Genomic DNA, 71632 nt, shown 5'->3' on the forward strand with positions numbered 1-71632 from the left:
CCAAACAAAGACCCAGCAACCACTCCCAGAAACCAAAGCTGCTGCCCAGTTAAAAATTTAACTCCAGCCAGACTGCCCAGTTAATAATTCTGGATTTTCTGGAGCACCAGCTGTATTTATAGTGGCACGACATCTCCAATATCTACAAATGCTGACATCCCAGTGGTAAATAGATGGGATGTAGCAATCAACCAATCTCAACTAACAGAAAACATTAACACAGAAGGTTAACTTGCAGCAACAGCTTACTAAAACGTCAGACAAGAATTAATGTCCCCATGGTGAGATACAACAATTTTCACAAATTTACCTTTATGGAAAACTTTTTCTTTAAAAAAATCATTCTGTTAGCCATTTAGTGGTAACAAGCTATATAAAATAAATTATTCGGGCTGGAGAGATAGCACAGTGGGTAGGGCATTTGCCGGCACACGGCCAACTCGGGTTTGATTCCCAGCATTCCATATGGTCCCCTGAGCACCACCAGGAGTAACTCCTGAGTGCAGAGCCAGGATTAACCCCTGTGCATCTCCAGGTGTGACCCAAAAAGCAAAAATAAATAAATAAATGAAATAAAATAAATTATTGTCATCCTGCTTTGGGGGTAGGCTTGAAAGGTGGTTGGGGAAATGAAGACAATGGTGGAGGGAAGGTGACAGAGGCAGTAGGGGTGTGTTGGAATTTTCAATGCCTGTAACAACTCATCATGAACAGTTTTTGTAAATCATGGTTTCTAAATCAAGTGGGGGAGAAATAAATTAATTTTCACAGGGAAAGTTGCAAAAAGTTTTGACATAGAATATTTTCAATTAAAAACCAAAACAAAAGCTGTTTTCATTAACTCACCGATGTTCTAGACAAGGTACACATGTGGCATGCATATGCCTATTTTCTCTTCTGTGTCCTCAGCAGACGTTGCTAATCAGTCTCTGCACCACTTATCCCTGAGTCCCGTTCTGGAGTCAGTGATATGCTGGAGCCATCTGGCACTAGCTCATAAGATCCAATCATTAAATTTCACTGTTAAATAATGGATTGCTCTTTATTAAAAATTGAATTGAATGGGATAGAAAGTTATACTGAAAGGAATCATAGTAAAAGAAACTATAATTGACACTCAATATTTATCACTTCCTGTTTTACAATGTTTTATTACTGCCTATGCTACTGAAGTTATTTACATATATGGTATCTGCAATTTTCATACACTTTTGCATGCGATGGGGAGTTGAGCCAGACCCAGCAATGCTCAGGGGCTATTTCTGGCTTTGTCCTCAGGAGTGACTCCTGGCAGTGCTCAGAGGATCATATACTATGTTGTGGATATGACTGGTCAACCATGTGCCAGGCAAATGCCTTAACACCTGGTCTATCACTTCAGCTCTGTAATTACTACATAATGGTGAGTGACAGCATAGCTCTTCCTCACTCTTTATTGACTGAGAAGATCTAGGAAGACAGTGACAGTATTTCCATCACAGAAATGGACGAGTGTTAAGGTCAATCCTCCCTGCTCTCCTGGAAAAGACAGTTATTAAACACCTACCTGCACACCATCAGCAAATGTCAACTTCAGATGTTAGGTAACCCCAGAGGGGAGCAGGATGTGCCCACCAAATTCCAGCTGCCTCTAATAGGGGGAAGCAGTATTGGTTACCATGCCTTTCCTTTGTCATGAAAAGATGCAGCTCTGGGCACTCACAGAGAGAATCAAAACAAAGAGATGGAGAAAGCCTTTAGACACAGCCATGCCTGGAGGTAGCCCTCTGTACTTGCTCCGAAAATGAGACTTGGCTAAGGGAACAATTTTCTCTAACACACAAAGACTCTTGGTTCAGAAAGGGAGAGGTAATGTTTGCCCTGGAGTTTTCTATGAAGGTCCCTGAAAAAATCAGTCAAGGACCTTGGGCCAAGGTCAGTCAAAATCAGAAGCAAACATGGTGTAATGCTGAAAGCCCAAATATTTGAGAGTTTGAGCATAATGTTTGCCAATTTCAAAGAAAGCTTTCAAAGTACCAGTGGCTAAAGACATAGATTTGATATTGTTTGAATCAAGATTGGTTTGGTTTGGTGAGTGGAACCAACCGAGCAAGCAAATGGAACCAGTACTGGGGCTAATTCTGGTACCAGGAACAAGTGCTTGTTCTGGTACATTAATAGTACCAGGACCTTGTCAGAAAGACACACACACACACACACACACACACACACACACACACACAGAGCAAGGCCATAGCAAAGAGCCTTAAGAAGGGTTGGGAGGAGGGAGTTGCCATAAGGGACACGTAGACAGCAAGAGGGAATTCACTAATGCCCCCACTTTCTTCCTGGGAGTTGTCCAGTAATGGCAGCTTGCAGGACTGGATCGGGCTTTTCTCCAAGGCAGGCAGAAACGGTGTGTGTGTGTGTGTGTGTGTGTGTGTGTGTGTGTGTGTGTGGTGGGGTGGGGTGGAGATAATCAGTGTCCTTCATACTCCTCATACATGGGGTGTTGAAACTGGAGGAGCTGGACCATGAGACCTGAGAAAGAGATGGGCAGGGACATGATGCTCCAGAGCTGGTTGCATTTGGTGGGAGGGGGCAAAGAGGGCACAGAGGGGACATAACAAGGAGGCATTTGGCTTCATCTAGGCAACGTGACCTAGCTGCAAAGGAGAACAGTGGCTGAAAGATGGGCAGAGATCAGGCCAGGACTCAAGAACTTGTCCATTTACATGAATCATTGTGGAGAACTCTTCTCTTCATTTCAGACTCGCAGAGGTGAAAAGTTCCCACAGTGGGGGATTGTCCAGGAACTGCAGCCTGAGCCAGGTGACCTAAGTTCAGAAGCCTGGGCCAGGCTCCAAGTGGTTCCCACAGTGCCTAGTTTCTTGCCTTTCTACTGCTTTTTTTGGACTTTAAAAGCAATTTCTACTCTAAAATACTGGGTTTTAAATCATCTACAATCATCTGCGCCAGGCCTCAGGGTCACCCCAGCCCCTCTCCTGCAGTGCAGAGTGCCCATCGGACATTTGATTGAGATCATTGAAAGGTTCTGGTTGCAGGCCCAGGAATCAGCCAAGTTGTAAGTCCAAGATCTAACAAATATCTCCATTTAAATATTGGCTTTCTCCTCATTGTGGCTCCACTGGTTAGCAGAAGCCAATCTGCTGGGGCTGGAGCGATAGCACATCGGTAGGGCATTTGCCTTGCTCACAGCTGACCTTGCTGAGCCAGTTAAATTCCTCTGCCCCTCTCGGAGAACCCAGCAAGCTACCGAGAGTATCTGGCCTGCACAGCAAAGTCTGGCAAGCTACCTGTGGCGTATTTGATATGTCAAACACAGTAACAAGAAGTCTCACAATGGAGACGTTACTGGGCCCGCTCGAGCAAATCAATGAACAATGGGAAGACAGTGCTACAGTGCTACAGAAGGAAGGGGAGAGAGTCAGTCTCAGACTGAGGCATGGGGAGGCAGTATTGGCTGTTTAACTAGAAGGGCCTGGTGTAAAATGAAAGTGCAGTGCTTCCTGTTCAAACATAAAGGAGTTTGGGCAACAGCTCAAGTGGCAGAGTGCATGTCTGGTATGGGCAGGGCCCCAAGTTTGCTCATGGGTACCACAAGCCCCTCTGAGCACTTTTGAGTGAAGCCTGAGTACTACTGGCTAGAGCCCCCACACTGCCAGGTGCACACTGATGCTGGGCTGTGACGGGAGTTGCCGTGGACTCCAAGATCAGGGGGTGGCCCCTGTAAAAATTATGAAGGGTGTAAGGATTGGTAGTTTCCAGATCCTGAGCACAGAACCTTAAACTATGAGCAGGCTCTACTGACGTGAGACTCCCTGTGAGTACTAAGTAGCCTGTGAGGATTCTGAGTATCTGAGTATTCGTCACTGCCCCCCTGATTTTCAAGGGCAAAGCAACAAAAAACGGTGAGGTGTGAAGGCCCATGTCCTAACTCTGGAGGCAAGTCATGGTCTTCGTGGATCCAACAAAGCAGATTGTTAGGGTTTGGGTGAAGTTGCTTCCAAAGCCCTGTGTCTCCAGAGCCTTAATTCCTGTGCCCCCTCCACTTCCTGTCTTAGTAGAATCTAGAATGAACATGAAATGTCTCAAGGAGAGAAGAACTGAGGTAGACAGAGAGGACCCTGCTCTTAGCAGCTGTGGCTGACCAGATGAACGTCTTCTGGGCCTCCACCCTGTTCTGCTTCAGAGCCAGCCCTGTGTGTCAGGTCACTTTGTCCTCTCACTGATCCTGTCTTGGGAAGAAGCCGTCATCCTAGTTTTCTGGGACTTTACCTATTTTTAAGCAATGGAATTTCTGTAACCTGGGGTAAACATAGGTAAACCAGAAGTGTTGTTTGGCTGACATAAACCAAAACTGGCAAGTGAATGCTGGGTATCCTTTCTGAAGGGACGCATTCCTAGAGGCAGGTGTCCTCTGATCAGCTGAGGCCAGAGGATAACACGTTCCATATCCCCAATCCCTTGTTCACTCAACACCACACAGAGCAGGGTCTTCACACAACTGCCACTGTGGATGAAGGGAAGAGCTGCTGTGGGTATTCCCTCATCTGTGCTCATTCCCTCCTATGGGCCACAATCCCAGTATTGGTGATCCATTAGGGTTCCCTGGAGAATCAGACTTGAGTGTGGGTCAAAGCATCCAGGTAATTCTGAGGCATGGCTAAGGTCAAGGGCCATAGCGTGCGGGCCTAGAACATTGTTCTCTTGATTGTGTCTTTGTCCAGAACCATTTTCTGAGGAACTTCTCAGGGTCTCCTTCAGCCTGTGGGCCTCAGCACAGGAATAAAGCTACGTGAGGCATTTGTGGTGTTGATTCCCCCCTCTCCCCGGCCCCCGCCACACACACACACATACCAAATATAGTATCAGTCTTACATTTTCTTCATTGACAAAGCACTAGGTACTGCCCCGACTAACCACACATTTTCTCTCCTGGTACTTGTTATTTAAAGATGAAAACCCTAGATTCCAAGAAGGTTTATTGATCATCTAGTTGGAATGTCATTGTTCTACAGGTGCTACAAATCTGATGACTAATGCTATTGTCTTCTTTATCTTGGCTGCTAAGAAGCTCAGAGTAACTCTATATAGCTTCCAGCAGCTATGTAGACTTCCTGACATGGTTGTTTGTGAGCCAGCTTGACTACTGGCTGTATCTTACTCCCTAAGTTACTTGTTCTTTCATCCAGTGCTCTGGACTATCTATTATTTCTATTGGATGGGAAGTGCATGCAAACTGTCACAAATCGACAAATTCAGAAAGAAGAAAGGCTCAATACATAAACAAATGGAATGCAAAGGCTAATGGCTGTGATTAGGGAGAAGCATAACCCAGACAATAATGAACAGACTAACAAAACAGATGCTGCGGCTTCTCATTATGCATGGGCTTCTCATCTTTGATGCCAAGTTCCCTCCTCAGAGTGCAGTGCTCTGACCCTGGACTCAGACAGATGACTCAAGGCCCAAACACCCAGCTAGGTAGAGCCCTTTTGCCTTGCTGAACCTGTCACTAGTCAGCCTTTTAAAGGAGCAGACAATTGCTTTCAACAGCCTACTGATTCTTCCCAATCAACGACACAATTATCTTGATTGGCTTCCTAGTTTAACTCTGTGCTCAACAGTGATTGCATTGCTGGCTCCGGGGTCTACCACTGCCAGTCGGTCTAATGAATTCGCTTGACTTACTTAGACTTGCTGAAAGGGCCTTTTGAAATCTATATGCAAATGTAATTTAAAACAAATCAATATTTTGATTCAAGAGCCAGGGCACTTTTAATGGGACTTTGGGGTAAAGTTAAACACCTGGAATTATAGCTGATTGTTGGAGTTCCTGCTGACAAAGTTCCAAAACCAACTGGACTGGCTAAACTGCGAGAATGCTCCCAGGATCTGGTCAGGGGTTGATGGAATGGTGGCAGGGGGACTGATATTTCACACAGATTAGTATAGACTAATGATTTGCAGTTACCAGTGGCCAGGTGTGAATGTGAGATGTTGACACCTATGGAATCTGGAGAAATAATTGATTGGTAATAATGAAATCTAGATAAATAACTGAGTGACCCAGGTATGCAGGAACCCGTGACTGAGATCTCCAAACCCACTCAGATCAGGACTAAGCCTCCTCCCCCCAGCTCCCCAGTTTTCCAGTAGCTTGGCAGTCACACCCACAAACTTCCCCCGGTGCCATACAATTAACATCCAAGACCCAGAGAATATAAACTAGAGCTCCCAGAAAAGAATGATGTAAAATTTCCTGAAGTGCACACCCGCATATGTGACTGCGTGACCTCTTATACTCTATCACACTTACTTATCAAAAGTAGCACATATTTGTTTGGTTTTAACACACTTGCTTGCATTCTTTTATATTCATGCTTAAATGGCTCCAGAATGAAATACAACAACCTTCACACACTTCCTCTTATTGTGGTGGGAAGGTGGTCATTGGTGGAATTGGGGTTTGAATATTATCTGCAATGAACAATTGTGAACTACTTTTATGAAAATAAAATATATTCAAAAAAGAAAATTAAAATAATGTTGGTGGGAAGGTGTAATGGTGGTGGTGGGACTGGTGTTGAAATATTGAATGTAATCCATTATTGTGAACAACTTTATGAAAATAAAATTTAAAAATAAAAACAACTAGGGTGTATGGTGCCGCCAGCAGGTCAATCTATACCTGTGAGGTAAGTGCATCAGCAGCCTGATGGCGCCTTCAGAATTCCAAATATCCCAAAATTGCTGCTGTGCCTTTCGCCAGACACCAAAAACTTGGGCAAAGTTTACCAAGAAAGAAAACGGCCAAAAATTAGGTATGTGGGAGACACACCCACAAACCACCTCGGCTCAGCTATATAATTGGAGGCATGGCCTCGCTGGTTTCTGATCGAATTGCTTAATGGCCATGATCCCAGAGACTCAGAAACAAATCTCAAAACCCAACAGCTTTTGGCAGAAATGCGTCCAGTCACTGCATAGGTTACTGGCACTGGGCCAACCCAGGTGGCAATAGGTTTCATGCCTTGGCCTGTTCCCCCTGGCAGCCTGGTGGCTGCCATCCTCCAGAGGCCACTGGACAGTCAGGTTGGGGCCCGCAGTGACGATACACGCGGGGCTTCATGAGATGGGGGTGGAGCCGGCCCTTTCCTCCCCACCCCAATGAGACCCCGAGTTGCCACCCACAAATGGCCTCTCTGGCTCCTGATCAAGCTGCTTAATGGCCATGATCCCAGAGACTCAGAAACAAATCTCAAAACCCAGCGGCTTTTGGCAGAAATGCGTCTGGTCCATGTAGTAGGTTACCGGCGCTGGGCCACCCCAGGTGGGAAGAGGTTTCGTGCCTTGGCCTGATCCCCCTGGCGGCCCAGTGGCTGCCATCCTCCAGAGGCCACTGGACATTCTGGGCCTGCAGTGACAAGACACACGGGGCCTCACGGGATGGAGGTGGAGGCGGCCCTTTCCTCCCCACCCCAACGAGACCCCAAGTCGCTGCCCACGAATGGCCTCTATGGCTCCTGATCAAGCTGCTTAATGGCCATGATCCCAGAGAGTCAGGAACAAATTTCAGAACCCAGCAGGTTTTGGCAGAAATCTCTCCAGATTTTTTAAAAATTTTTATTAGTGAAACACCATGAGGTACAGTTGTAGATTTACAAATTTTTGTGCTTGGGTTTCGATTATACAATGATCAAATACCCATCCCTCCACCAGTGCCCATTTTCCAACACCATGGATCCCAGTATCCCTCCCACACCCATCCCCCCAATCCCACCCTGCCTCTGTGGCAGGGCATTCCCTTTTATTTGCTCTCTCCTTTTGGGTGTTGTGGTCTGCAAAAGAGGCATTGAGTGGCAATCATGTTCAGTCCATAGTCTACTTTCAACATGCATCTCCCCTCCTGGGAGGATCCTCCAAACTCCCTTTATCTTTCCTCTAGAATGCCTGGCTGGCCTCTAAGCTATGGAGTAATCCTCCTGGTGCTGATCTCAGCTATTCTTGGGTATTAATCTCATATTTTGTTACTTTATATCCCCCAGATGAATGCAATCTTTCTATGTCTATCCCTCTCTTTCTGACTCATTTCGCTTAGCATGATACTTTCCATGTTGTACCACTTGTATGTAAATTTCATGACTTCATCTTTTCTAACAGCTACATAGTACTCCATTGTGTAGATGTACCAAAGTTTCTTTAACCAGTCATCTGTTCTTGGGCATTCAGGTTTCTTCCAGTTTCTGGCTATTGTAAAGAGTGCTGCAATGACAAACAAGTGCAGATGTCACTTCGACTATACATTTTTGCCTCTCTGGGATATATTCCCAGGAGTGGTATTGCTGGGTCAAATGGGAGCTCACTTTCTAATTTTTTGAGAATCGTCCATACTGTTTTCCAGAAGGGCTGAACCAGTCGACATTCCCACCAACAGTGAAGGAGTGTCCCTTTCTCACCACATCCACGCCAGCATCGGTTGCTTTTGTTCTTTTGAATGTGGGCCAGTCTCTGGGGTGTGAGATGGTATCTCATTGTGGTTTGGATCTGCAGCTCCCTGATGATTAATGATGTAGAGCATTTTCTCATGTGCTTTTTTGCCATTCGGATTTCTTCTTTGAGAAAGTTTCTGTTCATTTCATTGCCCCATTTTTGGATGGGATTGGATGTTTTCTTCTTGTGGAGTTTAACCAGTATTTTGTATATCTTTGATATCAACCCCTTGTCAGATGTGTATTCGGCGAATATCCTTTCCCATTCTGTAGACTGTCTTTGTATTTTGGTCACTGTTTCTTTGGAGGTGCAGAAGCTTCTTAGTTTAAGATAGTCCCATTTATCTATCTCTGTTTTCACTTGCTCGGCCAGTGGCGTGGCATCTTTGAAGATACCATTAGCTTCAATGTCATGGAGGGTTTTGCCAACTTTGTCTTCAATGTACCTTATGGTTTCTGGTCTGATGTTGAGGTCTTTAATCCATTTTGATCTTACTTTTTTACATAGTGTTAGGCAGAATTCTGAGCCCATTTTTTTGCATGTAGCCGTCCAATGATGCCAGCACAATTTGTTAAAGAGGCTTTCCTTACTCCACTTCACATTTCTTGCACCTTTATCAAAGATTAGATGATCATATGATTGAGGGGAGATGTCAGTGTATTCAACCCTGCTCCATTGGTCTGCAGTTCTGCCTTTGTTCCAGTACCATGCTGTTTTAATTATTACTGCTTTGTAGTACAGTTTGAAGTTCGGGAGGTTGATTCCTCCCATTTTCTTTTTCCCAAGAATTGCTTTAGCTACTCGTGGGGGCTTATTGTTCCATATAAATTTCAGGAGTGTTTGCTCCATTTCTTTGAAGAATGTCATGGGTATCCTTATAGGGATTGCATTGAATTTATACAATGCTTTTGGTAGTATTGCCATTTTGACAATGTTAAGTCTCCCGACCCATGAGCAGGGAATATCTTTCCATTTCCTCATGTCCTCTTTTATTTCCTGAAGTAGCGTTTTGTAGTTTTCTTTGTACAGGTCCTTTACTTCCTTAAGATGATTCCTAGGTACTTGATTTTCTGGGGCACAATTGTGAACGGGATTGTTTTTTTCATGTCGCTTTCTTCTCTTTCACTGTTTGCGTATAGGAAAGTTATGGACTTTTGGGTATTGATTTTATAGCCTGCAACTTTACTATACGAGCCTATTGTTTCTAGGAATTTTTTGGTGGAGGTTATTGGGTTCTCTAAGTATAGTATCATATCATCTGCGAATAGTGAGAGCTTGATTTCTTCCTTTCCTATCTGAATGCCCTTAATATCTTTTTCTTGCCTAATCGCTATTGCAAGTACTTCCAGTACTATATTGAACAGCAGTGGAGATAGTGGGCATCCTTGTCTCGTCCCTGATCGTAGAGGGAAGGCTCTCAGTTTTTCCCCATTGAGGATGATGCTTACGGTAGGCTTGTGGTAGATGGCTTTAATTATGTTGAGGAAAGTCCCCTCTATAGCCATTTTGGCTAGGGTTTTCATCATAAAGGGGTGCTGGATCTTGTCAAATGCTTTCTCTGCATCAATTGATATAATCATATGCGTTTTATCTTTTCTTTTGTTGATATGATGGATTATGTTGATTGATTTCCGAATGTTAAACCATCCTTGCATCCCTGGGATGAATCCTACTTGGTCATGGTGTATGATCTTTTTGATGAGTAGTTGGATTCTATTTGCTAGTAGTTTGTTGAGTATCTTTGCATCTGTGTTCATCAGGGATATTGGTCTGTAATTCTCTTTCTTTGTGGTATCTCTGTCTGCTTTTGGTATCAGTGTGATATTTGCTTCGTAGAAACTGTTCGGAAGTGTTTTTGATATTTCAATTTCATGGAAAAGCTTAAAGAGGATTGGGAGTAAGTCCTCTTTAAAGATTTGGAAGAATTCACTAGTGAATCCATCCGGGCCAGGACTTTTGTGCTTGGGGAGACTTTTTATTACCATTTCAATTTCCTTGATGGTGATAGCTCTGTTCAGGTAGTCCAGGTCTTCTTGGTTCAGCCTTGGGAGTCTGTAGGAATCTAGGAATTTATCCGTTTCCTCGAGGTTTTGATGTTCTGTGGCATAAAGCTTCTCAAAGTACTCCCTGAGGATCCTTTGAATTTCTGTAGTTTCTGTTGTAATGACCCCCTTTTCATTTCTGATTCGGTTTATTAGGGTTTTCTCTCTCCCTTTCTTTGTGAGTTTTGCTAGAGGCTTATCGATCTTTTTAATTTTCTCGAAGAACCAGCTCTTGGTTTCATTGATCTTTCAGATTGTTTTTTGGGTTTCCATCTCGTTAATCTCTGCTCTGAGTTTTATTATTTCCTTTCTCCTGTTCGGGTTGTGCTCCTTTTTTTGGTCCTTCTCCAAGCTCTTAAGCTGTGAGGTTAGGTTACTTGTGTGTGCTCGCTCCTCCTTCCTGAGGAATGCTTGTAGAGCTATAAACTTTCCTCTTAACACAGCTTTTGCTGTGTCCCATAAGTTTTGGTAACTCGTGTTCTCATTTTCATTCGTTTCTAGGAATCTTTTGATTTCCTGCCTAAGCCACTCGTTGTTCAATAGTGCACTGTTTAATTTCCAGGTGTTTGATTTAGTTATCTGTTTTTGTGTGTGATTTACTTCTAATTTCAGCGCATTATGGTCTGAGAAGATTGTTGATACAATCTCTATCTTCTTAATTTTATGGAGGCATGTTTTGTGGCTCAGCATGTGGTCTATCTTGGAGAATGTTCCATGTACGCTTGAGAAGAATGTGTATTCAGCTTTTTGTGGATGAAGTGTCCTGTATATATCTACTAAGTCCCTTTCTTCCATTGTTTCCCTCAGATGAAGTATGTCCTTGCTAAGCTTGAGTCTGGTTGATCTATCAAGAGGTGACAAAGGGGTGTTGAAGTCTCCCACTAGTATTGTGTTGCTATTGATGTCTTTTTCCAAATCTATGAGTAGTTGTTTTAAGTACTTTGCTGGTCTCTCATTAGGTGCATATACATTTATTATTGTAAGTTCTTCCTGTTGTACAGATCCTTTGATCAATAAGAAATGGCCTTCACTGTCTCTTATGACCTTCCTCACTCTGAAATCGATGTGGTCTGATATTAGGATGGCTACCCCAGCTTTTTTATGGGAGCTGTTTGCCTGTAGGATTGTTTTCCAGCCTTTGACTCTGAGTCTGTCTTTGCTTTGACTATTGAGATGTGTTTCTTGCAGGCAGCAGAATGTTGGGTTCAATTTTCTAATCCATCCTGCCACTCTATGTCTTTTAATTGGTGCGTTTAGCCCATTGACATTGAGAGAGATTATTGTTATGGGATTTTGTCCCATTGTTCTGTTGAAATTTGGTGTATTTGAGGGGCCTGTCTTGCCTTAAAGTAGCCCGTTTAGTTGTTCTTGTAACCATGGTTTTGAGTCTATGAAGTTCCTGAGCTGTTGTTTGTCTGTGAAACTGTGTGTTGTTCCTTCTATTATGAATGAGAGTCTCGCTGGGTAAAGTATTTTTGGGGAGGCATTTATTTCATTGAGTTTTTTCACTATGTCCCACCACTGTTTTCGGGCCATGAGGGTTTCATCAGAAAAATCAGCTGTGAATTTTAAGGATGCTCCTTTGTAAGAGATTTCTTTCTTCGATCTTGCTGCTTTCAGAATTTTGTCTCTGTCTAAGGTTTTGGTCATTTTGATCAGGATGTGTCGTGGGGTATTTTTATTCGGATTTCTTCTAGCTGGTACCCTTTGGGTCTCCTAAATGTGGTCACAAGTTTTCTTAAGCTCTGGAAACGTTGTAGCAATGATGTCTTTGACAGTTTCTTCTTCATCAAGGTTTTCTTCCTGTCCCTCTGGGACTCCAATAATTCTTATGTTACCCCTCTTGGCTTCATCACGATCTTCTCTTGCCATCTGTTCCCGAATTGTGAGTCTCTTTTCCATTTTCTGCTCTTTTCTGAAGAGTCTCTGAACTTCTTCTTCGAGCTCACTGATTCTGTTCTCAGCAGCTGTTACTCTGCTGCTGAGGCCTTCCACTGAGTTTTTCAATTCGCCTACGAGATTTTTCAGGTCTGACATTTCCGATTGCATTTTCCTCATTTCTGCCTTCAAATCCTCTTGTCTTCTATTGGCATTGCTTTCCATTGTTTCTTTTAATTCCCTAAGCATCCTAAGTAGCTCCTTTCTGAATTCCTTGTCAGAGAGGTTGTCTAACACTAGAGTACTGTTGGTGTCATCTGGGCTAGACTCTTCAATAAGAAAGTTTGGTGGGCTTTTGCGTTGCTTTACCATTGTGACAAGTGTGGTTTAGTCCTTCATGTTCACTGTTACTATTCTGCTTGATATGCAGTGTGAGTTAAGATAGGCTTATGAGTTATTGGCTACTGTGTTTCTAGTGGCTGAGATAAACTAGAGAAGTTTCCATCTAAGAAGGTAGCTTATGGTTCCTATGGCATATGTAGTGGGAAAATATTTCGTGGCCGCATTAGCGGCCACGGCTCCGGAAAGAGTCCCTGCACTGGGCGAGGAGTTGGGAACGTCTCTTGGTTGGAATGAGGAGACATTCAGCTTTGTTGCCCAGAGCTGGGCCTCCGTTCCCGTCCGCGCAGATCAGGGGAGAAAACCGGCTTTCTAGGAGATGGAGCTAGCTGCGCATGCCCAGAGAGAGTCCCAGGCCCTTGGGGGCGGGCTGTACCTCCCAAAGTTTCTTTAACCAGTCATCTGTTCTCGGCCACTCAGGTTTTTTTCCAGATTCTGGCTATTGTAAAGAGTGCTGCAATGAACAAACAAGTGCAGATGTCACTTCGACTATACATTTTTGCCTCTCTGGGATATATTCCCAGGAGTGGTATTTCTGGGTCAAATGGGAGCTCAATTTCTAATTTTTTGAGAATCGTTCATACTGTTTTCCAAAAGGGCCGAACCAGTCAGCATTCCCACCAACAGTGAAGGAGTGTTCCTTTCTCGCCACATCTGCGCCAGCATCAGTTGCTTTTGTTCTTTTGGGTGTGGGCCAGTCTCTGGGGTGTGAGATGGTATCTCATTGTGGTTTTGATCTGCATCTCCCTGATGATTAATGATGTAGAGCATTTTCTCATGTGCTTTTTTGCCATTCGGAAGAAATCCCTCCAGATTTAAGTGTTAAAATTTCAGAATTTCAAAATCACGCAGCTACTACTGCAGCCACGCGACATCATATGTTATTCTTAACAAGGAATAGAAAATAAATTGTCTAGTGTTGCCTTTTCAACAGATCTGAGTGTTGGGGTAAAATCCCAAATAATAATAATGGTGGGTCTGCTGTCAAAATATTGAATGTAATAAAAGTAGAGAGAGAGAGAGTAATGTGGAAATCATCTGCCCCACAGGTAGGGGAGGGTGTGGAATGGGGGTATACTGGGGTTTTTGGTGGTGGAGAATGGGCAGTGGTGAAGGTACGGACGTTTCATTCTATGACCGGGACTTAAACCCAGAAGCTTTGTAACTGATCTCACGGTGATTCAATGAATAAAATTATAAAAAAAATGAATAAAAATAAAAATAAAAACAACTAGAAAAAGTATTGATTGGCAATAGTGCAATCTGGAATGCTGATAATCTTGGAATCTAGACAAATAATTTTGTTTCTGCTTATACCAATCTTCCCCATGTAATTAGTAATCTAACCTTCCAGCTCCTTCTTACCACCTGCCCTCACCCCCCATGTATTGTATTCTGTTTGCCCCTATATAATCACTGTTCATCCTGAATAAAATTGTCTACTGTGCCATCAGCCTATAATTCACATCTATTGACCATCAGTCTTAGACTGCATTGAAATCAGCTCCATGTACCCAGTTCACCAGATACTGCCAGACAGTATCAGCTGATGACTTGATCCTTCACAGAGTGCATTTCAGAGATGCACTTGGCTGTTTTGAGAGCTGTAAGAGCTCTCTTGTTCAGAAAGCAGGGAGACCTTGTAGCCTGTCCAAGATTTCCTCACTTCCCCCAGCCACCTACCTTTTCGACAAGTAGATGTAATCACTTTTAGAATATATGTCCAACTTCAAGTATAGATCCTTACTTCTGAGAAATCTCCAGGGAGCATTTTATCCAGTTTCTTTCCTTCTGCAAATAGGCAGAATCAGCTAGACGATGGGTTGCAGAATTTGGTCTGGGGTGGGGCTGATCTTGTGAGGGTTCTAATCTTCTTCACACCTCTAAGACATGTAGAATCATGTATATAAACTTCAACTCTACCTTCTATAGACTTTCAAAGATTTTCCTCCAAATTCTACCTCCAACAGACTCTGCCCATTTCTCGGCAATGTATTTCTGTCATCCTTCTTCCAAGCAGAGGGGATTTGCCTGGAGCAGAGAAGAGGAGTGTCTACGTCCCGACTGTCTGAATCTACAGCCTCTAGAACAACAGCCCTAACAAAGAGACTCCCACAGGTCACCACAGTTCTCTGTCTGGAAACCCAGCCCTGCTTTCTGCTCTAAGGCCAGCCTGCCATACTCTTTCTTATTAACAACAACCACTTCTCTCAAGAGACAACTCCAGCCTGGACTCTCTCTCTCTCCAGAACCATGCTTTAAAAGAGATTACACAAGGGTTTCAAACATGGCACTGTAGATAAAGTTAGAGCCTTGCAAATGGGACAGTACAAAACAAACCCAAGGAGTAACGAAAGCTTAACCCCTACCCTGCATCCTGGGGACAGTTGTTTTTGTCTTCCTGTCCCTAAATATCCTATAGCATACCACACTTTCTATGTACTGTGATTTGTTGGGGGGAGTTGGTGTTGGACTCACAGCATCTCGGTCCTATCAGATCTGTAAATGTCAGGCTAAACATATTGTCTAATCTTTGCCTGAAGGCTATGGTCATAAATTCACCTCCTCCAGGTCCACTTGGATTTTACACTGTAAGTGTTCAGAAATGAGCTGATCCCAATACCTTTCCATCTCAAATAGCAGATAAGAGCAGAAAGCTCTCACACTTGGCCAAACAGCCCAGAAGTCACGAGCTGTGGCATGTGACCATTGTTTGGGTCTTTGAGATTATAGTAGCACAGGCTGGAGTTTATTTCACACATCCACCCCATGGTCTCCGGCTCTGATCTAGCCTACAGAAGGGAGAGAGCAGCTCTAAAAAAGAAATGATGATAAACAATGAGGTCACAGCCCAGAACAGTCAGTCCTCTAGGTTCCAGCCAAGAAAAAATCCATCTCGGTGGCTCCAGAAGTCCTCTGGCTGACAATGAGTCAAGGAATCACAGCTGGTGGGATCCACCAGGCAGATTCCTATGGGGAAGATCCCATGTTAAGAGCATTAATTTGGATTTGAGGAACATTAACCAGTACCAAATTGTCTTCTATCCTAGGACCTAATCCCTAGAAATTAACAGAGTTCGGTCCTGTTCAATAATAGTTGCCTTCTGCAAATGGTTGTTATCTCAGAGTCCAATACAGCACCTGGCATATAACAAATAGTCAATAAATTTTGGCTAAATAATAATAGCATTTGTTATGAGTAATCAAATGGATAGCCATATAGAAGTAAATAAGAAAAGAGGAAGGAGAGATAGATCAGAAGATGGATGTTATTAATTTTTTGCTTTAAATTGAGAAGTCGAGAACCAGAGAGATAATATAGTGGACAAGACTCTTATCTTGCATGCAGCTGACCCTTGTTTGATGCTCAGCATTTTAGTTGAGCACCACCCGGAGTGATTCCTGAGTGCAGAGCTAGAAATTAAGTCCTGAGCATTGCCAGGTGTGGCTCAATAATTAAAAACAAATTCACAAGTCAAGAGAGATAGTACAAGAGTTAAGGTATTTGTCGGCCATATAACTAACCCAGCTTCAATCCCTGACATCACATATGGTTCCCCAAGCACCACTGAGTGGCCCCAAAACAAAAAGGACAAGTCAAGACTGGAGAGATAGTACAGGGGATAAGGCTCTTGCCTTGCATGTGGCTGACCCCAATTTGATTCTCAGCTTTGCATATGTCCCTGCCCCACCCAATCATCCAGCACGGCCAGATATGGCCCTAAAGCAAAACCTTGACAAGTCAGAGATAGAGACATAGGTAACTCAATGGTTTAGCCCATGCTTTGAAGGTGGATGGTCAGCAGTGGATGGTTTTCTGCACACAGCTGGGAGTGACCTCTGAGCACAGACCTAGGAGTAGCTCTGAATATTTCTGGGTGTGGCCCCCCCAAATAAAAAACACATATAGATAAATTAAAAATATATATATATAAATTAAATTAAGCTTAGCCTTATACAACACAATCACTTTAGTTGTTGAAGTCCACTCAATTGCTTGGGGTTTTGCTTTTTTTTAAAAAAAAAAGGGAGGTTATACCTGGTAATGGTCTGTGCTCAGAATAATTCCTGGTGGTGTGTGTGGGAACTCTATGGGGTGCTAGGGACAAAACCCAGGCCAGCTGCATGCAAGGCAAATGCCCTACCCACTGTACTAGCTCTCCAGCTCCCTAATTGTAAGAAAGACCTCCCATCACTGATTCCAAATCTACTAGGTTGTACCTTGCCCTTGACACTTCTGTTTTTTTGCCCCAAACTACCAGTTGCTCTGCTCAGCTGGTCCAGCCCAAGAGGTATCAGACCTTCTTCTCCTGTCTGCATTCTCCCTCTTCATTGGCACAGGAAGCTTACAAGAAGCACCTTAGCTTTTTAGCTGGAAAATACCAAGAAAGGAGAGTCTTAAGAAATCAACAAGTCTCTATTTCCTCTAAGAATCCATCTGCTCCATTTTCCCAGGTGCCTTCAGAATGATTTCTTTGTAATACCAGGTCTGTGACCCTTGAGAGTTCAGGCTTCGTCTATCCAGATGATGGTCAAAGAGTGCTAAAACTCATGGGTGCTTGGGGGACCTTGTACTGTGTCCATCAACTAGGCATGTGTCTCAGTATTCCTTATTCTGTATTTTTCTGTTTGGGGGTTATAGTTCCCCCCAGTTCAGATTTTGGAGAATTTTCTTCAGACTCCACATAGCCTTCTCTTAAGACTTACTTAAAGGCAGAGAATACTGTGCAGGAAGAAGACACTCCAGGGAATGTATCAGTAGTCAAGAACATTCTATAGTTCAAGGCTTTTGCACAAGTGTCCAAGAGTCCACACAGACCACAATGACTCTGTATTGCACTACCAAGACTTGTGTTAGGAGCATTGGCTTCAGCAGAATTCACGGAAAAGCTCTAAAAGCCCTAAGCCAGGTTTATGGGACTGGAATAGCCAGGTACAAAGGTCCACTGAGAGGACTGAGTTTCAGACTTAGCAAGCAAACCATACACATCACTGGAGCCACGGAAATCGAGGCTATGGTGGTGCTAAAAGCCCTGCAGAGTTGAGAACTAAGAGTTCCAGAGACCTGAAAGGATCTCCTGAGACATCATACAAGTTCTAATCAGAACAGTTGCCTGAGGAAGCAGCCCAAGGCCAGGAAAAGTCTCTGCTTGAGGACCAGAAGATCATCCCTTCGAGGCTACGAACAGTTAGATTTCCTGCCTGCAGTGAGGAATGCCTTATCCCTCTTTCAGCATCACCAGACAGAAGAAGAGGGAATCTCAGGGGTATGATGCCGCCAACAGGTCAATCTGTACCTGTGAGGTGAGTGCATCAACAGCCTGATGGTGCCTTCAGACTTTCAGATACCCCAGAATTGCTGCTGTGCCTTTGGCCAGACCCCAAAAACTTAGGGCATATTTTACCAAGAAAGTAAACAGCCAAATGTTAGGTATGGGGGAGACACACCCACAAACCACCTCCGGCTCAGCTATATAATTGGAGGCATGGCCTCTCTGGTTCCTGATCCAACTGCTTAACGACCATGATCCCAGAGACTCAGAAACAAATCTCAAAACCCAACGGCTTTTGGCAAAAATGTGTCCAGACCCTGAAGTAGGTTACTGTCACCAGGCCACCCCAGGGGGAAAGGGTGCTGTCCCTCCGCCTGCTCCCCCTAGGGAGCTCTGTGGCCACCATCTTCCAGAGGCCATTGTACAGTCACGTTTGGGCCCACAGTGATGAGACACACGGGGCCTCATGGGATGGGGGTGGAGCCGGCCCTTTCCTCCCCACCTCAAGGAGACCCCAAGTCACTGCCAACGAACAGCCTCTCTGGCTCCTGATCAAGCTGCTTAACAGCCATGATCCCAGAGACTCAGGAAGAAACCCAGCAGGTTTTGGTAGAAATCTCTTTAGATTTAATTGTTAAAATTTCGGAATTTCAAAATTGCGTGGCCACTACTGTAGTCACGCAACATCATATGTTATTCATAACCAACAATAGAAAACAAATTGTCTACTGTTGCCTTTTCAGCAGATCTGAGTGTTGGGGTAAAATCCCAAATAATAATGATGGGTCTGGTGTCAAAATATTTGAATGTAATCAAAGTAGAGAGAGAGAGAAATGTGGAAATCATCTGCCCCACAGGTAGGGGGAGGGTGTGGGATGGAGTTATACTGGGGTTTTTGGTGGTGGAGAATGGGCAGTGGTGAAGGTACAGGTGTTTTATTGCATGACCGAGACTTAAACCCAAAAGCTTTGTAACTGCTCTCATGGTGTTTCAAAGGTAAAGGTAAAGGTAAAGGCCCTCCCGTTGTTCATCGATTTGCTCGAGCGGGCCCAGTAACGTCTCCATTGGAGACTTTGTTGTTACTGTGTCTGGCATATCGAATACGTCACGGGTAGCTTGCCAGGCTCTGCCATGCAGGCGAGATACTCTCGGTAGCTTGCCGGGCTCTCCGAGAGGGGTGGAGGAATTGAACTCGGGTTGGCCATGTTGGCTGCATGCAAGGCAAACGCCCTACTGCTGTGCTATCATTCCAGGTGTTTCAATAAATAAAATAATAAAAGATGAAAAAAAAGTAAGGTGAAGTTCATGCCCAATTCCATCAGCTAATCAGTGGCTGAATAAATAGGAGTCCTCCTACATAAAAAAAAAAAGAGAGAGAGAGAGAAGAAGAGGGAATCTGACCCTCAGCAGAAGATTGTTCCAGCATTCAAGCTGTTTCCAAGTAAGTATACAACTTACTTGGAAATTACGAAATTTTAACAATTAAATTCAGAGGTGAGGGGGAAGTTTCTACAAGATTGATGGAGATACAAAAAAATATCTGGGGGCTAGAGCATAGCTCAATGGGCTAAGTGCAGGCTTTGCATGCAGAAGGCCCTGGTTGGATCCCAGCACGACAGGAATCCCTGGTCACTGGGAGTGATCTTCAATCAGGTGTGGCCCTCCAATCAGAATAAAAAAAGAAATACAAAAATACTCAACATCACACATGACAAAATTAACCACACTCTACGGTCAATATGAGAAAATGAGAAATGGAAAATGAGTAGGCTTACAAAGAACCAGAAAAATTTGACCTAAAATATTGTGAAGAAAAACAGTAGCAGCAGACGAGGAGATGGCAGCATGGGGAGATAAGGTCATGGAGCCAGGAGTGTACCTGTTTGCAGGTGGAAAGGTCTGGCATATTCTGCAGAGAGAAGGAAGGTGAAAAAGGGTCCAAACAGGACTCTCAGAGATTAAAAATGAGAATGTCTGGAATGAGAAACCAAAAGGAGACAGGAGGGGACTCGATTTGATGCTATGATTAGATTAGATGTTGTGAAGGAAATGACTAAACTGAAGACAGAGCTATAGATACTAGAAATGGAAAATGTAATAAAAACACAGAGAATAGGATGAGTCAGAGATGAGATTTGAGCCCGATTTCTATTTGCAGATCATTTGAGGTCTGTCCCTGGAGTCTGGCTGGTCTATGGGGCCTTGTGGCCCTTGGGACGACCCAGACGGGGACTCTGGACTTGAGGTCAAGTTCCTCAATACACTGTCGGGAGGGAGTGCCTGTGTCTGCGTGTCTGTCTGCTCGTGAGCTTTCTCTGCCCACTCATAGGGGCTTCCTTCGAACATCCCAGCCTTCTCCTTGCAGGTCTTAGTGCTTTGGTGGGTAGCTGCCTCTCCCTACTCTACCTTTCTGGCATAATTTTTTTTTCTCCCCAGGAAAAAATAACACCCGTGGAGTTCCCTGCAGCTGCACCTGCCTATAAACAGGTATTTTCTGTTTGAAGACTAGCTTCATGACAACTGGGCAGAGGACCAGAATCCCAAAACAAAAATTAAAAAATAAGCATCCAGCAAATCAGATCAAGTTTTCATCAATTTTTTTTAGAGTTGTTAATGATAAAACTGGGGATGGTTTTCTTTTTTTTTTTTTTTAAGTGATGCCTGGTGATGCTCAGGGGTGACTTCTGGCTCTGCACTCAGGAATTACTCCCGGTGATGCTGGGGAGACTATCCAGGATGCTGGGATGAAACCTGGGTCCACCGCATTCAAGGCAAATGCCCTACCCATTGTACTAACACTCCAACCCCTGGGTTTTTTAATCTTTCAACAGGCATCTCTGAGTTCTTTTTAAACTTGTCCCTGATAGGTGTTGGGGTGCTGCAGAAAGCAAAATTCCAGTCTTGACAAGGCAGCAGGGAGATGCTCTGAGTTAGGACCCAGCTCTGATGTGCCGAGTACAATGTCATCGATGCCCATGTATTTACATCCCAACTTCTAAAGTCGAGATCTGCCTAATTGGCATCTTTTTCAACCTTAACTATTTTCATTAATATTTTCAGTTCCAGATGAGCAGACATCCTTGTCCCACTCTCTTTTCCTTCTCTACAATATTCCTCTCCATGGTTTTATTTTTCTTTTGAGTGATGTTGGTGTTTTGTCATATATACTTTTTATCCAATAGCATTTTGACAATTTGAAAGACTTTGCATAAGCATTACATGATACTTTTACAATGCACTTTTTTGTAACTGATGTTTTAGAGATTTGTGTCTATTTAAGTAGTTTTAGTTCACTCATTCTGACTGCTTGTATTTGTGTTTATGGGACATGTATGGACATTTAAGCCATTTATTGAATTTTTAAGTTTTTTTTATCAAACATACAGTGTGTTATTTTATTTTATTAATATTGGGGCCCATATCTGAGCAGTGCTCAGACCTACTCCTGGCTCTGGATTTAGAAGTGACCCCTGCTGGTGTTCAAGGACCATATGTGGCATTGGAAATTCAAATCAGGATCAGCCACATGCAAGGCACGTGCCTTATCTCCTTTACTATCTCTCCAGCCTGGTTAGGTTATTGCTTATATTTTGCTCTTATAGAGTTAGTGAATTTTCTTGTACTTCTTTGAGAGGAAGTTGGTGAACATATACAAAGGTTTTCCCCAGTAGGGCATGCTGGAGTATGGCAGTCACCGAAAACTGTAAGCCGTCTACCTACCTCACAGCCTGCCAGAAAGGGGCTGATCAGATGTTTTTTATTCCCTCTTTTTTTTTTTTTCGCTTTTTGGGTCACACCCAGCGATGCTCAGGGGTTACTCCTGGCTCATGCACTCAGGAATCACTCCTGGCGGTGCTCGGGGGACCATATAGGATGCTGGGAATCGAACTTGGGTGGGCCATGTTGGCTGCGTGCAAGGCAAACGCCCTACCCGCTGTGCTATCGCTCCAGCCCCTTTATTCCCTCTTTTTACCTCCATTAATTTATTTACCTTTCTTGCTTCAACACCACTGTATTCTAATTATTGTGGGTTGCATAAATCCAAGCATTTGGAGAGCAGGATTTCTCTCCTGATGCTTCCTAATTCCCTTCTCTCTGCTTGGTTCTTTCCTCTTCTCTACCACCTTCTCACTCTTCTCACTTGAATTTTGAATTGCGTGAATTTAGAGATGGATGTGGAGAGGACTGATAGTTATATGTTACTGAGTCTTTTCTCCCAATATCATGCTATAACCCTCCAGGTTTACTTTTATACCTTCGATAAACTTTATAGTTTTTCCCTATAAAATTTGTGAGATTTATTACTAGGCACCTTGGCATTTTTGTGGCTAAGATACTACTTTTCATTTATCAAAAAGGCAAAGACCAAAAAAGGTTAATAATAAGCTATACTTGTAAAATTATGGGGAACATGAATTTCTATATTTTATTGGTGCCTCAGTAAATCAATACAACCGTTTTGGAGTATAATTTTCCATTGCTCTACATTATTTTTTACCCATTCTATTTGCTCATGAATTCTTCTTCCAGAAATTCACATATATACATATATATGTATATTTATGAGATTGTGTGTAAAAATATTTAAATCAGCATCTTTATAAGGAAAAAACTTGGTAACAACTTTATATAGGCTCTGGAAATTAGGTAAGTCAATCACTGAAAAGCTCACCCATTTCATGAACTGCTATGTGATAATTAAATGGAAAGGGACAGTTTTAAAAATTCATACCTGGAAGGGTTGGAGCAATAGCATAGTGGGTAGGGCATTTGCCTTGCACGCAGCCGACCCAGGTTCGATTCCCAGCATCCTGTATGGTCCCTTGAGCACCACCAGGAGTGATTCCTGAGTGCATGAGCCAGGAGTAACCTCTGTGCGTTCCTGGGTGTGACCCAACAAGCAAAAAAAAAATTATTACTTGGAAAAATGCCTAAGCTTTTTGTCCTGTTTGCTTTAGGTTTTGTTTATCTTTCTCTTCTCTGTGTCTTGGGGTGGAAGTTTAAACCATCAATTTAAAATTTTAATTCTTTTCAAAATAATCATTGGCTGTGATAAATCACCTCAGAATTGTTTTAGCCACATCCTATGTATTTGTTATCTTGAAACATGATAGCCATACAGCAATTTTAAAGTATTTTCTAAGTTCTCTTACAATTTCTTCTTTAAGAGGTGTACTATTTAATTTTCACATCTTGGTGAATTTCTAAAGTAAAAGTGAATTTTTCAAATACCTTTTTTCTCAATGATTTCTCTTTTTATTCAATTTTGATTGGAGAACTTACTTTGTAATGTTTCAACCCTTTTAATTACTTGAGGCTTTCCTTATGGTTTAGCATATGGTCGACCATGTAATAGTTCTATGTGTCTTTGAGAAAAGTTGTATTTCACTCTTCATGGGTAAAAGACAGCTATCTCTCTTTAAAAAAACTTTCTTTTCTGCAGTTATTGCTTTTTCTTTTTGCTTTTTGGGCCACACCCAGTGATGCACAAGAGTTACTCCTGGCTCATGCACTCAGGAATTACTCCTGGCGGTGTTTGGAGGACATATAGGATGCCGGGAATCGAACCCGGGTCGGCCACGTGCAAGGCAAACACCCTACCCGCTGTGCTATTGCTCCAGCCCCTCCTGCAGTTATTTCAAGCACTTAACCTACCTCAAACTTAAACTCTGTCATTCTTGTGCCCAGTCCAAAGAGCTTTCTTTCTTTTCCTCTTCTTTCTCTGTTCTAGTCTTCTTATTATAGATCAACTTTGCTTCTCTGAGAGTGACTCTTCCTCCTCCTGCTGCGCCTTTTCCTCCATTCCTATTTTTCCTTTTTTAGTCTCCACTTTTCTCACCATTCAGTTCTTCCAGAACAAAAGAAGACCAAGAAACGACCCAAGTACAGGAACTCATTCCCTATTCCGTGCCCCCCTCAGTTCTGTCTCTATTCATTTTCCTGAATTCATATTGCAGAGATCGCAGGAACCAGATCCACCAGGCTAGAACTCCTCACGATATCAGAATACTGGCATTTAGAAGGAGCTGGTAAAAACAGACAATTTTCCTTCTAGATCCATGCACCAGAGACCCATCAGGGAAATCTGTGTAAATAATGACCGTATTAGCCATAACAGAGTTATCTTTCTCCCCAGAGTCACTGAAACGTCCTTCTAAGATTTGTAACTATGCAGCAGAATCAAATGGAAAGCGGCCTCCGTGTTGGAATCGAGCATACTTTAACTTATTATCAATACACGACTAAAAATCACTTTTGAAATTTCAACACAAACAGACACCAAGAAAGCAAGTTTTCCTGAGCTATATTAACTCTACCAGACGACGGAGGGAGAAAGGAAGTAGCCTGTTTGCAGCTCATTTCCAGGCTTGGAGAAAAGACCTTTCCATTGGGTTCTGCTTTCTTCATATTTCCTCCAATATTAACTTGTCTTTACTTCTATGATCATTCTCAGAACATAGTTTTGGTTATTTATGGACCCATCTTACTGGCCACATCTTATTCATCATTTTAACCTCCAAGCCCAGTCCCATGCCTGGCACAAAGAGAGTCAATAATATTTTAAGATTGCATGCAGATAGCACAATATTAATACTCTCATCTGGGCTTCAGTATTCTTTTCCTAAGGAACCATTATTAGATACTGCAAATCTAATATATTGGTCACATAATTCATCTTCTATCCTCAAACCTCCTCCAAGCCTTGGGTAATTCATCTTCCAGATACTAGCAATAGTGTTTGCTGGCCTCGTCACCACCTTTGACTCCATAGCCAGCCAATGCAATTATCTGCAAGGTCCGTTTCAACTGTATACTTGCCAACTTTCATGCACATGTACACACACACACACACACACACACACACACACACACACACACATACAGGGGGGCAGAGAGAAAGAGAGTGAGAGAGAGAGAGAGAGAGAGAGAGAGAGAGAATGGTATATTCACTCTGCTTTCTTTACCAGGGCAGACGTGGACTGCTGTTCTCAGAAGTTGAGGAATAAAGATAAGGTGAAACCTTCAAAGCCCCCTGAGTTCCAAGGGCAGGCTAAGATGTTTGAGGTTCTAACTGATGTGTCTGATTCTTCCTGAGTCTTCTGTGCCCTGGCACAGAAGGAACAGCGTGCATTCCCATTGCTCAGAGAAAGGATGGCATGACCGGATGCTCATTCTATGAACTCAACAGCTTGGCTTAAGGGGTTCCAGAGATTGAAATGCTACAAAACCCAAGAACTGAGCAGAACAGCTGGAGAGGGCGTGCAAAGGCCCTGTCATGCAAAGGAGCCAAGGGTTCCCAGGAGGGCAAAATTGATTGAGAATGTGGTATGGTGCCAGTGCTCAGGATACCCCCTCCTCGCCAGCCCCCCACTTTCCAGCCCCCCACTCCCCTAGCCCCCCCAAGCTTGCTCACCTGGCCAGTGCGTTATTGCTGAAAGAATTCTGGTTGAACTTCGGGACAAGAGAAACTCTGGACTAAAACAGTGGAAGAAGCCAAGCTAGACCTGCTGGCGTGAACCCCACATGTAGCGGAAATGCATATCCCACCTCCCATGGTTTTCTGGAACAGGAGTGATCAAACATCTTTGTGTTGACTTGAGTCAGCCCACCCAGGCAACACCAGGGGCCTGCCCTCCAGGTCCCCTCTGGATGCAACCACAGGAGATGAGCTTGTTCCTGCAGCCTCCTGCTGGGCACTCGGTCTCTTGAGCCTGAAGGCCATTATCTGGAAATGTCTGTCCTTAGAAGAAAAGGCTATCCCGTGAGAAAACAGGCCGCTGAAGGAAACCCCCCACAAGAAAGCCCCAGAGCCACCTGACTCAGTTCCTCTCCACCATCCTGCTCTCAGGTTGAGTGAATGATGCCAGTATCTTTGGGACGCTAGTTGGGGACATCTCTGCTAACTGGCCCTGGTGTTTCTGCCACCAGAGATGGAACCACAGTCCAGAGGCAAGCCAGACCCAGTCCTTCAGGGAGTCCCTGACACAGACAGTCAGCTCATGACCCCGGACTAAAGGTCTCATTCATTTGTAGCTATGGTGCTTGCCGGAGGTTGCACAGTCAGCCACTGTGTTCCCCAGGGTTTGAACCCAGTTTGTTGTGCAAGCAACACCTGGAGGGTGTGAGCTCAAAAACTCAGGACTGGGAGTCACATAGAAAAGCTGCCAAGCTCACTTGGCACATACAGGACATGGAGGATAAGAACTCGTGACCATACTCTTGCATTCTGGCCATTGGCTACAAATGCATGAGCACCACAGCCAGGCATGTATGTGTGGCGCCTGGTTATCGCTACAAAGGCCTCACTATGGCAATGTGAAGGAGAGAAAGTGTTTGAACCAGCCCAGACTGGAGAGTCAGGGAGATTCAGGGTAGGGGAGAGAGGAAAAGGGAAGGACAAGGAGAAGGAGAGTTGAGGGAAAGAAAGAGGAGGGAGGAGGAAGACTGGAAAAGGAACTGTTTCCTTTCCTGAGGTCTAGTAATAAAGACCCACATTAAGTTGGCTCCTTGGGGGTCTGGGAGGAAGAGACTGCACACAGTCCCTGCTTCTGCTGGGCTGACAACCTCCCACCCCAGTGTGTGTGTGTGTGTGTGTGTGTGTGTGTGTGTGTGTGTGTTTGAGCCCAGATGCCTCCTTTTTCTAAGGATAAAGGAATGACTGTATTAGGCTCGCCCAAGTAACCTCATCTCATCTTGATCAGCCACAAAGATGGCTTTGCCAAGAAAGGTCACATTCACAGGGACGGGGGTTAGGATATGAACAGTTTCAGTAGAGGGCACAATTTACCCCATAACAGATAAGAGAAGGGAGCCAGAGATGAGGAAAGGTCCATGAAGCAGGTTTCTTGTCCCGCTGAATAGAGGTTTAGGATGTCCATAAGGGAAATCCCATGGCTGAGGCTGAGGGAATAAGGTGGGAGGGAAGGGACTTGCGTGCTGGATGTGGGGGCCCATGGTTGTCTTGGTTTTGTTTCTGAGAAGACAGAGGAGATGGTCAGAGACAAGTCACATGGCTGATGCCTGGGACATCAGATCTATGCACGTCAGAGTCACATCTGCCAGTGTCACCTGTGGGGACAGGACAGAACAGCACGTGGTGGGGTCCCCTGGAGCCCCAGATGGGGTGACTCTGAATAGCCAGGGTAAGGGTGGGAGAGATTCAAGCAGCGTAGCATATGGGAGCTCATGCTTCACATGTGGGAGGCCCGAGTTCCATCCTCGGCACTGCACAGTCCTGAGCACTGAGCTGAGAGTACCCCTGTGTTCCCCCCAAAAAGTGAAATAATTAATTTGATAAAAAATCAAACCCAAGGGTTTGTTGTGATAGCACAGCAGGTGTGGTGTTTGCCTTGCATGCGCCAGAATAGGGTCCGACCCTATATGGTCCATATGGTCCCCTGATCCTGCCAGGAGGCATCCCTGGGCTAAGAGCCAGGAGGAAGCCCTGAGCATGGCCTGTGTGGCCCAAAAACTGAAAGGAAAGAAACAAATCAAACCTCCAGGGTCTCTCCTCTGGCCCTGACCTCATAGAACTTGATCTTGCTCAGTCAAAGCTGCAGCCTGTGGCCTGCAAGACTTCCCTCCACTGACCACCCACCCCAACCCCCCTACCCCCCACCAGCCCTCTGCCCTCTTAGCCCTCCTGTCTCATGGTCTGCATGGGGCAGGCTCTGTGCCAGTCACCCTCCACCTCTCTGTTCCTCCCCTCAAATGTCCCAGACCAGTTCCTCCCTTCTGGGAGACTCTCCCTCCGTGCTCAGGGTCCAGGTCAACCTCAGAGCTGGCGCCCTGTCCTTTTCTCTGCTGACCCCATCTCCTTAACCCCTGCCACCTTCTGACTCTGGTGTTTAAAAGACATCTAGCTGCCTATTCGCCGGGAACAACCGCTCCGAGGTCTGGATTCTGCTCCGTGGATTGGTTCCTGGACGCCCAGTCCCCTGAGAATTCTTTGGCACACGCTTGGCTCCTGAATATTTGTTCATTTGGAAGCAAATTGTAGGACAGGGAGAGCCGCTTCCCTGTGGACCGGCTACGGGGCGCTCATAGGAGGCGTTTGATGCGCTTGTGCGCTGGTGGGGTTTTCAGGAACACCCCGCTTTGCTGGACCTCTGCGGGACGAGCGCTGCTGCTGTTCTCAGGAAGGAGCGGCCAGGCTAGTGCTCAGAATCCCCTGGGTGGATGGGGAGGCAGGGCGCGCATCAGTCGGGCTCCCCTGGTCCTTTCCGGCAACCCGGAGGCAGGACGCTGCCCCCACCCCCACCCCCTTGGGTTTGGCTCCTAGTTTTTCCGCGCCCTGATTTGCATCTGAACTCCGGGGATGTTCCTGTTTGGGTTTGCTGCTGGCAGTGACGCCTTTGATTTGCCCCTGGGGAGCTGGGTTGCGTGGGGTGGTGCCAAGCCTGGGAACAGTGGGGGCATTAGGACCAGGAGCGAGAGGCGGCTTGGCTGCACTTGGCAGAAGGGCTGCGGGCTGAGTGGGGAGCGATGTGCGAGTGGAAATGAGGCTCTGCCTGCGGCTGCACATCTGTTGATCTGACCTGCCTGGCGGCCTCGGGCTCTGCGCTGGGGGGCACCGAGGACCCGCGGGCTCCGGGGAGACCTCTCGTAGCCGCACCTGACCGCGCGTGCAACAGCCGGGGAACCAAACGCCGGGGGACCCAAGCACCTGAGCAGATTGGAATAACTCTCCCCGGCCATATCCACCGGATAAATAGAAGGGGTGGGGCGCGGGGTGGGGAGGGGAACCAGCGGGAGCGCACGACTCTCTGCTGGAAGCTCCGCGCGCGCGCAGGAGGCGGTTTTCAGAAGAAGAAAACCAACTCGAGCGGCCTCTGGACTCGCCAGGAGGTCCTGCGGCTCTCTGAGGGTCCGTCAAGCTGGCCAAAGTGCGCTGGGGTGGGAGCTGCTCTGCAGCCTCGGGGCCGGCGCGCCGGGACATGACCTGTTGCATCGCGCCCGCCGCCGCATCATGCTGCTGAGGAAGCGCGGACGCCACGGCCCGTGCGGCCCGCAGCTGCTGCTGCTCTTCCTGACGCTAGGGGGCGCGCTGCTGCTGGTGGCCGTGCGGCACGCGCCCGAGCCCCGGCCCGGCCCGCGCGGCCCGGCAGCCAGCGCGCACCCCGACGCCCGGGAGTCGCAGCAGCGGATGCTGGAGGCCCGGGAGGAGGAGGACGAGGAGGAGGAGCAGGAGGAGCAGAAGAAGGAGGAACAGGAGGAGCAGGAGGAGGAGGAGCAGGAGGGGGAGGAGGGGGAGGAGGGGGAGGAGGGGGAGGAGGGCCAGGAGTACGACCCCCTGGACGGCCTGCCGCCCTTCATCTCGCTGCGGGAGGATCAGCTCCTGGTGGTCGTAGCATCCCCCCGCGCCCGGAGGAGCCAGAGCCAGGGCAGGAGAGCGGGCAGCTACCGGCTCATCCGGCAGCCCGGCCGCAGGCGGGCCGAGGAGGAGACCGCCGACAGGGACTGGGCAGCCGAGCAGGAGCAGGAGCAGGAGCAGTTGCAGGAGGACGACGACGAGGAGGAGGAGGAGGAGGAGGAGAAGGAGGAAGGGGAGGAGGAGGAGGTGGCAGGGGAGGTGTCTCAGGAAGAGGTGCTGACCCCGCTCCGCCTGGAGGAGGCGCTCAGCGCCAGCATCCCTCTGCACCGGGCGCCGCCAGAGGGCCGGCATCCGCTGTAAGTAAGGCGCGGGATTCCCCTTCCCTGGGTCCCCGGGACGCCCCCCAGCAGCGAGGGGGAGGCCGGCTGCTTTTGCACGCTGCTCCCACGGCGTGGCGTGTCGGGACCACCCGCCGCCGCCGCCGCCGCCGCAGCAGCAGGTAGGGCTGTAGACCCCTGCTGAGTCGGAACCCACCCTCCCCTCCACCCATCCCAACCTTATGGGGTCCAGGCATCTGTATGCAACCAATCCCCCCGCCCCCCAGCCAGGTGAAAACCGTGTCCTAGAGACTGTAAAAGAGCGGCACCCATCTGCTCCTCCTCCCTCCGACCCGGCGCACACCGCCCCCTCCCGCCCCCTATGCTGGGATGCCGGGATCTGGTTGGTGTTTGCTTCCTTCAGGATGGGATCACTGCTGGCGGTGCCTGCACCCGACTTTATTCTAAGACCCCTTCATGGTCCGCTCTGGAAGCCACAGAACTAGGTTGGGCCGGTGTGGTTGTTAACCATGCCACCTGTTGTTTTACCTGGAGAAAAATAAGGCCCAGAGAAGCCAAGGAACTTCCCCAATGTCATGCAGCTAGTAGATACAGAGTAGGGGTTAGGGTCCATGCCCCAATCACCACTCTCGATCCCTTTCTTGGGTCAGGGGACAACTCGGTTCCCAGGAGCTCAGTCTGTTCATAGGGGTGGATTCCCTCAAACACTTTCTGAGAGCCGAGATGTGTGATGATAGTGTGCTGGCCATGCCTGGGGTTATGGTGGTTCATTGGCAGTCCACAGAGGAGGCTGCTCCCAGCATGCAGGGGCCACGGGACCAGCATGCCATCTGGCCAATCTACTGTTCTTTCCTGTGCATCCAGTACCCAGAAGCAAACGCCCCTAGCCCCCAGTGCCAGGGCAGCCAATGGGAGCAGATTCCTGCTCCCTGCTGGCTTCCTCTGTGCTGACAGTTCATCCCTCCCTTCAGCCCCTGGGGGGGTGCCACCTTCTTAGAGTTTGTGCCTGGAGAGGAGGGTCTCCTAGTCCCAGCCCTGCCGCTTTCCCTCTGGCTTTCAGAGCTCTTTGCAGGAAACTGCCAGGCATGGCCAGACCCGCACTTGCAGCTTTGCGCTCTCTGGCATTTCCATTCAGAACCCTCGGTACCCTCTGTACCGCCAAAGCCAAATGGCCCCTGGTGCCTGAGCTCATTTACTGCCTGCCTCCCCCCACAGCCCTGAGCTCAGGGAGTCCCCACAGGGGAGACAATCCTTGTTTGGCCAGGAAGAAACCCCATCTCCAACCTCCTCACCTCCCTGGTACCAAATTGACTGACAATTTGCCTGTGCAGGGATAATGTGGGCATGCCTGGATGTGAGTTCCCTGCATGCATGTGTGTGAGTGCTCTGTGCATGTGGGTGGTGTGTAGTATGTATGTGCAGTGTGTGGATGGTGCAGGAGCACAATATGATGTGACTGTGTGGCTGGTTGTCATGTGTCATGGGTGCCTGAATTCTCATGTGTGCTGGTGTGCAGGGTGATGTGTGTGTGTGTATGTGTGTGTGTGTATGTGTGTGTGTGCATCAAGGTGTATGTGGTATGGCGTGCACTGTGCATGTGTGTTGAGCTGTAGTGTTTGTTGTGCATGTGTGGGGTGATGGTGTTGATGTGTTTTGGTGTTTTCTGGAGCATATCACATGTGTTACACTGTTGCTTTGGAAATGTGCCCTGTGTTCATGTCTGATATGGTGTGACGGGTGTATGCATTGTACCTGTAGACACACATGTGCTGGGTGTGCTGTGGTTGGGCATGTGTGGCACATGTGAGTGTGTTGTGTGGCACCTGTACACTGTGTGCGCTGTATGCCCGTGCTGGTTCATCTGCAAGTTGTGTTGTGGATGTTGTGTTTGAAGTGCATGCTGTGTTGTGCATGTGTGTGTGGACCACACCAGAGGCTGAGTCACTCCCCCGGGGTAACCAGCTCCTCTGCTAGCCTGGGGCTTTCTTGAGTTTAGTGGTGAAAGCACCCAGGAGTGGGGACATGGGGCCACGTGGTCTACCTGTCAGCTGGAAACAGGGGGAGCTGATGTGAGTGGCCAGGTGTGTGGCGCCCTCTGCTGGCGTGCGACACCGTATGCTATTCCAAGTCACTGCAGCCTGTAGCCAACTTTGGCCTCACCCCTGGCCCCCTCCAGACTCCCTCTGACACCCCAACAACAGGCACTGGACCTCTCCACGCCCTCCATGACACCAAGGGTTCTCTACAGAGGGAACAATACTCCCCCCCACTAGCCCTGTGTGCCACGCACCCTCACCTGCCCCAGAGCATTTGATCCTCTCAATCTTGACGCCAGATCTGAAGAAGACCCCACTGGCCCTGATTCCTACATGCAAGCCCCCCAAAGCCCAAGCCTTTCCTTGCCCTTCCATCCCTTGTCCAGGCCACAGGTATTTTCTGGGCACTTCTAGAGTCATTTCTGGAGGTCAGTTTAAAAAAAAAAAGGCCTGCCAGGAAAATGATCAATAATGCAAGAACAAAATAGGAAAGAAAAAAAAGCAATAAAAAAGAGATGATGTTCAATATGCTTGAGAGCTTATGAAGGGCTGGGCCCACCAGGGAGTCACAGGCTGGGGATCAGGATGAACTCCGCCTTCCAGCGCTGCGGGCGAGAGGAGTGGGTAGTGCCCATAAGCCCTCCCTGCCTGCCTGCAGCGCAGCTCACTGATTCCCAGGATCAGAGACTCAAAGCTGAGAGAGTGCTTTGTACTGCTCAGGCAGTGGCCCCTGCTTTCCTGCATACCTAGTGGTGTGGTTTGTGGACCTCTAGAGGGTTGGTTAAAAGCAGCTTCCACAAACCCTTGCTCACTGTGGTAAGGGACCCAAGAATTTCATTTCTGCTCCCCACTTTCACCCCCACCCCTGGGAGGCTGCTTTTGATCTAAAGGGTGGGGGGGTATCCTATCTTCCAATCAGGCTGACCCCATCTGGCATCTCAAATTCTCAAGTGCCTGCAAATCTCCTGGCATCTCATTAAGATGAAACCTCTGGGGAGCTGGAGAGACAGTACAGTGGGCAAAGCACTTGCTTTTTTAAAAAAATTATCTATGTATTTGGTGTTTGAGGGGCTGGAGCGATAGCACAGTGGTAAAGCGCTTGCCTTGCAAGCAGTCAGCCCAGCAGAGCTGGGTTTGATTACTCCACCCCTCTCGGAGAGCCCGGCAAGCTACTGAGAGTATCTCGCCCACACGGCAAAGTCTGGCAAGCTACCCAAGACATATTCGATATGTCAAACACAGTAACAACAAGTCTCACAATGAAGACGTTACTGGGCCCACTTGAGCAAATCGATGAACAACGGGAGGACAGTGCTACAGTGCTTGGTGCTTGGGGTCCACATCTGGCAGTACTCAGGGCTTACCACTGGTTCTGTGCTCAGGAATCACTCCTGGCAATGCTTGGGGGACTCTATGAGATAACCCCAGGCAGCTGCGGGCAAAGCAGATGCCCTCCCGCTGTGCTACTGCTCTGGCCCCCAAAGCACTTGTTTTGCAGGAAGCCAAACCTTGTTCAATATCTGGCATCACATACTGTCTCCTGAGCACAGAGCCAAGAGTAAGCCCTCAGCACAGGAGGGTATGGCACAAAAACAAAATAAAATTTGTTTAAAAATTAATTGTTCACGATTTATTATCAGTGAATATTTGATTTGTAGACCTATCTGTGTACCAGGGGTGGTGTAAAAAGTTCCTCGATGAAAAGAGGTCAAGAGTGGAAAAATGTGGGGCTAGAGCGATAGCACAGCGGGGAGGGCGTTTGCCTTGCATGCAGCTGACCCGGGTTCAATTCCCAGCATCCTATATGGTCCCCCGTGCACTGCCAGGAGTAATTACTGAGTGCAGAGCCAGGAGTGTGACCCAAAAAGAAAAAAAAAAAGAGTGGAAAAATGTTTGATCCTGGGAATCAAAGAGCAGATCTGCAGGCCAGCTCAAAAAAATTAAAAAAAGAAAAAAGAAAAGGAAAGAAAAGAAAAAAACAGACACATTTCTACTGTATCCGAGAGGGGGCTCCAGTACATCTGAGGGGTTTACGACCCATGTGTGTTTTACTCAGGCTCTCTGAGTTCCAACTGCATCATCTTTATGGTGCCACGTCACAATGCAATTTAACACATCACCCCCAATTTTAGAGACTTAAGAGATAATCACAGTTCCCACCCCCTAAATTCTGCCAAGGCTCTCCTCTCATGGCGGTGACTTTGATGCAGAATTAATTCCTCGGTTTTGTTTGACTTCCAGGCAGCTCAGTGTCAGGATGAAAATCCATTCTAAAAATACCGAGATCCTTCCAGCCTCTAGATTTATGTCCTGTCTCCAGATGTTGGGCTTTGGCAGTCTCCTCTGTTTCCCTACTCCTGACTTTCCGTCCTAATTTTTATTTTGCTATTATTTTGTGGTACCTATTTCTCATAAAGACTTCAAATCCTTTATGAAAAGAAAGCGGGTTACCAAAGCAAAAGTTGGCCAGACCATTGGCAAAGCTAGCCAAAAGGTGTTTCCGTGCCTTCTGTAAGATTTTCTAGTATTTTCTAGTATTGTATTGTTAGTACAATATCAAGTGCTGCTTTATTATTGTCTTACAACAGGAGTCGGGATGCACTGAGTTTCGGTGTGGGAAGGACTCTTTCTGGGTCTAGGGATGCTCGGTCATTGGGTGTGGATTAACACCATTTCCGGTGGTATTTCCGGTGATGGCCTTGGTGTGGCTATCATCATCCCAGACCAGGGGTTGTATTTTGGGGTCTTGGAAACAAGCGATTGCCAAGAACCCACACTCTCTGAGAAGGCAGCTCTGACTAGGAGGAAGGCTTGGAAAACATTTGGGAAAGTGCATTTTTTACAGAGTGCCACATGCCACACCCAGACATTTCCATTCTTCATTCCATTGGGGACTCATCAGTGGCTCAGCACACCCAGAGCAAAGGGACTCTGAAGCACTTTTCTTGGGAGAAAGGGAGGCAGCTAACCTGCCGCTGTCTGAGTTGGCATCCTGTACCATCTGTCCTACAGGAACCAGACAAGTGGAAAGGACATGATAGCTTTGTAGGTGTCTATGTCTCCTCGATGAGCCTCAGTTTCCTTATCTATAAAATGGGTGTAAAACGCCCAACCCACATATTTTTTTCTAGCATACACATACTGTGATGTGTTTAGAGGGTCTAGCTCAGTGCTGGTGTGTCACACTGGCATTCGGAAATGCTCCCTTCTTCAGCAATAATAGTAAAAACAAGAAGAAGCAATGACAGGTATTCTGTGCCAGAAGCTGCATTAGGTAGTAGAAATATACACGGAAAGAAAATAGGGGTGCTAGTTGTAGCTCAAAAGACTGAGCACCTGCCTTGCGTGTGTGAAGTCCAGCTTCCATCCTGAACACCAGCATCGCCCAAACACCACCAGGAGCGACCCCTAAGCAGTGAGCTGAGTGTAACCTCTGAATTCCACTGGGTGGGACCCAAACTGGTCCCTCCCCCATAAAAAAAGAGGGGGAACAATAGTGCCCCTGCTCTTAAACGTGCCAGTTTGCATTCTGAGTGCACTTAGGAGATGCCTTCACCTGTTCGTCTCAAACAACTCTTGGGGTGGGTGTGTCCTGGATTCCCCCTTCATAGATGGAACAGTTGTTGGCAGGGAAGCGATGGGACAAGCCTGGATGAAACAGGGTGAGAAGCGTGTGGTAGAGTACAGGTGCATGACATGGGGCGTCCCAGGCATAGGCTCTCTAAATAGAAACACTCAGGGAACCCCAGGGCCAGCCCCGGCATAGTAGCTGCTGTGGCCAAGGCCTGAGGTGGGCTAGAGGACACGGCGTTTCTGGCGCTTTCCTTCTCCACAGCTCTGTTCTCTTGCTGGCAGGTGTCTGCAGCAGCGCCTGGCGACCAGCCTGCCCACGGCCAGCGTCATTCTCTGCTTCCACGACGAGGCCTGGTCCACCCTGCTGAGAACTGTGCATAGCATCCTGGACACGGCGCCCCGGGCCTTCCTGAAGGAGATTGTCCTTGTGGATGACCTCAGCCGGCAAGGTAGCTGGCCGCTTCCTGCAGGCTCCCTGGGGGTGGGCCTGGGCCCTGGGGTGGGGATGTTTTTTGGGAGTTGGGGTTCCCCTGTGAAAACTAGGGCTCATACCTGTCTTAGGTAAGGTTCCCAGAAGCATACCTACTCGGGATTCCAGAGCAGGTGGCATGTCATAAGGAAGCCGGAGGGAGGGTGGGTTGTGGGGGAACCAGACGGGGAAATGAAAAGAGGGGAGCAGGAAATAGGGAAAGGGTCTCAGGAGCACAGCTCCAACCTGATTCTATAGGGCCTAACTCCAGCCCCGAACCCCACACATTCTGCTCCTCTTGAGGCCCCCAAGGCCCACTGCCTCCTCAACACAGGCAAAGCAGCAGGTACGAGAGAATCTGCCTCTAGCCCGGCCCCTCCTTTATCAGAAGAGGACACTGAGGTCCAGAGAAGAGAACTGGCCACCGCTGAACCTGGCCCAGGAGCCAGAGCTGCAGCCACCCATTGGCCATCTCCGGAGACAGGAAACTCTTCCACCATGTGGCCAGGCTCCCAGAGGCTGGGGATGGAGTCACCAAGACTGACTTCTAAGTCCAAGGCTCTCATGGGGACACAGGCATGTCCTATGGAGATGATGATGGTGGGGAACACTCCCAGTATGGCCAAGGGGTGCGTTTCTAACCAGCTGCCTCAGGCTGCACACTGACACCCATAGCTCTCATTGGAGGCCACTGCCTGAGCCTGCGAAGCACTATCTAAGGAGAATGACAGGGGGCCCAGTGGCTGTTGTTTCTCAGGTCCTCATGGCACGGCTCAGCCCATGGGCTGGTCATGGTAACATTAGACTAACCAGAGTTTCTGGGGTCTGAGGTGCTGCCAAGGCACTTGAAATATCAATGGGGCGGGATGGTAAGCAGGTCTTGGGCTTGGCTGCTTTGGCTGGTGACATAGCAGCCTTGGACTCTCCGAATCCCTTGGTGGGGGGCATAGATCTCCAAAAGAGGACTCCTGTGGTCCCTCATCCATCACTTAAAAAAATGTCCTGATGGTTGACCCTGGGGATTCAGGTTACTTCCAATACCTTAGGTCCTACTTTCCAACTTAGCCCAACTTGGAGTATGGCTGTGAGTCTCATATTCACAATCAAGACTGCTCTACTGCCAGGCATAATTACATCCGCATTTCGGGCAGGAAGAGGGTAAAAACCAGACTTATCAACCCCAGTAAATTTTATCCTTATGGGGTGGAAAAAAAACCCTTGTAATTTACCCAGAATCCTCTAACTTGATGTATTTCTAGCAGAACTGTACCCAAAGGCCACATTAATGGCTGCAAAGGGTGTCACATTCAGTGATTGGCTTTAGAGACGAGAACCACATTGAGGTTCTGCCAGTCAGGTGGAATGGGAAAAGGAAGCTTGCCGGAGATGACTGTCAATCCAGTCACCACAGGTTAGATGTCCAAGTTCAGAAACTGTCAGAATCACACTTAGAGACTCATCTCTAGAGAATGGGTCGACGAAATTCTGTATAAAGCAATAAAGCAGCACAGCAGTTTGTTCACTGGGAAACGCACCCACCCAATGATGGAGAATTCCTCTGTCTACCCCTCTGGATAGTTTTCTCTGCAGAAAAATCTATCTGAGAGTCACAGGTCACTCAGAAGCAACTTCTCCAGGAGTCTGGGCTCCTCAAAACCTTCCCTTCCACTGTAGGGACCCAAAATAACCAGGCCCTATATCTCTCCATCAGGACCACCTGGGGCTGTACAGCTAGGAAAACCCTTTCTCTTAGTTGCAGTTGGGTTCAGCACACAAGCGCTGCACGCCTGGGGTAATCCAACATTTGGGAGGATGGTACGAGTGGGGGGTAAGGGCAGGAGCAACAGCCATGCAGGAGACACACTGAAAAGAGCTTGGTCCAGTGCACTAGCCTCTGCTTCCATTATTTCTCCATGGATCCTGCCTCTAGGGGAGCATGTCATTCCCACCCTGCCCTCTTGGTGTGAGCATGCGCGTGAGGGTCTGGGATCTGGGGTTGTGTACCTCAGAAGAGCCTTGTAGGGAAATGGGGGCTGCGGGGAGCAGGAGAGGCAGAGGAAGGAGCTGAACCGAGAAGTGGATTCAGATGCTGCTCTTTGGGGTGCTTTTCAGTGAAGAGGGAACTTGCGGGTTGTTCTGGTTGTGGTACCAGGGAGCAGGCCCCCATTCCTCTCCCATATGTGGGTGCCATCTTTTGCAATGGCATCTGGTAGGGATCTCTGGATACTAACAGGAGAGGCAGTTCCCATCCCTAGTACAATTTCAGCAAACAGATCAGGGTGCAGCCGGGACGAGCCAACTCAACCTGACCAGTAGCAAGTGTCCTAGGGCATCTGGGCAGGGGACCAACACCGACAACTGTGGCCTCACTACTGCAGTTAGAGGAGGTGTCCAACTCTGTTCCCCTCCTGCTTTTGTGACACCTTCCCTCCTGGTTTTCACCAGAGAGAATCCAGACCCACCTGCCCACAATTAGCAAAGTAATTTACATCTCAGACACAGTCCTATAGTACAATGGTACAGGAATCCCAGGGCCTCATGAGCTCAGCATGGCCTCCAGGGAAAGAACCGTGACAGTGAATTGGGGGTGGTCATCACCATTTCACTGGCTGTGGCCTCTCTGATCCCGCTGACCACAATCCTGTCGGTTCCAGGACAGCTCAAGTCTGCGCTCAGCGAGTATGTGTCCCGGCTGGAGGGGGTGAAGTTGCTGAGGAGCAACAAGAGGCTGGGGAGCAGCGGGGCCCGGATGCTGGGGGCCACCAGGGCCACCGGAGACGTGTTGATCTTTATGGACTCACACTGCGAGTGCCACCCAGGCTGGCTGGAGCCCCTCCTCAGCAGGATAGCTGGTGACAGGTAACTCAGCCCCTGGGGTCTGGAGAACAAGAGGTGGGGCTGGGGTGGGGGCGGTGGCGGCGTTTACAGGTTAGCCAGGGGCAGCATTTCCAATCCACATTGCCCAAGTGTCTTTGCATTTCCCCCGCCTTGGAGAACTCTGCTTTCCTCAGGGGCTCTCAATGGTTTGCATCCTGGAAGGGAGCAGAGTTGGGAGGGAGGTTCAAGATTCTCCAGTGCCTCTCCTCTGTTTTAGAGACACAGAAACTAATGCCTCAAATTGCAGAGTGCCCCCACCCCCTAAAACACATACCTGGGGGCTAGAGCAATAGCACAACGGGTAGGGCCTTTGCCTTGCACGAGGGGCCAACCCAGGTTCGATTCCCAGCATCCCAAATGGTCCCCTGAGCACCGCCAGGGGTGATTCCTGAGTGCAGAACCAGGAGTAACCCCTGTGCATCGCCAGGTGTGACCCAAAAGGCAAAACACACACCTGGAAAGGGTAATGTTTTGCCTCATTCTCTCTCCCTTCAGTGAAAGATTCACTTAAACCAAGGCTGTGCCATAATTAGTGGGAGGAAAGCCTCTACTCTCTGTGAAGGCATGCAAAGAGCGCTGATTCCTAGAGAAAGCATTAGAATATGATGGCTAAAACTCCACCAAGAACTTGCATTTCTTTTTTTTTTTTTTTTTTTTTTTTTTTGCTTTTTGGGTCATACCCAGTGATGCACAGGGGTTACTTCTGGCTCTTGCACTCAGGAATTACTCCTGGCGGTGCTCAAGGGACCACATGGGATGCTGGGAATCAAACCTGGGTTGGCCACAAGCCAGGCAAATGCCCTACTCACTATGTTATTGCTCCAGCCTCAAGAACTTGCATTTCTTGATTCTTTTTTTTTTTGTATAAAGGATCTCTAATGTTCCAAGGCCGGTCCTTGGGTTATGCAGTTCAGGCACAGAGGGGCCCTCTCTTAACCAGTCTGGCATGACACGTGGCCTCCAGCCGCCATCTGGGGGAGGGTAGCTGTCGACCGTCACAAGCCAACGGGTTCCACCTCATACTGGGTGACGTTCCTTCCAGGAGCCGGGTGGTGTCCCCAGTCCTGGATGTGATCGACTGGAAGACTTTCCACTACTCCCCTTCCGAGGCCCTGCAGCGCGGCGTGCTGGACTGGAATCTGGATTTCCACTGGGAGGCTCTACCAGAGCATGAAAGGAAGAAGCTGGAGTCGCCCATCAGCCCTATCAGGTGAGGTTCGACCTCCTGCCTTCCCCTGGGCAGATCACCCAGCTGCCCTGGCTCCTGAGCTCATTCCTGCCTCGATGCCTCAGTCTCCTCACCAGGAAGTGGGGATCCAAACAGCCGCCCTTACGAGGCCGTGAAGAGGGAAAGGGTCCCATGGAGGAAGAAGCTGGAGAGGGCCAGGTCTGCAGCTAAGGGGGTCCCACAATCTTGTTAAATGAATGGGGCAGGGAATGAAGAGAGTAGCCCCAACTCACTTTTGACATCGAGGTCATTTCTTGGTTGACCCTGTTTCTGTTGAATGGTTAACACAACAACAACTTCTGGACAAATGTGACATCTAGGAAGCATTTTGTAACCTCCTGTTCAGGTGTTTTTTCCCCAGGTGAGCAGCACCCCTGTTCAGATCATTTTTCTCTTCCTGTCCCCCAGACTTGATTTTGGTCAGAGTCCTGGGTGAGTCATCTTAGAACTGGGAGGCGGTGGGGAGCTTTGAGGGGTGTGGAAGCTGATAGGCCCAGAGCCTTTCTGTCTCTTAATTTAAATTTATTTTTATTGAATCACTGTGAGATACAATTACAGACTTACATACTTTCGTGATTACGTTTCAGTCATACAATGATCGAGTACCTATCCCTCCACCAGTGCCCATTCTCCACCACCAATGTTCCCAGTATCCCTCCCACCACCCCCAACACCCCCACCACTGCTACCCCACCTCTGTGTCAGGCATGTTCCCTTTTACTCTCTCTCCTTTAGGGTGTTATGGTTTGCAATATAGGTACTAAGTGGCCATCATGTTTGGTCCATAGTCTACTTTCAGCATGCATCTCCCATCCCAAGTGAGCCTTCCAAGCAACATTTACTTAGTGGTCCCTAGCTGTCTGTCTCTTGACTCCAGACCTCATTGCCTGCTCAGGCTGTCTCATTTGAACCCGGGTCTCTTCCACTGGGGCCTTCCCGAGAAGAGCCAGAGAGCAGGGGAGCAGCTGGTGAAGCCCCAGGGTCTCCCTAGGGCTGCAGCATTTGTGGAGGGTGTAGAAAGGGGCCCCTGAGCCTCCTTCCTTCGATCAGTGGCACTGTGACCTGCTTGCTCTGCTCTGGGCCCATCCGAGCCACTAACCAGCTCTCTGTCCCTGGAGCCTGGTCCCTCACCCCCATCCCCACCCTGTCCTCTGCTCTCCATTCCCAACCATCCTGTCTCTTCTCTCCAGGACCCCCGTGGTGCCCGGTGGAGTGGTGGCCGTGGACAGACACCACTTCCTGAACACAGGGGCATATGACCCTCTCCTGTCTCTGCGGGGCTCCGAAAACCTGGAACTGTCTCTCAAGGTAGGGGGGCCCAGCCAAGGGAGGCCCCGCTTCTTCCCCTGCTGTCCCCTCTTTAATTTCACCCCCAACCCCCAGACATCCTCAGGAAGGTGGGTTGTCCTTCCCCTATACTGAGTGCAGTGCCCTCTCCCCCACCACATTCTCTGCCGACACCTCAGACTCTCAGATGCTCTCCTGGCACTCAGAGACCAACCAATTATCACACTCTGCCCAGTAGGTAGATTGGTGGCAGCCCCTTAATAAGTCTCCATCCTGACAATATCACAATTGTTGAGCACCCCACAACCTCACACACTTGAGATGGGACTGGAGACCACCCCCCGCCAGCCTCCTGGACTGTTTCTAGGTTATTTAACGGGAGATCATCATTTGGACTGTTGGATGGAGCAAGATGCGGGACCTGAGGTCGGTGTCAGGAATCCCCTGCAGTGTCAGAATATCCAATTGCTGCCATTGTGATTCTCTGGGTGATTTCAACTATCCCCTAGAGCCCCATAGACTCCCCCAGGGCCTTGACACACTGTGTAGGAACCCTGACTTTGGGGAAAAGGGGGTGTTCCTGCAGATGACCACATCTCTAGTTTTTATGTTTCTGATGTCCGGAATTGAACCCAGGATCTGACACACAACGCTCTACCATCAAGCCACATCCCTGGCCCAGATGGGCATGTCTCTAGAATTGCTAAATCTGTGCCTGGTTATAAGAAGGTGGCACATTCACGGCTGAATGGGTACAACCCATGTGCCCACCTGGAGTGTGGACAGCCGTCCCTCTGCTTTCCATTTCCGCACTTCTCTGCCCAGGCACCCAGATCTAGAAAAGCTCTTTCACCTCAGGTGCAACTCACAATCCTCCCCTCCCCTCTTCTCCCCTCCCCTCCCCTCCTCTCCTCCTACCATTCCATTCCCTTTCCTCCTCCCCTCCCCCATCCCTTCCCTTCCCTTCCCTTCCCTTCCCTTCCTTTCCCTTCCCTTCCCTTCCCTTCCTTTCCCTTCCCTTCCCTTCCCTTCCCTTCCCTTCCCTTCCCTTCCCTTCCCTTCCCTTCCTTTCCCTTCCCTTCCCTTCCCTTCCCTTCCCTTCCCTTCCCTTCCCTTCCCTTCCCTCCTCCTTCCTTCCTTCCTTCCTTCCTTCCTTCCTTCCTTCCTTCCTCCCTCTTTCTCTTTCTTTCTTTCTTTCTTTCCTTTTGTTATTCTTCAACTTTTATTTTTACTCATTTATTTTTTAATTGAATCACCAAGAAATACATAGTTACAAAGCTGTTCATGATCCGGTTTCATTTATACAATGCTCCAACACTGCTCATTTCCCACCACCAATGGTCACACTTAGGTCACAATGGAAAATGGCCACACTTCCACCCCAGTCTTTTTTCTATGGCAAGTACTTTCCTTCTCTGTCTCTGTCTCTCTCCTCACAATCTTATGCATTTCACCAGCTTTTTCCAGACTCCACCCTTGTTCTTTTCACTTATTTATTTATTGGTTTGGGGGCCATACCCGGCAGTGCTCAGGACTTCCTCCTGGCTCTGCACTCGAGGGTCACACCTAGCAGGATTGGGGGAGAGGCCCATCTAGTGCCTGGGATCTAACAGAGGTTGGTCACAGGGGAGCCACGCGCCTTAACCTCTGCACTATCTCTTTGGTCCTCTGGCCCGCTGTGGGACCCGGGAGCAGAAAGTCTGTGTGTTCCATTCCTCGCAGGCCTGGCTCTGTGGCGGCTCCGTGGAAATCCTCCCTTGTTCACGGGTGGGGCACATCTACCGGAGCCCGGAAGCCCTCTCCCCACTGGACCAGAAGGCCAATCTGCAGAGCAAAGTTCGCATGGCGGAGGCCTGGCTGGGCTCTTTCAAAGACACATTCTACAGACACAGCCCTGAGGCGCTCTCCCTGAGGAAGGTAAGGGGGAGCCTGCCGGGCACACTGGATTTCTCTCATCCCGCCCGTATCAATACATGACTTCACACTAATGGGTTCCTGGCCCTCCATCCTAGAACTCTTGTCTTCTAAAGAAGACTCCTAGTGGGCCAGAGCGATAGTACAGTGGATAGGGCATTTGCCTTGCAAACCTGAATTCGATTCCCAGCATCCCATGTGGCCCCCGAGCACCACCAGCAGTAGTAATTCCTGGAGCATCGTCAGGCATGGCTCCCAAATAAAACAAAAACAAAACAACCAAAAAAAGAAGATGCTTTGGGGGACAGAGGATCGGCGGGATGACTCACTAATGGGAGAGTTGGGTGCCCAATGGGGAAGAAAGATAAACTTGACTTGCCCCATCCTACCAGGCCACCATTCCCCAGCTGCCTTTGGGCCACCTTACAACTTCCGGAGGGATTCCATTGTCAATTAGGACCAGGGCACCCTCGGTGCAATACCGGCCACACTGCAACCTTCCACATGGGTTCTGCCAAAGCTCAGCTTTGTGGACTGAGTATGAAGGGCCGTGGGCAGAGATTGACCTCACCTTCCAGGCGGCTGCTTCCACAGCTCTGTCGAGGGCAGACCCTTCTCATCTGCCCCTCCTAAGTCCCTCTATCCCTGTGCCTCCTCCCCTGCCCATCTCGGGTATCGTAGACTCTGTGGCTGGTTCTGCCTCAGCCCCCAAGCATCAGCCGCATCCATCCCTGCCTCACCTGCCAGCCAGGGAAAACAGGTTTCCTGGCTCTTGTGCCCACTGTCTGCCCTGCCTCTCTCCAGGTCAACAGGCCCGACTGCACCGCGCGCCTGCAGCTGCAGAGGAGGCTGGGCTGCCGCACATTCCACTGGTTTCTGGCCAATGTCCACCCAGAGCTGTTCCCATCTGAACGTCGGCCCCAGTTCTCCGGAAAGGCAAGGCAGGACCTGGGGGAGAGGAGGCAGGGGTGGGGTGGGGTGGGACACCACAGCTAGACTGGTCTCAGGTGCTCTTCCAGACCATAAGCAAATGGGCCTAAACTCAGCAGGGTGCTCCCGGCCTGGCCTAGGGAGGTGGCCGGGCTACCCCTTGGCCATCCCATGGCGTCTCTTAGTATAATCTGGCTCCTCCAGGAGGCCCAAGTCTATAGAGCAGAGGTTCCTGCTGGACTCACTTCTGTTTGTGGCCTGAACATGCCTCCTTGAATTCCATGCCAGAGAGGCACAGGAAGGAGCAAATCTGGGGGCCAGAGAGATAAGACAGTGCCTTGCATGCAGTTAACTGGGTTCAGTCTCTGGGGGTCCCTCTGAGCACTGCTAGGCGTAGTGATTCCTGAGTGCAGAGCCAGGAGAACCCCCTGAACATCACCAGGTGTAGCCAAGAAAGAAAGAGAGAGAAAGGAGAACAAAGAGAGAGAAAGACACAGAGAAAAAGACAGAGGGGGGAGGAAGAGAGAGGGAGAGGGAGGGAGGGAAGGAGGGAGAGAGATAAAGACAGAGGAGAGGGAGGGAGGGAGAGAAAGACAGAGAGGGAGGTAGAGAGAGGGAAGGAGAGAGAGAGAAGGAAAGGGAGGGAGGAGGAGGGAGAGAGAGGGAGGGAGAGAGGGACAGAGGGAGGGAGGGGGAGGGAGAAAGAGGGAGGGAAGGAGGGAGGGAGAGAGGGAAGGAAGGAGGGAGGGAGGGAGGGAGGGAGGGAGGGAGAGAAAGAAAGAGAGAGGAGGTAGAGAGAGGGAAGGAGAGAGAGGGAAAGGGAGGGAGGGGGAAGAAGAGAGGGAGGGAGGGACAGAGGGAAAGGAAGGGAGGGAGAGGGAGTGAGAGAGAAAGGAAGGGAGGGAGGAAGAGAGAAAGAGAAAGAAAGAAAGAGAGAAAGAGGGAGGGGGAGGGGGAAGATGAGAGAGAGGCATGTGTGACAGAGGTCCTGTTGGGGTGTGGGACTCACTTCCATGTACACGTCCATTTCAGCTCCACAACACGGGCCTGGGCTTCTGTGCTGACTGCCAGGCGGATGGGGCCCTCCCAGGCTGTGGCCTGACACTGGCTTCCTGCAGTGACAGCAGGAAGTCACAGGTGAGTGGATAGAATGCTCTGTCTGGTCCAAGGAGACCTTGGAGAGGTCTTTCCCAACACGCCCTGACCTTCCCTTTGGGGCATTGCCTTCCCGGGAGCCCGTGTGCCCACGTGCCTACAGCTCCCCCATCCCATGACGACCTGACAGCCAGCACAGACAGGGCCCACAGCCAGTGAATGAGAGCCTCAGGGTATGGCCCAGCCCTTGCTTGTGTGGGACACACAAGGCAGCTGAAGCCCGGAAGGGACAGCACAGGCTGGCAGTGCAGACACAGTCAGGGTTCGGGTGGGTCAGGGGTCTCGTCCCAGGGGTGGGTGGGGAGACCATCTCACAGGGCACCTTGGTCCGCCCCACCCCTCAGTAAATACCTTTTATCATGTCTGAAAGTGAAGCCAGAGTTATGAGAGCACCCAGGGACCAAAAAAGACACTAGAAACCAGAGTATGTGGGAAAGTTCCCCCTAACGGTGAAAAAACAAAACAAAACACACAAAAGCAAAATCAGAGCACAGAGAAGGTCTGTATGCTGGAAAGTGCTACATGGGAGCCATTTTAAAACACCAAGACCACCCAGAGATCCTGAGTCAATGGGGAAGGTGGAATACCCAGCGGGGGTACTAAGGGAATGAGGAGAATTCTCCCCACTCTGTCCCAAATGCTCCTTGTTTGCAAAACCCACAACCCTGACTTGCGACTGTACTCTGCGTCTCTAGAGTACTTTGCATCTCTAGAGTACTGATATTGAATCCTTCCCCCGATATTCTGCAGCCTGGGCAGTCACTTGGGAAGGCTCTGGGATCCAGCACTGCAGGGATGAGGTGGACCGCAAAGCCTGACCTGACCTGGCCTGGGGTTTTGGCAGAAGGCCCTGGACACAGTGGTCAGCAGAGGATTAGGATCCACTTGAGTTCTCTTTCTTTTGTTTATTATTTGTGGGGGAGTACGGAGGGGGTGCCATACCCAGAGGTGCTCAGGACTTACTCCCAGCTCAGTGCTCAGAGATCACTCCTGACAGTGTTCAGGGAGCATATGGGAAGCTGGGACTCAAATCCGGGCCTGCTGCATGTAAGGTGAGGCCCTCCCTGCTGTACTATCGTTCAAGCCCTCCATCAAGTTCTCTCTCTCTCTCTCTCTCTCTCTCTCTCTCTCTCTCTCTCTCTCTCTCTCTCTCTCTCTTTGCCTTTTGAGTCACACCCAGCGATGCTGAGGGAGTTACTCCTGTCTCTGCACTCAGGAATTACTCCTGACAGTGCTCAGGGGACCATGTGGGATGCCGGAGATTGAACTTGGTTCGGCTGCGTGCAAGGCAAACGTCCTACCCGCTGTACTATGGCTCCGGCCCTTCATTCGAGTTCTCTTGACTTGGCGATTTACTGCAACCCAGAATGACCCTTCTGCACTCAGACTAGGCAGAAGGGAAGGGGTCCGGATGGGAGGGGCTGGTGAGGAGGCACTGGGCAGAGCTGGAACAGCTCCCCTCTCCAGACAGGGCCCTTGACTTTCAGCCTTGTTCTCCTGTTATGCAGGGAGATGCGTTCTTGTCTTTTGTTTTTTAATTTTTATTAGTGAGACACCATGAGGTACAGTTGTAGACTTACAAATTTTGTGCTTGGGTTTCAATTATACAATGATCAAATACCCATCCCTCTACCAGTGCCCATTTCCCACCACCACGGATCCCAGTATCCCTCCCACCCCCATTCCCCCCTCCCACCCTGCCTCTGTGGCAGGGCATTCTCCTCTGTTCTCTCTCTCCTTTTGGGTGCTGTGGTTTGCAAAAGAGGCATTGAGTGGCAATCATGTTTGGTCTATAGTCTACTTTCAGCATGCTTCTCCCATCCTGGGAGGATCCTCCCAACACCTTTATTTGGTGCTCCCTTCTCTATCTGATCTCCCTTTTCCCCTAGCATGTGTGGCTGGTGTCCAAGCCATGGAACAAAATTCCTGGTACTAATCTCGGCCGTTCTTGGGTGTTAGTCTCCTATTTTGTTACTTTATGTTCCCCCAATGAATGAGATGCGTTCTTCCTCTCGTGAGCGGAGCAGTAGCTATGGTAGATGGGGGGACAGGGAGGGAGGATTAGCAAGAACTTCTCGGTCCAGCAAAATGGGGAATTAAAGAAGCTAAAAGCTTTCCCCCCACAAGCATCCAGATAGGCTGAATTTGAAATGGAAGGAGAAGGAACACCCTCTTCCATGCCTAAATAAATTCCTGACAGAGACATCTGCAGGGCCGTGTCCGGAGGCAGCTTAGGGGTAACAACCTTCACTGTTCTAGGCTGAGGGGACAGATCCCAGCTCAGCCCCCCACACCCCCCCCCCTCCCCATCATCTGGGGCTCTAGTTTCCAAGGAAAAAGCAAGAAGAGAGGCGTGAGAGATCAGAAACAAGAAGTGCAGAGGGTGCAGGCTCAGACTTTACTTAGGAGAGACACTGATAGCTTTAAATGGAAAAGTCTGGCTCAGAAATGCACTCTAAGTCTCCAAGAGATGATAAGAAAACTGTCCCATGCCTATGGGACTTTGAACACCTCTCTCCTGAGAACATTCCATCACAACCATGCACCTAACAGGGTGCAGGATTTAAAAGTCCACTAGGCATGTGGCCTGGGCATCTTCCAGTGAAGAACATACTTAATGTGTGGGTAGGGAAATGCAAAATATGGAAAAAGATGGTGGTGCCATATGAAACTCCAGGCAAGACGAAAACACAGGACACCTTACTCGGCTGCTCTTCGGCATTTTGAACAGTGACAGAGCCTGGTATATCAAACCAAGTATATGAACCCCTATTCTTGGCTGAAGGCCCCACCCAATTCTAGTATATGGGTTACATGCTCAATCCCCAGGCCAAAAATGAGCAAAAAAAAAAAAAGGTTCAGACTGCGGTGGGCAGGATGAGATAGAAAATGGGTTTGTGAAGAATGGCAGGGGAGAGAGGGGCTTGGTTGGTGGTCCGGGCAGCCATGCCGCTGCAGAAATAGTTCCAGGAGTGGGTGAGACCAGGCCCCACCAGGCCATCTTCACTCATCTTCCAGCACCCACCAAGCCCTCACTATTTTTTTCTCCACATTTTCTGCATTGGTCACTGGTTTACAGCATCGTAACATTTGGGGGTGCTGCTTCCTGCCTCTGTATGTGTCTAAGTCCCCCCACACCCAACACCCAACTATTCTGAAGTCACCTTCTTATCAAAATGATCCCCACTATGCATTCTTCTTCTCCTCCTTCCCCTTTCCCACTGCTCACCACCATCTTTTTCAGTCCGGGGATGATTTCTGTTCTTTTCTGGTGGTTTCTTTTGCTTTTTCTATTTCTATTGCATCTATTTCTATTGCGTCTGAGTGAAAACACCTGTCTCTTCTCTTTCATTTCCTCATACATTTCACCACACTTCACCACCACCATTTCCAGCCATGTTGTGAACAAAGGCAGGATTTCATCTTTATTTTTTTCTTCTCTTTTTTCAACAGTCACTTCGTTTTTTGTTGAGGATATAGACCCCAACTTCTTCATCCAGTCATGGCCCTTGGCACTGAGGCAGAGTCCATCTTTTCATGCTTGAACCCACAGTCTTCTTTGTGCCCTCACCTATGATGCAGTCAGTAGAACAAAGGAACATTCCAGAATGTGTGAATAGAAATGGGAGAGCCATGGGGAGGTGGAAGTCTCAGAGGATGGGGCTAGTCTAAGTAACATCATTTTGGGCTTGACTCTGAGATATAGTCCTGTGTCTATGTGGTAGAATCTGAGGGCACCCCTAGACCTCTGTCCTCTTGGGGCTTCTCCTTGGCCCCTCTCCAGCATTTCCTCCCCGCAGTGCTAACAACCATCCCCTCTGCCCAGCACCTGGAGCACACCGGCAGGAAGGAGATCCGCGTTGCCGGCCCCCAGCGCCTGTGCTTGGACGTCCAGCAGGAGCGGGTGATTCTGGAGAACTGTACAGAGGGGGGCTCCGCTGACCATCGGCAGTGCTGGGATTTCCAGGAGGTGAGACTTTCAGGGTGGTGGGTGGATGCTGAGATGCAGGTTCACCCAAGAGGCCTCTCCTCCTCCAGGCCTGGCCTGGGTCCCTGTGGTTTAACAACAACCCACTGCTTAGATAATGTGTGTGTGTGTGCGCACACACACACACACACACACACACACACACACACACACACACACAGCCAGGCAAGAAAAAGGCCAATTTTGCTGGAGAACTGGCAGGCCATGGGCATCTAAAGAGATGATAATTGTCATGGAAATCTCTGACTTGGCTGGTGGCAGCAAGGGAAGAAACCTCCTTTTGAGTTTTATTAGTTCAGGTTATAATAAGACTGTGGAGCATGATGGTATGGGTTCAGGAGTAACAGAGAGGCCTTCTCCTCTACTTCAAAACAATTTTTTTTTTTGCTTTTTGGGTCACACCTGGCAATGCACAGGGCTTACTCCTAGCTCTGCACTCAGGAATTATTTCTGGCGGTGCTCAGGGGACCATATGGGATGCTGGGAATCGAGCCCGAGTTGGCTGCGTGCAGGGCAAATGCCCTAATTGCTGTGCTATCGCCCCAGCCCCTCAAAACAATTATATATATATATACATATACATGTATATACAATTATATATATATACATACATATGTATATATAAATCAAGATTGAGGTACATGTACTTTCTTCCTTTAAAAATTCTACTATGAGCATTTTATTATTTTAAAGACTTTGGTTCTTGTTATTTCAGGGGAGTAAGAGAGAGGCTAGACCCTTTCCAGGAAATATGTATCTTATGTATCTAGGAAGAAGAAATAGAAGGAATGTTGGCACTTAAGGAGGCTGAGCCTGTCATAGATACCAGGTTACATAGCAAGATGGCAGCATCCACAATGAGTCCAGATCCAGTTTTCGATCCTGATCACATTCTTATGAAACAAGTTAGGGTAAACATATATAAATGCATAAACAAATACATTTTAAATTCATTTTTTTGGACTGCATAGTTGTAAAGGGATAACTAAGTAGAGCTCTGTACATCAAATGAAAAACTGAAGCCAGATCCACAATATACAGTTGGGAACAAATTTCCTGCTTTGGTGACAAGGGGTCTCTGGATAGTGGGTTCACACATGCTCAATGAAATCTTAGGGGCTGAAGCAATAGTATAGCAGGTAGGGTGCTTGCCTTGTATGTGGCCTATGCCCTGAATCCCATATGGTCCCTTGTGCACAGCCAGGAGTAATTAATTCCTGGGTGCAGAGCCAGGAGTAACCCATGAGCACTGACAGCTTTGGTCACCCCACCCCACCCCCACCCCAACACACACACAAAAGAATATTAGAAAAATAAGTTTTGATCCTTTACAAATAACTGTAAAGTGTTACTCAAAGCAAGTCTTTTAGATAAGCACATTTTAGAATCAGTGTTTAGAAATAATAAGTAAAAGACTTGTAAGATCCAGAGACATCTCATGTGTTAAAAAATTAAAATATTTTAAAAATGTATTATCATTCAGTAATAGCAGGAGTAAGGTACTATTCCTAATTGATCTACTAGGAATAGTTGATAGCCAAGAAATAGAATTGTCCCAAAGATGGATGCATAGGCAAAGAAAATATTCTCTATGTAAAATGGAATAGAGAAGTGGCATATGTTGTAACACAGGTAAGCACTGGGGGACATCACACTAAGTGAAATAAGTCAGTTGAGACAAATACTGTATTATTCCACTTACACGTGGCATTTGAAGTAGGCAGATGTACAGAGAAAGGAGGGTGGCAATAACCAGAGCTGGGAGAGAGAAGGGAAGTCTATGAGTGGTAGGGGTCAGTGGTTCTCAATGATAGGGTGTCCCAAAAGGAACCCGTGTTGAAAATCACATAAATAGGAGCCACGGAATGAGACTAGGGTGTCCAAACAGTAGGACAGAGAGGACACAGGAATAAACAAAGTTCAGAAGGAGTCACAGTTGGAAAAAGGTTGAGAAACACTGATATAGTTTTAATTTGGAAAGATGAAGATGTTTTATAACAACGTAAGTAGAGTTAATGGTACCAAAATTTGTGCTTAAAAAAGATTAGGCCATAAATGTTATGCTAAATATTTTACCATGATTTAAAATAAATTAAGGTAAACTATTTTGTGCTACAACATGAAGGAGCCTTGAAATGATACAAAGTGAGAGACATCAGGGCCAGAGATCCAGCATAGGATTAGAGAGCTTGACTGGCATGTGAATGTCCCTGGATTAGTCCTCAGCATCCACATATGGTCCCCCAAGTACCACCAGGAATGACACCTTGAGTACAGAGCCAGGAGTAGATCCAAAGCACTGCCAGGTGAGAAGCTAACCTCTGCCCTCCACCTGTACCCCGCCAAGTGAGAGAACTCAGTTATAAAAGATTGCATGGTTTTTGACTGTACAAAATAACTGAATTTTTTAAAAAATAACTATTATCAATCAGAAAAAATGTCAAAAATGATTAAGGCTAACTATTTGCAAAATATGAAGAATTCAGGGGCCAGAGAGATAGCACAGTGAGTAAGGCATTTGCCTTGAACATTGCTGACCCAAGTTAAATCCCTGGAACCTCACTGGTCCCCCAAGCATCACCAGGAGTTATCTCTGAGCACAGAGCCAGGAGTAAGCCCTGAACACTACCAGGTGTGCCCCCCCCAAAAAATAATAAAGCAAAAAACATATAAAGGATTCATTTAAATCAGGGGAAAAAAAGAACATAAAAGTAGAAAAGTTAGTTGCATACAAAAATGAGAAGGAAATAAAATTAAAAGAAATAACCAACATAGAATCTTTTAAATTCAAGCTAAATGTAGCAAATTTAATATACATTATAATAATGTGACATTCACTGTTGCTGTCCTCCTGTTGTTCATCGATTTGCTCGAGCGGGCACCAGTAACGTCTCACAACAAATTGTGAGACCTGTTGTTATTGTTTTTGGCATATCGAATACATCACGGGTAGCTTGCCAGGCTTTGCTGTGCAGGTGAGATACTCTCGGTAGCCTGCCGGGCTCTCCGAGAGGGGCGGAGGAATCAAACTCGGGTTGGCCAGGCCGGCTACATGCAAGGCAAACGCCCTATCTGCTGTGCAATCGCTCCGGCCCAGTGTGATATTATTTTAAAATACTTATAATGACTCTGTATATATGCTTCAGATGTGAGGAAAACAAATATTCTTACAACCTGCTGAATGAATTATAAATTAGAGCAGTACATTTGTAGAGCAATCTGGAAATATGTCACTCCAAAATCCCTATTAATTGAAACAATAGTATTAGAAGTCTTGGCAAGAAAGGTCAGACAAGCCACATATTATATGATTGCATTCATATGGAATGTCCATAACAAGAAAATCCATTAAGATTCTGCTTACATGGAATGTTCCTAATAGTCAAGTCTGCGAAAGCAGTTTAGGTAGTTTCCAGTGGTAAGAAGGAGAGAAGAACAGAGTGACTGCTAGTATGTCATGAGTTTCTGCTCACAGTGATGCATTGTCCTGGTACTAGATAGTGATCATTCTTGTAGAGACTTTTTGAATTAAAGATCATTTACTGTAAGATAGTGGAAACAATCTGTGTTGGTTGGGATGTGGTGAAAAAGGAACTCTCATCCACTGCTGGTGGGAATATTGTCTGGTACAGCCCCTGTGGGAAGTAGTATGGCGAGTTCTCAGTAAACTTAGAATTGAACTGCCATATGACCCAGCAATTCCACCTTTGGACATCTACCTCCAAACATAGAAACACTCTCTCAGAAGGACATATGTACACTATTACTCATTGCTACACTCAGTACAATGGCTAAGATATGAATCAACCTAGGTATCCGATGACAGATGAGTCGGTTGTGAAGATGTGGTACATATAACACACGATGGAATACTATGAAGCTGCCAGGAACAATAAAATCATACAACTTGCTGCAATGTGGTTAGAACTGGAAGATATCATGTTAAGTGAAACGGGAAGTAATGGGTGAACAGACATGAGAACTTCAGTTATACTGGTGATATGGGTGAGTGATGTAGCCATATATCCAAAACACAGACTCAACCATACTGAAAATGTGAGATCTAAACTGGAACCAGTGGAACTTTGTATTATGCCTGTCAAGTCGACAGGTGGAGATGGGATGAAGTTTAGGGTGGGAAGGGAATATGGGAACATTGGTAGAGAGAAGTTGACACTGGTGGTGGGATTGGTGTTGAAATACTAAAACTCAACTATCGATAACTGTAAATCACAGTTCTTAATAAAAAATTAAGTAGTGTGTGAATTATATCTAGAAAACAATATTTTTATCAGCATTACTGACTAAAGTTGTTTAATGCTTCGTAAAGAAACCATATGTCCCTTGAAAGGGCAAGTCAGATTCAATATTAATACTGGTGGCTTTTGAGCAGGGAAACAGCCAACCCCTGACAAACATGACTGACTTAAGCCTTCAGTGTCTTTGAGATTTTTCTCTTTGCTTCAGACTGTTGGTAAATGGCAAGATAAACAAAAGGCAGGGATTAAATTAGGCTCATTAGAAAGTAGACTTTGGCAAGTACAACAATAGCAATAAATATCAGTATGATAAAAGAGTAAACATTTTCTATACACACTAACATTCTGCTAACCAGAACTCTCTGAGAAATCACACAATTATGCAACTACAATAAAAATAACTGAATTATGCCCCCAAGAGTTTGAATATACAAATTGTAGGCTACCTAAAATACATTTTACATTAGCCCAAAATACTAGAATTCTTGGTCAGTTCACGCTACCCCTATTGTTCTCTTAAAAGCAAACCTCAGAGGGGTTCCAGAGAGATAGTATGGTAGGTAAGGTTCTTGTCTTGAGTGTGGCCAATGTGGATTTGATCCCCGGCATCCCATATGGTTTCCTGAGCACCATCAAGAATAATTCCCGAGGGGCCGGAATGATAGTATAGTGGGTAGGGTGTTTGCCTTGCATGCAGAAGATCCAGGTTCAATTCCCAGCATCCCAAATGGTCCCCCAAGCACTGCCAGGAGTAATTCCTGAGTGCAGAGCCAGGAGAATCACTGAGTGTGACCCAAAATGCAAAAAAAAAAAAAAGAGAGAATAACCTTAGAGTAACCTCTGAACATCACCAGGTGTAACCCCCAAACAAACACACTAAAAAGAATAAACCTTAGACATAGCCATGTTTGCTGACTGATCACAGGGGACTAACGGTTTTCATGTGGTTCTTCTACTTCTCTCTTCAGAATGGAATGATTGTCCACATTCTATCTGGGAAATGCATGGAAGCAATTACTCAGGAAAACAACAAAGATCTGTACTTGCGCCAGTGTGACGGGAAAGCCAGCCAGCTGTGGCAGTTTGATGTCATCAACCCAGTGGATGAACGATGAATGTCACCCTAGGAAGGCGAAGAGAATGTTGGCGCTCATACTTCCACCCCTGGTGGACTAGAGAGCTTGACTGTCTCTCACTTCAACTCTTCTATGAGTGTGTGTTGTTGGAGAGAGCAGAGAAGGGAGCTCTGTGAAGGAATAGAGAGAGTCTCCCAATCCTGCCTCTAAATTCATTGAGAACTGGTGGGGTGACTGTTTATGAGTGATAGCACAGTGGTAGGGCGTTTGCCTTGCACGCAGCCAACATGACCGACCCGAGTTCGATTCCTCCGCCACTCTCGGAGAGCCTGGCAAGCTACCGAGAGTATCTCACCCGCACAGCAGAGCCTAGCAAGCTACCTGTGATGTACTCGATACGCCAAACACAGTAACAACAAAGTCTCCAATGGAGACGTCACTGGGCCCGCTCAAGCAAATCGATGAACAACGGGAGGACAATGGACAGTGAACCTTCCCCCAAATAGTCAATGTGTCATTGCCTTTATCATTGACCAATGATATATGGTAGATATTCGAACAGATGGTACAGAAGACACTTGGTGGATTTTTTTTCTTTCATTGAACACTTGGCAGTTGTTTCTATTTCTGACTACAAAGCATAACCATTCTCTGGAAGCACCTTCAGGATCCGTAAATGCAACTGATCCATAGATCTCCTGTGGTCTTCACTTGGATGTGAGTAGGCAATCATGAGACTTGAAGTGTGAGGAGGACTCCAAAACCTTTGCATCCGGCTTATTTGGACGAACGTCCTGTTCATAAGTTGAGCTTTAGCTCAGAAGGACAGAAAACTACTAGAAGAAGAGAAAAGTTGGAGTCAAGAGGGAAGAGAACATTGACCCAGTTCTTCAGTCCAGCCTAGCAGCTGATGGATCTACTTGACCTGGAGTAAGATACTTTAATGAGAAAATTCCTCAGAACTGTCTACCTCCATTTATCCTACACTGACCCTTTTCTAGCTTAATTAACCACAACGAGGTTCTCATGTAATCTATTTCTCTTGAGTTGGTGGCATAGGGAGGATCAGCTCAGACTGAGTTCAATAGTGGACTAATTTCTCTTACAGGGATTACATTAATTGGGTCTGAGATAGCATCCATGGCACAAAGGCCAAACTCTAAAGGGGAAAATGCCAGACACTGAGTCAAAATCCTCCCAGGGAGGAATTGAGGTTGGGTGTTAAAATTCATAAAGGCTGACAAAGCTGTCTCTGAGTCCATATGAGCTGTCTGGACCCCCAAATGTGCCACAGATAGAACATTTGGAACAGAATAGAGAGCACTAGGGAAGAGCTAAATGTTCCTTTTGGCTCTGACCTGGTCATCAGAGTTGCTGGGAGGGGCTAACTGAGCTATAATGAAGACACCATTCATGCTTAATTCTCCTTCAGATGAAGTTTTTTCCCCACCTCAGCATCTTAGAAATCTCTCTCCAAAGATGCCAACTTTTTTTGGAGGGGGGGTTGTCCAGAACACTGTGTGTTTCAAATGAGAAGAACTAGGTAGGTAGGAAATGTAAGTTTCCAGACTACCTTTCACGATTATGTTTTCCTTTGCCTCCAGTATAATTCAGTGGCCTCATACATTTCTCCTTCTGCTAAACTCTTTTAATGCAAGCATCAGTAGTAGCCATGAGCCTTTGGTGGGTTGCTATTTAAACCAAAATTCATTAAAATTAAATGTAAATAAAATCATCTCCTCCTTCGTACCAGTCATATTTCAAGTGCTCAGTTGTCACAGATGGCTAGTGTCTACTAATTTGGAAAGCACAGCTAGAGAGCATTCCTATCTGCAAATAGTTCACTGGACAGTGCTTGTCTAGATAGATTTATCATCCCATAGAGGAGATTTCAGCTATCACCTTCTTTGTTCATGTCAATTTAAAACAAATTCCCCTCCCATAAAGAGGCTGAAACAGATAAAAAATTTTCAGATGGCAACCTGGCAAAGTTTATTAAGTGGTTAAAATTTTTAAACAAGACCTGTATTTTTTTAAGTAAACTTTATTATTGGCATTATGGGTATTTGAAGTTGATGAAATAAATTAATATAATTAAATAAAAGGCTGAATTCAATGGTATAAGTTGTGTTCTATAGTAATTAACAAAAGGACCCAGATGGCTTATTGCTTAATTGGTGGAACAAAGCAAGAATGTGGTGTTTCTTACTTCCTTAACCATCCCCGTGATTTATTAGTTTATTAGAGAAGTAGCTGTCAACTTAGTCCCTGGCTGGTACTTACAGACCCTTAATTTAAACAAAACAGATGCCTTCATTTAGTTCTAAAGGAAATTCAACCTTCTCACAGTGTAACCAAGTGCTCAAATTCCCTTCTCTAGGGGCTCAGCTATGATTTTTTCCACAATGATCAATTTCAAAGTGGAGAAACGTGACGGTTGGAAGACCTGATCCCCACAATTTGAGCTTTACTTGTGCTCTCACCCCTGAATTTTATGATTGAACTTTGTTGCTTGGGTTTTAAGATAGAATATCACCCCCTGCCAAGTTCTTTATTAATCAAAATATTCCTTAGGGAATGGGTAGAGAGAGTTATTTACTCAGTAGTCTAGAGCTAGTTTACAGGATTTATGCCATTTCACAAAATAAAATGCCATCCCTAGATAGGACCTGTTGACTTCCTCCTTGGTTTCAGTGCCACAGACCCCATTGGCTAACTCAGAATTCCAACTCCCCTAGACATCAAAGTCTCCCAGATACACGGTAAATATATATCATCATACAATAATTTGACATTTTTTTCATTTCATTTCATTTCATCATCCTGTTAATCGTCGATTGCCTCGAGCAGGCCCCAGTAACGTCTCTTTCATCCTAGCCCTGAGATTATATTCACGGCTCTTTAGGAAGAGCCTTGACATTTTTAGAGCTTGTTTTTGTGCTAATCCTGGTGTGCATGTATGTGTGTGTGTGTGTGTGTGTGTGTGTGTGTGTGTGTGTGTGTGTGTGTGTATGTGTTTGTCTTAAAGTCATAAAGAAGGAACTGGAGCAATAGTATTGCTGGTAGAGAGTTTGCCTTGCCAGTGGCCACCCAGGTATACCATTTCTGGCAACTCATATGGTCTACCAGCAGTGAACCTTGAACACAGGGCCAGGAATAAACCCTGAGCACTGCCAGGTGTGGCTCACAAACAAACAAACAAGCAAAAAGTCATAGAGGGGCCAGAGCAATAATACAGCAGGTAATATACTTGCCTTGCACACGGTTAACTCAGGCTTCTCCTAGGGAATGAATTCCAAAGTATGTCTGTTTTGCCCCATGTTCTTTGGATTTGGGGAAGAGCAAAGCAAACACTAACATTTGGGAGCTCTCCCGAGGCATAATGAAAGTGTTAGCCAGAGGCAGGTAGGCACGACAGAACACTGCAATAAATTCAAGTGATAATGAAGAAAAAACTTGGCGTCCCCTTCTTTGTGTGGGTCTTCCAGTGAAGGAAGCTATGTCCATCTACAGGTCATACTTAAATGAAAAGCTGAAAAACAGGGAACTCAAGTTGGCTCCACCCTGTTCAGGAGAAAGAGCCAATCTGGGTTAGTACTTGGCATACTGGGTGACTATGAACAGTTTGGGAATTGTTGGGAACAGTCTGAAAATTGCTGGGAACATTTTAAACACAAATCAGGTCTTTGGGACTGTCAAACTATCACACTTGGGTTTTGCCAGAGATGATATTTTTTTCTGAAAACGAATCTAGACCCCAATAGAAAGTTGTCTCACTTATTTTCATCTCCTCAAACTAAAAGTCAAGAATTCTATAACTGTACTATTGTGTTGCTGGAGGAAAATCCAGAGACAGGGCTGAGCCCCCTGTTTGGGACAGATATGGGAAAGCCTGGCCTTAGCAGGTTGAATAGAGATTAGTGAGATTTGGTACTTTGTGGGAGCAGATTAATATTGGTTAATATGGAGATTGATATGGAGAAGAATTCACCCAAATTCTTGCCATACACCTACCAACCCCACATACACACACACACACTCACACACACTAAGGATAGATGACCTCAGGTAAGGTAATTTTAAAGGTATATTAGACTGTGGAGCATAACAGGGGTTAGAAAAATTATTTTTTCTACAAAGGGGTAGATAGAGAACATTTTTTAAAAATTTTTATTAGTGAGACATCATGAGGTACAGTTGCAGACTTACAAATTTTTGTGCTTGGGTTTCAATTATACAATGATCAAATACCCATCCCTCCACCAGTGCCCATTTCCCACCACCACGGATCCCAGTATCCCTCCCACCCCCCCATCCCCCACATCCCATCCTGCCTCTGTGGCAGGGCATTCCCTTTTGTAGATAGAGAACATTTTTTGACTATTGCTAGTTCTTTGGTCACACTGACTCAGCTCCGCCATTGTTGCACTAAAGCAGCTAAGGGCTGTCACAAACAAAGAAGTAAAGCTGAGTGCCAACAAAACTTTATTGAACCAAGCAGGGGGCTGACTGCAGCCATGGTTTGTGACATTCCCCACCCCCCATGTCCAGGTTAGAATTTTTGACCCAACTGTAAAAATTACAGGTTGTTAGAAAAAGCACAGAATTGTAAGTTTGAAAAACAAAATCAAGTCATTTCTGTATTGTAAAGAAAAGAAAAGCAAAGAAAAAAGAAGGAAACAAGATACAGAATATGTTTTCATTGCAAAAGACACTCTAGTTCTCTCTAGAAAGAAACAAGCAAACAAATCTTTAAAATTAAAAAAATTGCCACCTACGACCTTTGCCTTCATTCTTTGGGGTCATGTATAATACAAAGACTTTACTGGTACAGAGATTGGCAGAATAAGTTTCTTTATGACCCCACAGGTTGGAATATAAAGAGAAGAATGGATGGAAGGGTTGCTAAGAAGCAAAAGTAATTCTTGACATTAAAAAAAGTATTTTTTATTTAAGAACTGAGATTTACAAAGTTATTGATAGTTGAGTTTTAGGCATGTAATATTTCCACACCAATCTCACCACTAGTGTCAAATTCCTTCCACCAGTTTTTGCCATACTCTACCCTTACCACCGTCCACCCCGAAAACCCACCTGTCAGCTTGACAGGAACATTACAAATTTCCAGTGCTTGCAACTTAGGTCTCACGTTTTCAATGTTGTTGAGTCAGTATTTGGATATATGGCTATACCACTCTCCCACATCCCCAGTATAATTGAAGCTCTGACCTCTGATCATCCATTACTTCTCTTTCTCTTCTTCTTCCGTCCCCCCTTGATTTCTTTCCTACAGCTAAATGGCATAAAAGAATAGAATTGGGCCCTTTACCTGTAACCATATTTAGTGATGACATTTGTGAAGGGTAATGCATGCTGCTCCCCAGTGCCCCCACATATACACATAACTTCCTTGTCATGTGGGCAGGAGGACAATCAGAAACAAGCTCTTGTGGGGAGCAAGAGCCCAGGTGGACTTTTAGACATTTTGTTACCCCTGGTTTCTAAGTTCCGCAGATTTCAAAACACCAACCGTAGGAGTCAAGCCAAGTCATGAGATTTCCAATAGCCAGGACTTGAGTCTAGAGCTGTTCTAGGCCAACAACCCTCACCCACTATGCTCCTAAACCAACCCAGGCCCAGAAAACTTGTTCTCAGGTCAGACCTGGAAGATCTTCTGCCTGTTATCATTTATAATGGGGCTGCCAGCCCCATCATGCTCCTTTGAGTGTCAGTGTGGCACATCCAAGGATGGTTCCCAAGAAATCAATCCAGATACTTCCTGCTCCCCACATCATAGATGCTCCCAAAGCCATCCAGCTTCACCATTATTCTAGGTCCTGTTGCTCAGCCTTTGGTCATGGGAACATTTGCCATGCATTTGTCATGGGAGCCTTTAGTAGGCACCAGGGACAGGAAGTTCCAAAAGTGCCCTGGTTGAGATTCACTTATCTCTGTTTTGGAGAGATCTTGTTTCCCTTTCCCTGTGGCTTAACAGAGTGGAAGATGGGAATCTCCTCTTCCTCCTGCTTCTGGATAACGTTTTTTTCTACACTCAACCCTCTGAGGATACCCGTGGCCACCCTCCTTGAGTGGTCTCCTTGCAGGCCATCTCAGGGAAGAGCTGGTTTGTTTGGTGGTGGGACCTCCACTGTCTCCCAGCGGTTCCAATCTTGTGTCCCAAACAGATTGGTCTGGGAAATAGTCCTCCCAAGACCAGGACTCTAGCATCCTTCTCTAATTCACGTGACAATTCTGTATTAAAGTGTCCCTATCCAGTAGGTTCTGCCCTGGCACCAGATTCCAGATGGGAACATCCTATCTGCTTTGTTAACATGGCTCTTCTCCTCCACACTTATTCAAAATGGCACCACGCAGAATTATATTCCAGACTAACCAATGGACTTTATTAGCTAAGAGCCCTGGGCCATCCTTCATGTCACTTTTAGAAGCAAGGAAGGCTGGGGAAAAAACCCAGCAAAATACCCCTGCAACAGTGGAAGAACTGGGCACATGGAAGCCAGCACCTAACTGGAATTCTGTGAGATGGGGACGTGGAGTGGGCAAAGGCCTGGAATGTCTGCATTGAGGGATGATTTTCTCTTGGGCAAGGCTGGACTCCACTGCTGTCCTTTTCTTTCTTTCTTTCTTTCTTTTTTTTTTTTTTTTTTTGCTTAGGTGGTGGGGTGTCTCCTAACAATTCTTAGTTAACTGGGATCCAGTTCAACATATGGGCTGGAGGCTATAGTTCTGCTTAGACCCTGCAGTGCCAGGGACAACCCAGGATACCCAGAAGTACTCAGGTCTCCAGGGTTGCCCCTGGTAGCAGCGTTGGTGGTATAGTGGCTAGCATAGTTGCCTTCCAGGGTGGCCCCTGGTGGTGCTCAGGTGACAATGTGGTGCCAGGGATCAAAATGGGATTGGGCATATGCAAGGCATGCACCTTGACCCTAGTACTATCTCTCCAGATTCCCTCTTTTTCATTAAAAAAAGAAAAAAAACCACTCTTCTGAGAGGGAAATGGCAGTCACTTATACTGAGTCCTATAACAGTCTGTTCACGACTCCTGGAAGTTGCCCAACCAACCCCTGATCTCTGCCCAAAGGCAGGAATCTCCAAGTGTCTCAGATCCCTCTTGGGTTCCTCAATCTGAGATCTGGGGAGGGTAGCCGGTGTCTGTTTACAGCCTCTGGCCCTCACCCTCCAGAGTTAGACAAACAAGAAATAAAAGGATTTCCATATATGTAGCCACGCAACACCTCCAGATTTCATAATACTATCAGCCCAGTCAGGATATATCAAATCTGATGGGAAAGTTGCCTAGATGACCACCAAGCTCGATAAGCCTAAACAATAACCAAGAAGGTTGAATTAGCACCAACCAACCAACCCAGTGAATCCTCATAGACTTTAGTAACACTGTTGGGAGACACAGCAATGATCACAAGTTGAATTTCATCAATCTGTTTTTTTGATAATTCCATTTACCTTTGTGTTGTAACAAGCACTATAATTTTTATTTAAATAAGAAAAGGTAAAGATAAAGGCCCTCCCGTTGTTTGTCGATTTGATCAAGCGGGCCCAGTAACATCTCCATTGGAGACTTTGTTGTTACTATGTTTGGCATATCGAATACGTCACGGGGAGCCTGCCAGGCTCTGCTGTGCGGGCGAGATACTCTAGGTAGCTTGCAGGGCTGGAGTTAAATAAGAAAGAAAGGATTTTTGATCTCTCTCATGATATACCTTCGGGGTTGAGGGGAAGACAAGAGGTTTTGCTAATAAGAGTCATTTGCTTTATTTCTGTGCCTGAGAGGCAAGTTTCTATTTGCTTTTGAAAGCAAGAAAGTGCGGCTGGTAAAAGGGAGAGGGGTCTTCTCAAGGATTGGTGATGCTGTTCTTCCTTTACTGTGTAACAGACGGGAGTGTGTGACACAGGAAGTCACCTGGAAATTTTGCTCTAAACTTTGGCCCATATTTTCATGAGGGCAACGAGTCGCCATAAAAGTTGTTGGGGTCTTGCTGGAGTGATAGCACAGTGGGTAGGGTGTTTGCCTTGCACACAGCCAGCCTGGGTTCGATCCCTGGCATCTCATATGGTCCCCTAAGCACCACCAGAGTAATTCCTGAGTGCAGAGCCAGGAGTAACCCCTGAGAATTCTGGGTGTGACCCAAAAAGAAAAAAAAAAACCTATTATCTCCCTGCCCCAAGCAGAACCTTGGAAGCCAAAAACCTCCAGAACCCAGTCACAGCCATGCTCAAGGCCACTCTCCACTCGCTCATACGAGACTCACCCATGAAGGAACGGGCAGAGGAACCCAGGTATGCGGGACCCACGTATGGCTGAGATTTCCAAGCCTGCTCGGATTGGGAGCTGGACCTCCTACACCCAGCTCCCCAGTTTTCTAGTAGCTTGGCAATCACACTCACAAATTGCCCCTGGTGCCATGTAATCTCATCAAAGGTCAAGATCCAAAGACAAAAATAAAATTCCTGGAAGAGAGCGATGCAGTATTTTCTTGAGCAGTATTTCCTGTTAGACACTAGTCCACTGATATACCTAAAGTACTGAAAGTAGCACACATTTATTTGATTTTAACATACTTGCTTTTATTCTCTTATATTGGGCTTGATGGTGGGTGTGACCCCCCGCCTACTGGAATTTGGAGGATCTGGGTGGAGGATGCTCAACTCCAATCAGAGTAGGCTTGGAGATCTCGGTCCCGGAACCCGCGTGGCTTTGTCCCTCTGCCAGTACCTTCACGTGTGCGGAGAGTGGTCTCGGCATGGTGGTGGCTGGTCCTGGAGGTCTTCTGCTGCCGGAGCCCTGGGCGGGGCGGGGAGGAAAGCTCAACACGCTCCCCTACAAGGGACCCCGGCGAGTAACAGCCAGGCGCAGGGGCAGGAGACTGCACTGGTCTCGTGCGGGAGCTGGATTTTATAGTCTCTGAGTCTTGGCCGCTGATGGGATTACACGGCGCCAGGGGGCCAGGTGGTGGGCATGACCCCCGCATACGGGAATTTGGAGGATCTGGGTGGAGGATGCTCAACTCCAATCCAGGTAGGCTTGGAGATCTCAAACCCGGAACCCGCGTGGCTTTATCCCTCTGCCACTAACTTCATGTGTGCGACCAGGGCTCCGGCAGCAGAAGACCTCCAGGACCAGCCACCACCATGCCGAGACCACTCTCCGCACACATGAAGGTACTGGCAGAGGGACAAAGCCACGCGGGTTCCGGGGCCGAGAACTCCAAGCCTACTCAGATTGGAGATGAGCATCCTCCAACCAGATCCTCCAAATTCCAGTAGGCGGGGGTCACGCCCACCACCTGGCCCCCAGGCGCCGTGTGATCCCATCAGCGGCCAAGACTCAGAGACTATAAAATCCAGTTCCCGCACAAGACCAGTACAGTCTCCTGCCCCTGCGCCTGGCTGTTCCTCGCCGGGGTCCCTTGGAGGGGAGCGGGTTGAGGTTTCCTCCCTGCCCCGACCAGGGCTCCGGCAGCAGAAGACCTCCAGGACCAGCCACCACCATGCCGAGACCACTCTCCGCACACATGAAAGTCTCGCAGAGGGACAAAGCCACGCGGGTTCCGGGGCTGAGATCTCCAAGCCTACTCGGATTGGAGTTGAGCATCCTCCAACCAGATCCTCCAAATTCCAGTAGGCGGGGGTCACGCCCACCACCTGGCCCCATGGCGCCGTGTGATCCCATCAGCGACCAAGACTCAGAGACTAGAAAATCCAGCTCCCAGACGAGACCAGTACAGTCTCCTGCCCCTGTGCCTGGCTGTTCCTTGCCGAGGTCCCTTGGAGGGGATAGGGTGGAGCTTTCCTCCCCGTCTCGACCAGGGCTCCGGCAGCAGAAGACCTCCAGGAACAGCCACCACCATGCCGAGACCACTCTCCGCACACATGAAGGTCTGGCAGAGGGACAAAGCCACGCGGGTTCTGGGGCCGAGATCACCAAGCCTAATCAAATTGGAGTTGAGCATCCTCCACTCATCCTCCAAATTCCAGTGGGCGGGGGTAAGGCCCACCACCTGGCCCCCAGGCACCGTGTAATCCCATCAGCGGCCAAGACTCAGAGACTATAAAATCCAGCTCTCGGAAGAGACCAGTGCAGTCTCCTGCCCCTGCGCCTGGCTGTTCCTCACCGGGGTCCCTTGGAGGGGAGCGGATGGAGCTTTCCTCCCCGGTCCGACCAGGGCTCCGGCAGCAGAAGACCTCCAGGACCAGCCACTACCATGCGGAGACAACTCTCCACACACATGAAGGTCTGGCAGAGGGACAAAGCCAGGCGGGTTCCGGGGCCGAGATCTCCAAGCCTACTCGGATTGGAGTTGAGAATCCTTCACCCAGATCCTCCAAATTCCAGTAGGCCGGGGGTCACGCTCACCACCTGGCCCCCTGGCGCCGTGTAATCCCATCAGCGGCCAAGACTCAGAGACTATAAAATCCAGCTCCCGGATGAGACCAGTGCAGTCTCCTGCCCCTACCCCTGGCTGTTCCTCGCCGGGGTCCCTGGGAGGGGAGCGGGTTGAGCTTTCCAACCCTGCCCCGACCAGGGCTCCGGAAGCAGAAGACCTCCAGGACCAGCCACCACCATGCCGAGACCACTCTCCGCACACATGAAGGGACTGGCAGAGGGACAAAGCCACGCGGGTTCCGGGGCCGAGATCTCCAAGCCTACTCAGATTGGAGTTGAGCATCCTCCACCCAGATCCTCCAAATTCCAGTAGGCGGGGGTCACCCCCACCACCTGGCCCACTGGCGCCGTGTAATCCCATCAGCGGCCAAGACTCAGAGACTATAAAATCCAGCTCCCGCACGAGGCCAGTGCAGTCTCCTGCCCCTGCGCCTGGCTGTTCCTCGCCGTGTTCCCTGGGAGGGGAGCGGGTTGAGCTTTCCTCCCAACCCCGACCAGGGCTCCGGAAGCAGAAGACCTCCAGGTCCAACCACCACCATGCCGAGACAACTCTCCACACACATGAAGGGACTGGCAGAGGGACAAAGTCACGCGGGTTCCGGGGCCGAGATCTCCAAGCCTACTCAGATTGGAGTTGAGCATCCTCCACCCAGATCCTCCAAATTCCAGTAGGCGGGGATTATGCCCACCACCTGGGCCACTGGCGCCGTGTAATCCCATCAGCGGCCAGGACTCAGAGACTATAAAAACCAGCTCCCGGACGAGACCAGTGCAGTCTCCTGCCCCTGGGCCTGGCTGTTCCTCGCCGGGGTCCCTTGGTGGGGAGCGGGTTGAGCTATCCTCCCCGCCCCGACCAGGGCTCGGGCAGCAGAAGACCTCCAGGACCAGCCACCACCATGCCGAGACCACTCTCCGCACAAATGAAGGTCTGGCATGGGACAAAACCACGCGGGTTCCGGGGCCGAGATCTCCAAGCCTAATCAGATTGGAGTTGAGCATACTCCACCCATCCTCCAAATTCCAGTAGGCGGGGGTCACGCCCACCACCTGGCCCCCAGGCGCCGTGTAATCCCATCAGCTGCCAAGACTCAGAGACTGTAAAATCCAGCTCCCGCACGAGACCAGTGCAGTCTCCTGCCCCTGCGCCTGGCTGTTCCTCGCCGTGGTCCCTTGGAGGGGAGCGGATAGAGCTTTCCTCCCCGCCCCGACCAGGGCTCTGGCAGTAGAAGACCTCAAGGACCATCCACCACCATGCGGAGACCACTCTCCGAACACATGAAGGTCTGGCAGAGGGACAAAACCACGCGGGTTCCGGGGCCGAGATCTCCAAGCCTACTCGGATTGGAGTAGATCATCCTCCACCCAGATCCTCCAAATTCCAGTAGGCGGGGCTCACGTCCACCACCTGGCCCCATGGCGCAGTGTGATCCCATCAGCGGCCAAGACTCAGAGACTATAAAATCCAGCTCCCAGACGAGACCAGTGCAGTCCTCTGCCGCTGCGCCTGGCTGTTCCTCGCCGGGGTCCCTTGTAGGGGAGCGGGTTGAGGTTTCCTCCCCGCCCCGACCAGGGCTCCGGCAGCAGAAGACCTCCAGGACCAGCCACCACCATGCCGAGACCACTCTCCGCACACATGAAGGTCTGGCAGAGGGACAAAGCCACGCGGGTTCTGGGGCCGAGATCTCCAGGCCTACTCGGATTGGAGTTGAGCATCCTCCACCCAGATCCTCCAAATTCCAGTAGGCGGGGTTCACGCCCACCACCTGGCCCCATGGCGCCGTGTGATCCCATCAGCGACCAAGACTCAGAGACTATAAAATCCAGCTCCCAGACGAGACCAGTACAGTCTCCTGCCCCTGTGCCTGGCTGTTCCTCGCCGGGGTCCCTTGGAGGGGATAGCGTGGAGCTGTCCTCCCCGCCTGGACCAGGGCTCCGGCAGCAGAAGACCTCCAGGAACAGCCACCAGCATGCCGAGACCACTCTCCGCACACATGAAGGTCTGGCAGAGGGACAAAGCCACGCGGTTCCGGGGCCGAGATCTCCAAGCCTACTCGGATTGGAGTTGAGCATCCTCCACCCATCCTCCAAATTCCAGTAGGCGGGGGTCACGCCCACCACCTGGCCCCCAGGCGCCGTGTAATCCCATCAGCGGCCAAGACTCAGAGACTATAAAATCCAGCTCCCGGATGAGACCAGTGCAGTCTCCTGCCCCTACCCCTGGCTGTTCCTCGCCGTGGTCCCTGGGAGGGGAGCGGGTGGAGCTTTCCAACCCTGCCCCGACCAGGGCTCCGGAAGCAGAAGACCTCCAGGACCAGCCACCACCATGCCGAGACCACTCTCCGCACACATGAAGGGACTGGCAGAGGGACAAAGCCACGCGGGTTCCGGGGCCGAGATCTCCAAGCCTACTCAGATTGGAGTTGAGCATCCTCCAACCAGATCCTCCAAATTTCAGTAGGCGGGTGTCACGCCCACCATCTGGCCCCCTGTTGCCGTGTAATCCCATCAGCCGCCAAGACTCAGAGACTATAAAATCCAGCTCCCGCACGAGACCAGTGCAGGCTCCTGCCCCAGCACCTGGCTGTTCCTTGCCGGGGTCCCTTGGAGGGGAGCGGGTTGAGCTTTCCTCCCCGCCCCGACCAGGACTCTGGCAGCAGAAAATCCTCCAGGACCAGCCACCACCATGCCGAGACCACTCTCTGCACACATGAAGGGACTGGCAGAGGGACAAAGCCACGCGGGTTCCGGGGCCGAGATCTCCAAGCCTACTCAGATTGGAGTTGAGCATCCTCCACCCAGATCCTCCAAATTCCAGTAGGCGGGGGTCACACCCACCACCTGGCCCCCTGGCGCTGTGTAATCCCATCAGCGACCAAGACTCAGAGACTATAAAATCCAGCTCCCGGATGAGACCAGTGCAGTCTCCTGCCCCTGCGCCTGGCAGTTCCTCGCTGGGGTCGCTTGGAGGGGAGCAGGTTGAGCTTTCCTCCCCGCCCCGACAGGAGTTCCAACGGCAGAAGACCTCCAGGATCAGCCACCACCATGCCGAAACCACTCTCCGCACACATGAAGGTACTGGCAGAGGGACAAAGCCACGTGGGTTCCGGGGCTGAGATCGACAAGCCTACTCAGATTGGAGTTCAGCATCCTCCACCCAGATCCACCAAATTCCAGTAGGTGGGGGTCACGCCCACCACCTGGCCCCCAGGCGCCGTGTAATCCCATCAGCGGCCAAGATTCAGAGACTATAAAATCCAGCTCCCGGACGAGACCAGTCAGTCTCCTTCCCCTGAGCCTGGCTGTTCCTCGCCGGGGTCCCTTGGGGGGAGCGGGTTGAGCTTTCCTCCATGCCCCTACCAGGGCTCTGGCAGCAGAAGACCTCCAGGACCAGTAAACCACCATGCCGAGAACACTCTCCGCACACATGAAGGTACTGCCAGAGGGACAAAGCCACGCGGGTTCCGGGGCAGAGATCGACAAGCCTACTCGGATTGGAGTTGAGGATCCTCCACCCAGATCCTCCAAATTCCTGTAGGCGGGGGTCACGCCCACCACCTAGACCGTGTAATCCCATCAGCGGCAAAGACTCAGAGACTATAAAATCCAGTTCCCGCACAAGACCAGTGCAGTCTCCTGCCCCTACGCCTGGCTCTTCCTCGCCGGGATCCCTTGGAGGGGAGCGGGTTGAGCTTTCCTCCCCGGCCCGACCAGGGCTCCGGCAGCAGAAGACCTCCATGACCAGCCACGACCATGCCGATACCACTCTCCGCACACATGAAGGTACTGGCAGAGAGAAAAACCACGCGGGTTTCGGGGCCAAGATCTCCAAGCCTACTCGGATTGGAGTTGAGCATCCTCCACCAAGATCCTCCAAATTCCGGTAGGCGGGGGTCACGCCCACCACCTAGACCCCTGGCGCCATGTAATCCCATCAGCGGCCAAGACTCAGAGACTATAAAATCCAGTTCCCGCACAAGACCAGTGCAGTCTCCTGCCCCTACGCCTGGCTGTTCCTCGCCGGGGTCCCTTGATGGGGAGGGGTTTGAGCTTTCCTCCCCGCCCCGACCAGGGCTCTGGCAGCAGAAGACTTCCAGGACCAGCCACCACCATGCCGAGACCACTCTCTGCACACATGAAGGTCTGGCAGAGGGACAAAGCCTCGAGGGTTCCGGGCCGAGATCTCTAAGCCTACTCAGATTGGAGTTAAGCATCCTCCACCCAGATCCTCCAAATTCCAGTAGGCGAGGGTCACGCCCAACTCCTGGCCTCCTGGCGCCATGTAATCCCATCAGCGGCCAAGACTCAGAGACTATAAAATCCAGCTCCCGCAGAAGACCAGTGCAGTCTCCTGCCCCTGCGCCTGGCTGTTCCTTTGCCAGGGTCCCTTGGAGGGTAGCGGGTTGAGCTTTCCTCCCTGCCCAACCAGGGCTCCGGCAGCAGAAGCCCTCCAGGACCAGCCACCACCATGCCGCGACCACTCTCCGCACATATGAAGGTACTGGCAGTGGGACAAAGCCACGCGGGTTCCGTGGCCGAGATCTCCAAGCCACTCGGATTGGAGTTGAGTATCCTCCACCCATATCCTCCGAATTCTAGTAGGCGGCGGTCACGCCCACCAGCTGGCCCCCTGGCGCCGTGTAATGCCATCAGCGGCCAACACACTGAGACTATAAAATCCAGCTCCCGGATGAGACCAGAGCAGTCTCCTGCCCCTACGCCTGGCTGTTCCTCGCCGGGGTCCCATGGAGGGGAGTGGGTTTAGCTTTCCTCCCCACCCCGACCAGGGGTCTGGCAGCAGAAGACCTACAGGACCAGCCACCACCATGCCGAGACAACTCTCCGCACACATGAAGGTTCTGGCAGAGGGACAAAGCCACGCGGGTTCCGGGGCCGAGATCTCCAAGCCTACTCGGATTGGAGTTGAGCTTCCTCCACCCAGATCCTCCAAATTCCAGTAGGTGGGGGTCACGCCCACCACCTGGCCCCCTGGCGCCGTGCAATCCCATCAGTGACCAAAACTCAGAGACTATAAAATCCAGCTCCCGCACGAGACCAGTGGAGTCTCCTGCCCCTGCGCCTGGCTGTTCCTCGCCAGGGTCCCTTGGAGGGGAGCGCGTTGAGCTTTCCTCCCCGCCCCGACCAGGGCTCGGGCAGCAGAAGACCTCCAGGACCAACCACCACCATGCCGAGACCACTCTCCGCACACATGAAGGTACTGGCAGAGGGACAAAGCCACGTGGGTTCCGGGGCCGAGATCTCCAAGCCTAGTCAGATTGGAGTTGAGCATCCTCCACCCAGATCCTCCAAATTTCAGTAGGTGGGGGTCACGCCCACCACCTGGCCCCCTGGCGCCGTGTAATCCCATCAGCGTCCAAGACTCAGAGACTATAAAATCCAACTCCCGGAACCACGCGGCTGCGCGACATCTTATCAGGACATATATTTATGACATCTTATTATCTCACTGCTACTTTGGACAAACTTGCAGGGTATCGAATGTAACCTGCCCACAGGGCAAAGTCTGGAGAACTCCCTGTGGCGTACCAAATATGCCAAATACAAGTAACAATGATGGGTCTCATTCTCCTAAAGAGCCTTGAATGTAATCTCAGGGCTAGAATGAAAGAGACCTTACTTGGGCCTGCCCGAGGCAATCGACGAATAACAGGATGATGAATGAATGAATGAATTGGGCTTGAATGGCTCCACAATGAAATACAAAAACCTTCACACACTTTCCTCTTATTGTAGTGGGAAGGTGTTCAGTGGTGGGATTGGTGTTTGAATATTATCTGAAATGAACTATTGTGAACTACTTTATGAAAATAAAATGTATAAAAATCGCAAAAAAAAAAAAGAATTGTTGGGGCCTGGAATTTCCGAAGGCTTGCCCGTAAGGCAGTGCCTGAGACAATGCTCTTCAACCCTCTCATTCTAATAATCTTTTTTTTCTTTTTGTAGAATTATTTTTACTATATATGTAATTTCCTTATTATTTTTTTAAATTTTTAATAGTGAGACATCATGTGGTACAGTTGCAGACTTACACATTTTTGTTCTTAGGTTTCAGTTATACAATGATCAAATACCCATTCCTCCACCAGTGCCCATTTCCCACCACCACGGATCCCAGTATCCCTCCCGCCCTCCCATAACTCTCATCCCACCCTGCCTCTGTGGCAGGGCATTCCCCTCTGTTCTCTTTCTCCTTTTGGGTGTTGTGGTTTGCAAAAGAGGCATTGAGTGGAAAAGGCAGCTCAGATACAGAAGGGAGCACCAAATAAAGGATGTTGGGAGGATCCTCCCAGGATGGGAGAAGCATGTTGAAAGTAGACAATAGATCATTCTAATAATCTTTTGTCTAAGCAGTCAGTAACTCCAGGAGGTAACAGCACCTGGGCAGTGCCCACATTTCCCAGGTGGGCTGAGCTGGGAGAATGAAACGTTTTTGTGCTCTGAAATATCCATCGCTGCCGGGCTGCAGGCACTCAGCAACCCTCAGAGCCAGGCATCCGCCTACTGTGTTTACTATTAGCAGCTAGAGTAGAATGGTCTTCTGAGAGTAAATCCTAGACTCGGCGTTACTTTCCGCATTGAAAAGCTATAAATACAACTTGAATATTATGTACCCACGAGACTCTGAACTCTTAGCTTGGATGACCTTCGTGAGTCAC

The 71632-nt window shown here is 48.4% G+C and overlaps 1 protein-coding gene across 1 annotated transcript; it reads left to right on the forward strand.

Moving 5' to 3' along the window:
- Positions 1-28996: 28996 nt before the first annotated feature.
- Positions 28997-56683, forward strand: GALNT15 (polypeptide N-acetylgalactosaminyltransferase 15). Its single transcript, XM_056129292.1, has 12 exons — positions 28997-29243; positions 29355-29580; positions 29644-29758; positions 35632-35798; positions 38473-38677; positions 39738-39905; positions 41114-41231; positions 42933-43127; positions 43929-44060; positions 45087-45191; positions 49036-49179; positions 54425-56683. The coding sequence occupies exons 1-12, from the start codon at positions 29058-29060 to the stop codon at positions 54569-54571; spliced, it is 1908 nt and encodes a 635-aa protein (XP_055985267.1). The 5' UTR covers positions 28997-29057; the 3' UTR covers positions 54572-56683.
- Positions 56684-71632: the final 14949 nt, after the last annotated feature.

Source organism: Sorex fumeus, unplaced genomic scaffold (genome assembly GCF_029834395.1).
Source record: "Sorex fumeus unplaced genomic scaffold, SorFum_2.1 ptg000072l, whole genome shotgun sequence".
Lineage (NCBI taxonomy): Eukaryota > Metazoa > Chordata > Mammalia > Eulipotyphla > Soricidae > Sorex > Sorex fumeus.

Coding starts and splice junctions, on each gene's coding strand:
- GALNT15 (XM_056129292.1), top strand. CDS start 29,058: ATGCTGCTGAGGAAGCGCGGACGCCACGGCCCGTGCGGCCCGCAGCTG. Junction 29,244..29,354: donor CGCAGCAGCGGATGCTGGAG/GCCCGGGAGGAG, acceptor GAGGGGGAGGAG/GGGGAGGAGGGCCAGGAGTA. Junction 29,759..35,631: donor CCAGAGGGCCGGCATCCGCT/GTAAGTAAGGCG, acceptor TCTTGCTGGCAG/GTGTCTGCAGCAGCGCCTGG.